A 72,089-nucleotide genomic window follows, 5' to 3' on the forward strand; every position below is an offset into this window, starting at 1 on the left:
TCTCTTCTCGACGAGCCAGATTGAGCAGCAACTACGAATCCCTTCGATTTTTAAAGATGAATGGAATCTGGTCGTGGCGACGGTGCACGACGTATAGGTGAACCAGCGGTGATCGATGGCGACCGGCGACCAGCGCAATGACGGCGCACGGTTGGTACTCCTGTTAAACCCTAACGCCCAAATGCAGTCGAGCTCCCTTCTTTTTTTTGTCAAATGTCTCCTCTACTCTTGAGTTTTATTGGAGCTGTATCTCCCAAAAATCAAATCCCTTAACCAGGGGACTCCTCCGGCAATTTGATCGGTAATGGTCAAGATTGCCCGGATTGCCCAGATTTTCTAGTCTCAATGAATAGTACCCTCTCGATGAACAATATCTGAATCCCTAATTTTTTTTCATTTTTTTTTCGATGAACAGTAATCTAGCTTCCATGAACAGTAATCAAGAAAAATGATGAATCTCACGCCTTAGCTCAATTTCCCACAGACGGCGCCAGTTGGTGAAGCATGAAATCAACGCCTAATCTAAGAAACGATAAATGAGACAAGATGTACGTGGTTCGATCATAAATGATCTACGTCCATGGGAGTTCTTCGTTGGTTTCACTATACTTTGAGAGAGTATTTACACAAGTGTTGCTCACAAAATAAACTATCCTCCTTTAATGCTAATGCTTACCTTCTATTTATAGATGTGAGAGTGAGCCCTAAAGGCCTTAGGCCCATGAACTCTAATAATTGAATTTAGGCCCTTTAATGCCTTAATACACCTTAGTCTTGATTTGACCCATCTACGTTGTCCTTCGATGGTGAAGCGGGTGACTCCGGCTCTAGCAAGGCCAGCTCTGTGCTCTGGCTGCGCTGCTGTTCTACGCTGCTGTGCTGCGCAGTTCTGCTGCGCTGCTCTGCTCTGCTCTGGCTGCCAAGTCCATTCATCTGCGCTGCCGAGTCCCTTTGTCTGCGTTGCCGAGTCCCTTTATCTGCACTGCCGAGTCCCTTTATTATCTGAGGTCTTCAATTAAACCTGCGCTGGTTGGCTTCGTTCAATAAGAATAATAATAACAATAATAATAATCAAGTAAGATATTCTTGTATTGCCAAGCATAGCGCTGATGAGTATTCTAGTCCTCATCAGATGCAAATGCTCAAGTAATGGTGGACACACATGGTATTTTTAAAATTATATAAGGATAGTTTTCGTATTAGATAATATAATCCAACATAATCATATGGATATCAAACACAATATAGGATTAAGTAGCCATGATATCAAACACCCATGAAATTGTATAAATCCACACTAATTCACACTAATTTCTCAAGTCAATTTTAATCCTGATCAATCCTAAACTGCAAATCAAACGGACCCTTAAGTTGGTTTCATGAAACGCTCACTGGAATGTCAATGCAATTTTAAATATAATGAGAAATTAGTGAGGTCACATTATTCTAAGATCTAATTTATTATAAGTTCAAATAAATTCTAAATTCCTTCAAATATTCTATAAAATAATCTAATCTTATTCTATTAAAAATCGGGGTGTTACAAAAAATAACACCAATATACGTGCAATGTTCTCAAATACAATCAAAAGTACAATAATAAACACCGACTAAATCAACAGTTGCAATCTAAAAAACCTTTAACAAATTAAATAAATTTATGCAATTATCACAATTAGTGGGCAACAAAGTCACATTGACTACAAATATTCTTCTAAAAAAAATCACATAAATGTTCTTTAGGCTCTAAGGTAGAATTAAACATATTATATGTTGAATTCCAATGAGTTGTAACATCTTTAACAAAATTTGTAAAACGAATATTTTTTTGACAATAACATTTTTGTTTTTTTAGCAATAGACATTTTGCTATGTAAAATTTTAACAACAGTTCTAATTGGTTCAACACATCATTAAAAAGTGAATAAGCATCTTGTATACATAAATTTAAAATACGACATATACATTTAGCATGAAAATGTTTTCCTTCAAATGAAGATGAACACGCTTCAATTAATTCGAGATTGGAGACTGATGAGGGATAAGGCCCTCACCAGCGCAGCACCTGATTCGTACCCCATATTCTGATAGTATTAATGATTAACTATTATAACGATTATTGTACAAAATTGGGAAACTAACAGTGCAGGATAAAGAGCGAAGACCCCAGCGCTGACTTAAAGACAGCGCGGACGCCAAGCGTAGCCAAGAAGGCTGCGCAGACGCCAACATAGCCAAGAAGGCTGCGCAGACGCCAACGTAGCCAAGAAGGCTGCGCAGACGCTAACATAGCCTAGGAAGCAGCGAAGACACCAGCCCAGCCTAAAGGGCAGCGCAGGCACCAGCCCAGCCTAAAGGGCAGCGCATGCACCAGCCTAGTCTAAAGGGCAGCGCAGGCACCAACCTAGTCTAAAGGGCAGCGCAGACATCAGCATAGCCAAGAAGACAGCGCAGGCTTATCTCAAGGTGAATGCCCGAAAATGCTAGCACGGACAAGAGCTTCCCAACTACTTTCTGAAGGAGGCAAAAGCTGCAAAGCCGTTGGAGCAAGGACAGTTATCGGTGACAACGACATCAAGGACGCGCTGAGCACGTGCCATGGAGAGAAAAGACAGCTCTACCCCTCCATCTTTGTCCCTTATAAATAACACATCTGTAATAGAATTGAGGACCAATTTTCTAGTTTTTGCCAACACATATTTTGTATTCTTGAAGAACTATTCCATTGGAGAACGTTGAAGCATTCATCTGATCTTACTCTTCAGGTTTCGATCTTTCGTTAATCCTTTAGTTTTAGGACGTTGGTGAACTGACCCCTCACCAACTGGCGCCGTCTGTGGGAATTTTTTGAGTTAAGGCGTGAGTTGTTGTTGATTTGTGAGTCATGTTTTTCCTGTTCTTGTTCTGCTTCAACATGGATCCGTGGCAGATGAACACAAATCAGCACGGACTCTTTCACATGCACACCAGTTCGGCCTTCCTTTGAATGTTTGCATGAAAACTTTCCTTTTTTGAATGATGGCAAAAAATTTTCATTACATGATGAGTTGAAATTTTCGGTATTTGATAAAGTATTGAAGGTAAGGAGTTTATGTGACCTCTGCTGTGTCTGGTAAAGTTATCCTTATTCTATCTTTCTTTTTCGGATGATGTTTGGCCGGTAAACCCATCGGGGATTCTCTGTTAAATATGTTTAAGCACTGGTCAGGAGGTGTTTATGGGGTAACCATTGTGTTTTTCCCTGTTGTTGAGTGATGGGAGGTTGTTTAAATTCTTTCTTTCCCTTTGAGCTCTAATATTTGCCTCCCTCTATCGTGGTTACTTTGCGATTGAGCTCTTCATTATCTTAGTGACTCTGGTGCACCTTGGAGAACAGGTACGACGATGATTTCCTGGGCTCATTTCCCAGAAAATGAAACATCCATCATGAACAACCATAAGGAAGAATTTTCTACGCAACTTTTATTTTCGATAAATCCGTGCGTTTGATCTTAAATTATCTTATGGGCCGAAGTTCCTGGGCTTTTATGAACTGCATTTTTCAAGAATTTTTTTTAGGGTTTCTCTAGGATTTTACGGGCCCCACCATTGCAGTCAATGATTCTAAGAGTGGAGAAAATAAGGCTGCGCAAGACGACTGCGCAGGAATAATTATTCATATGTACTTATGCTAATGCTCTTACTCTTCAGGTACCAACTATGGGAACTGATGACCCGTACAAGAATCTGGCTAAAGATTTTGATGCAATCGCGGGGGAGTCAGGAAATGGGAAGGCTGGGATTCCTTCAACCCAAGGGATTAACTTATCTGAACTCACACCACCAGGTTTCACCACTTTTAACAATCCAGCCTCGGGGCCTACTGGGACCACTCCAGGAACAACACAGTCTCTGATTGGAACTTCAGCACCAGGGGGTACAGTGCCTACTTCCACACAAGGGCTCCTTAATGTCCCGATCACTGAGCAAATGCTAGCGATGCTTAACTATGTCACAATCCGACAGCTGGCAGGGGTGCAGCCCCCTCTCACTACCCCGACCACTTTGAGAGAGGTCGAGCACGTAACACACAAGAAAACCACAACAGTGCCAGCCCAGGACGGGGAACGCGAATTACCTAACGTATCACAACCAGTCACGCAGAAGGGAATGGGGAATACCGGGGAAGGACAAGGGAAGAACAAGAGAAAGTTTGTCACTAACAGTGTCCAAATCGAGGACGTAGGCGATTCTACAAGCGGCACCACTCCACAGCGCAGTCGGGGCACCCAAAGGGAGAACACCAGACTCAAAGAAAGAGTATCATTCCTTAAAAGTCAGTTGAAGAGCCTAGAAACAGAACTGAGAGAACATCCCCAAGAGACCGTAAGGAACGAAGTTTCTGACGAGGAAGCATATTCATCGGAGGAACAGGAGGAAGAACCTCGAAGGGAAATTCCACACAAACGCAGGGCCATGGGCACATCTGGGGGAAGAAAGAGGAACACACCTCACCGACAGGTGCCGCGATTGAGCAATAGTCCATTCTCAGATGAGATCTTACTGGAACCCCTACCCGTGAACTACCGCCCAATCTCTCTCGACTATGATGGGACGACCGACCCAGAGGCACATATGGCACGGTTCGAAGGCCTGGCATCATTACACCAATATGGAGAAGGCATTAAATGCCGAATTTTTGCCACCACCTTATCAGGCATGGCCCAAAAATAGTTCCACAACTTGAAAAGCAGCTCCATCTACTCTTACGGGGACTTATACCTCATGTTTATGCGACAGTTTGCTAGTTCCAAGAGAATGGAAAAGACCGCTATATCTCTGATGGATGTCAAACATGAACCGCAGGAATCGCTAAGGGAGTACGTAGCCAGGTTCAACATGGCCGTGCTAGATACACCAGAGGCAGAATCACAAATCAAATGTTACGCATTCGTCCGAGGGTTGAAGCAAGGTCCCCTTTTCGACGCATTACATATAACACCACCCAAGGAATTCGACAACATCATGGCCATACTACCAGGATACCTGCAGTTAGAGGACGCTAAGGCCGCACGAAGGGCCGAAGCCGATAAACTCCGCGTGAAGAAAGGTGACGGCGGGATGCATCCCAACGATAAACACTCTCAGAGAACACCATACAAGGGTCTACCACCAAGAATACCAGCCATGGCAGTAGAGACCAGGTCCCCATCCCCAGGACCTGCGCAGACTGATCGACGTAACAAAGGCGGTGATATACAGGAACGCCATCCGTTGGACAGGCCTGCTGATGAAATCTTCCATCTTGTCAAAGATGAAACTTGGTTCCGAGCCCCGTGGAACTACACCCGTGGTAATCCCAAACCAGGGAAAAATGATTTGTTATGCGAATACCATAACGCTTATGGACACACAACCGCGAATTGCGGACACTTGATGAACCAGTTGGAGATATTGGTGAGACAAGGTCGGTTGGACAGATTCATTGCTGGACCTCCAAAAAAAATGAACAGAGAACGACACAACCGTAATCATGATAATCACAGACGCGACGGGAGGGAGATGAGAAATGGCGCGGATGACAGACGCGAATGAGAACTAAGGAATGAAATACCAGAGCGACCACCTTTCCAAAGGGAAATTCATATGATCGTCGGAGAAAATGGTACGCCCACATCAAACAGAGCGAAGAAACAACTTGTCAGGGCTGTAAGAACAGGACACTTTAACTCAAAGGTCATGGCTATTACCAGCGCAGCCAGTGAACCCACCATATCCTTTGGCCCGGAGGATGCCAGATCGTTAATGTACCCCCATGATGACGCCTTAGTCTTCTCAACAGACGTGGCCGGATGCCTGGTCCACCGAGTTTTCGTAGACTCGGGCAGTGCAGTGAATATTGTGTACTGGGACTGCTGGAAGGCCCTTGGCTCAGATGTCAATATTGAACCAACGAATGCACCACTCTATGGATTCTCCAGAGAATCAGTAGTACCGATCGGAATGGTAGAACTGCCGGTCACCTTGGGACGATCGCAGGGTTATAAAACCAGAACAATCAGATTCTTGATCATAGATGCTCTGAAGCCCACCTACAACATCATTTTGGGGCGGCCTGCTCTAAACACCTTTAAGGTAGTGGTTTCCACATTCTACCTCAAAATGAAGTTTTCGATAGACGGTGGAAGGATTGGGGAAGTGTGGGGGGATCAAGCTACATCGAAGCAATGTCATGTACAAACTTTAACCCAGCATACTGTGCAACAAAAGGATAATATTGGAGACGACCCCAACACTCGAAAGTAGAAACGAAATCAAGCAAAAACCCCGGGAGAACCCAATGATCAAAGAAAGGAGAAGGTGGGGATAGTCACCGCGTCAAACCCTGAACGCAGAGAAATCATGGAACTCAGAGACGGAGTCGATAAACAACCCCTTGTTTCCACGAGTGACGCGTGCTTGTTCATCGAACTTTTTCCTGACAAGGAGGGATACACCACCAAGATTGGAGCAGGAATGACACCCGTCCTCCAAGGGGAAGTCACCGCATGCCTGCGCAGGAATGCGGATGTATTTGCATTCAACACTTCTGACCTAAAAGGGATAGACAGAGAGCTAGCTGAACATCGTCTTAATGTGGACCCGATGGTCAAACCCGTCAAACAGAAAACAAGACACTTCGGCGCGGAGAAGGTGAAGGAATATTAAATTGAATTAACGTTCCACTTTGCCCGATGATCGTTTCTTGGTTATTATTAATTTATCATACAACGATTAAATCCTAACATGCTCCTATGAATTTAACAGCTGCACACAAGTGTTAGGAAAAACTTACTTGAGAATCGGATGCACAAACTGTTGATGATCGTGTCGAAAGAATCTGACTCCAGCTCTGATCTTCTCGACTGTATCCCACTCAATTCCCAACGTTGGATGGACAACGAGCTATGGAAATTCCCAAGGCAGAAAGATCACTCACGTTTCTGCGCCTCCCTCTGCTCTCAAAAACCCTAATTTTTATCAGTGTATTTTCCTGAGCGCTGACAGCTGTATTTAATAGAGAATTAAATACGTATGGGGCGCTCCTTTCTTGTGAGGGACGATTTCTGGCTCTTCTAGGGCTAGGAGACATTGGGCCAGCCCAGGGACCAGATACAAGGAATAAAGATGGGCCTCAAATAAATTAATTTATCTATGGTCAGCCCAGACCATAATTAATTTATAAATATCAGTTCATTCCACTAGAGAACCGATACTGACTTACCCCTTTATTGTCGGTGATGAGTCGGGGCTTGTATTTAGACTTATTAAATCTCCGTATTTAAAATATCCGACATCCATTAATTAATTAGAGCTCTGACAGCTTAAATTAATTAATCTCTTAATAATTCCTTAAGCAGTACCACTCAAACTTTATTATTACGCCTGAACTTAATCAACCTGCAGGGTTTAGCGTAATAAACCTTATTGAGCTCCTTAAGGGGATGTCATTATCCTATACCGGATACGGGTACTAATACAGATAATCAAATATCATATATTAACCGCTATCACCCAAGATACAGAGTACTCGAGTTAGTATATAACTTTCACCCATAGTAAGTCAAAGTGATATACGAATTAATATATATATCTGAATACTTATTAGTATTAAGATTTATCAATCACCGAGATCTTGATTCTTCACTTAAGTCAGATAGAAGAATACATCTCAAACTGTGGTCCTATCAATACGTAATGACGTACCAGTATAGACAAGTAGCTAAGACAAACTACTTCCATCTATACTGCAGCCTAAACCAATAACTTGTCCTAGAGTTATTTCGGCTGTGATCATATTATATCTCTTAAGGTTATTCCAATTATATGGTCTTCTGTGATCTACAACACACCATATAATCTACTTATACAGAGATAAAGAACATACATATGCAATCATGAACACAATCAGATAAGAGATAGGAATAGTGAAAAACAGGAATCATTGTATACAAGCATAAAGTTCTTGCTTTCAGTATACAAATCCAACAATCTCCCACTTATACTAAAGCAAAACTTTTAGTATACAATGTGTCTAAATACTAGCTATTACAAAAACTTCACTTCATCTCTCCCACTTATACTGAAAGTTTTTCTCTAAGTGGGTGGCATCAACCGCAATCCCATCCCTCGAGCATGCTTCTCATAGGTCTTTTGCGGTAAGCTTTTCGTGAAAGGATCAGCTAGGTTCTCCAATGTATCAATCTTTTCTACTAGCACATCTCCTCTGTTTACGATTTCTCGTATGATGTGGTACTTTCTCTCTATGTGTTTTGACGCCTTGTGGCTCCTGGGTTCCTTAGAATTTGCCACTGCACCCGAGTTATCACAATAAATTATGATACTCTTAGGCAAATTAGGGACCACTCCTAGATCCAAGAGGTAGTTCCGGAACCATACAGCCTCTTTAGCAGCTTCCGAAGCAGCTACATACTCGGCTTCCATGGTGGAGTCTGCAATGCACTTCTGCTTTGCACTCCGCCACGATACGGCTCCACCTCCCAAGGTAAACACATAACCAGAGGTAGATCTCTTCTCATCCCGGTCAGCCTGGAAATCCGAATCGGTGTAACCCAAAGGAAATAGACTGTCTGACTGGTAAACTAGCCTATAATCTCGAGTCCGTTTCAGGTACTTGAGAATATGCTTTACCGCAGTCCAGTGTCCTGGTCCAGGGTTCGACTGATATCTTGCAACCATGCCAACGACATAGCAAATATCAGGTCTCGTGCATAACATCGCATACATGAGGCTACCTACGGCGGAAGCATAGGGTATCTTCCTCATCTCCTCAACCTCACTAGGCGTCTTAGGACACATGTCCTTAGACAGAGGAATGCCATGTCTAAAAAGTAGCAAGCCTTTCTTGGCATTTTGCATGCTAAAACGAGCAATCACAGTATTAATGTAAGACGCTTGAGATAAGCTCAACATCCTTTTCTGGCGATCACGAACGACCTTGATCCCCAGGATGTACGCTGCATCTCCTAAGTCTTTCATTTGAAACTGTTCGGATAACCACTTCTTTATGTCCGATAATAGCTCAACATTGTTGCCAATGAGGAGGATATCATCTACATAAAGTGCAAGGAAAAACACGTCACCATTGGCATCTAAACGGTACACGCAACTTTCGTTCTCACAACGAGTAAATCCATAGGATTTAATGACCTCGTCAAAACGTTTGTTCCATGACCTCGAAGCTTGCTTAAGTCCATAAATGGACTTCTTAAGCTTCCACACAAGATGCTCTTCGCCCTTCTTCACAAACCCTTCAGGTTGCTGCATATAAATGTCCCTTCCTTCTTCAAGGAAACCGTTTAGGAAAGCGATCTTGACATCCATTTGCCAAATCTCAAGGTTCATGTGGGCTGCTATGGCAAGGAGTATTCGGATAGACTTGAGCATGGCAACCGGCGAGAAGGTCTCATCATAATCTATATCTTGTTCCTGGGTATAACCTTTCGCCACCAGTCTAGCTTTGAAAGCTGCGACTTCGCCATCCGAATCTCTCTTTCTCTTGTATACCCACCTACTACCTATAGCTAAAAAGCCATCTGGTAGTTCGGTCTTCTCGTATACATCCATAGCACCCATGGATTCTATCTCAGAAACCATGGCCTCGTACCAAGAATCTGCATCTTGATCTTTCATCGCTTGTCTATAGTTATCAGGGTCGACATCCTTTTGTTCATCAATAGGGAGTAGATCCGAAGATTCTCCCAAGAACATAAATCGATCGGGTTGAACTATAACCCTCCCACTACGACGAAGCGGTGGTGGTACAGCTGTGACAATGGTTCGTGCAGTGTCTTGTGGTGCATTCACTTGCACACTTGGCTGGGGTGATGGAATCGCCTGCCCATTGCCTTCGATTTCTTGAAGGACAATCTCGGACCTAGACTTGTGGTTATCTATATAATCCTGTTCCAAGAATCGTGCGTTGGTGCTAACAACCACTTTCTGATCCTTAGGATTATAAAAATAACCACCTCTCGTTCCCTTAGGGTATCCTATAAACAACATTAATTCGCATCTAGGTTCCAATTTCTTCGCTTCCTTGTCTAGCACGTATGCAGGACAACCCCATACCTTTATATGGTGCAGGCTGGGCTGACGCCCTGACCATAACTCAATAGGAGTTTTAGGAACCGATTTGGACGGTACCTGATTCAGCAAATAAACCGCTGTTTCCAAGGCATATCCCCAAAACGAGATAGGCAAAGATGCATAGCTCATCATAGATCGTACCATTTCCATAAGAGTTCTATTTCTTCTCTCCGCCACACCATTCTGTTGGGGAGTACCCGGTGCAGTCAATTGGGATGTAATCCCTGAATCTGACAAGTACTGCAAGAACTCATTCCCGAGGTATTCGCCACCGCGATCAGACCGCAATGACTTGATAGATTTACCCAATCTCTTCTCCACTTCCGCCTTGAATTCTTTGAATTTCTCAAAGCATTCAGACTTGCGTTGAAGTAGGTAAATATACCCATATCTTGAGTAATCGTCAATGAAAGTGACGAAATACTCATACCCTCCACGAGCCTTTGTGGACATTGGTCCACACAAGTCAGAGTGAATCAATTCTAACACATGCGAGGCCCTATTCCCCTTGGCCTTAAAAGGCCTTGCCGTCATCTTTCCTTCTATACAGGATTCGCAGGTTCTAAATGGAACAGCTTGAAAGTCTTTCAAGACTCCATTTGAAACGAGCCTTTGGATCCTATATAGATTGATGTGGCCTAATCTTAGGTGCCACGCATGTGTATATTGTTCATGAGAATAATACTTCCTCTTATTTGGATTTGGAAGAATTTGTGATGTAGATGCAACATGGACAGAGTTATTCATTGGACATGTAATAGTATAGAGAGAGTTGTTCAAAATTCCAGAACAAATAATCTTGTTATCTCTCATGATAGAGACACCCCCATCAAAAGTAACTGAATATCCATTCAAAAAACAACTTTGAAACAGAAATTATGTTCCGCCGAAACTCCGGCACATATAAAATATCTCTCAAAACTAAAATGTCATCACCAAAACATAAAGATAAATCTCCAATAGCAACAGCTGCGACCTTCGACGCATTGCCCATGGAGATGGTGATCTCATCACTTGCTAGCTCCCTTGTTGGGTTGAACCCCTGCAAGGTGTAACAAACATGGTCAGTTGCCCCCGTATCCACTACCCACGAATGAGTAGAAAACGAAGCTAAACATGTTTCTGTTACCAAAACTTGTGACGTACCTTGTCCCTTTGCCTTGAGCACTGGACAATCTTTCTTCCAATGCCCAACCTTGCCGCACTTGAAGCACTTTCCCTTGGCCGTTGGCTTGTTCACGCCGCCGGTAGGGCCATCAACTTTGGCTTTACCGCTCCCACTAGCCTCATTGTCATGCTTGCCCTTTGGACCTTTCCACTTCTTTTTCCCGCCTTTCGACGAAGAAGTAGATCCCTTGGCAGCAACAAGGACCTCTTTCCCACGGCCCATCACTCCCTCTGCCGCAACTAGAGCATTCAACAACTCATTAAGAGTGTAGTTGACTTTGCTCATAACGACATTGAGACGGAAGTGCTCAAAAGTTTTGGGGAGAGTATTGAGGATGATATCGACCTTGGCTTCGCCTTCGATACCCCCTCCTAGTAGATCAAGCCTGTCAAACAAATTTGTCATATGCATGACATGATCGTGCACAGGACTGCCCTCGCTCATCCTACAAGATAAGATTTCTCTCATCAAGTTAAAGCGAGCAGACCTCTCGGACTCCCCATAAACCTCCTTGAGGTTTAACATGATGGTCGCTGCGTCATCCATGACCTGATGCTGGAGTTGCAAAGTTTGCGACATAGTCATCATAATATAGTACTTGGCCATATTATTCGACTTGTGCCACCTTTTATGCGCCTCACGTTCCGCATCAGTCGACTCATCAGTTAAGGCCGCGGGACGTGGAGTGGTAAGCACAAAACTGTGCTCATCAGCGTCAAGTATGTACATAATATGGCATTTCCATTCGGTATAATTAGGACCGATGAGAGGATTGTTTGCTAGAATGTTAATTATCGGAGACATAGACATATCTGAAAGTAAACAAATAAACATGTAAGAACATGAAACTCATATAGTTCGTAACAATAATATTGTAACCTTTTGATAAAACAATATTAATGAAACCTCCAACGGCTCAAAGAATTCTATGTGCAAGCCACGATGGGTGGACGTTTACACATAAACTCCTCAACCAGACTATTAACCTAGTCGTTTAATTTCCATACATGTCAACTTAACCTTTTGACAAAGGAAATTAATAGTTGGCACCTTAACTAGACCATATCATTATCAAGAAGGGACTCCGATGGGGAGTTGTACATTGTACTTGAAATGATATCTAAGCAATGACCACAATTTAACCTTGAAAATTAAATTCTCGAAATTAACATACTCACGCGGACCATGTCGCTTTCAATTTAATTTTCTTGGTTATCTTATTTAATTCCATTCTCCAAAGTACTTGTGAAAACTATACAAGTAAGCCACGATGGGTGGACGTTTACTGCATAACTCCCACTACTTTAATGGTTTAAATATTTTTATAGAAACCTCTTCTGACAAACTTATGAAAAACAAATGTGAAGTAAGCCACGATGGGTGGACGTTTACTCACATTGCTAATCACTTTGTCTAGAGACCGCATGTGGAGGTCTAAAAATAATTTTAATTGCTTAAAATTATTAAAACTGCTTAGTCTTTTTAACTTCAAAAGGTTTGTACATGCTCAAGCACATAATCCTAATCATGCTTTTCTAGAACGCAACATGTAAAACATGCTCGCAGAATTCTAAAAAAAATGCTTAGGAAAACGATAAACCTACTAGCATGCTCGTCTAAGCGCAATTAATAAACAAAGACGTGCAAAAGCAGGTAAAGAGCATAAGGGATTAACAACCACGACATGCAAAGAACATAATTAAAGAATTAAAAATTCTTCGTGACCCATTCGTGGAAACCCAACATCTATTCTATTTTAAAAGAAAATAAAATAAATAAAAAATGGACAAAAAAATGCCCAAAAACGCCTAAAAAAGGCTGAAAAACTGATCCAGCCCTTGTTTGGGCCCAAAAGCCACAGCCCAGCCGCCCAAGCCCATTCAGCAGCCCAAATTCGCAGACACTGTTCATCTGCTAGGGCTTGCAGAGAACCAGGCGCCGCCTAGGGTTGCGCGCCGCGGCGTTGCATAGCCTCTTCCCCGCCGCGCTGCACAAACGTCGAGCAGCACCAGCACACGCCGATATCAGGCGCCGCCCCGCCGTCTCTGATCCTGTTGTGCCATCTTTTTTTTTTTTAACCGCCTAGACCACCCCTGCCCCTGTCACCGTCGACACCCCTGCACAGCATGCCGGAGCGGCTGCTGCTGTGGCGACGCGCCGCCGCAAAAACAGCAGCACAAAACGACGCCACATTTCAGGGCCTTTCCGCTGCCGATTTTTCACCATACGTCGTGCCTGTGCCGACCACCGTTGCACGACAGTCAAGCAAGGAGAGATTGCCGGAGCAACCTCAGCCCTTGACGTCGACGAATGGCACAGCAACAGACGACATATCAGACAGCAGAAAAAAAAAAAGAGAGTCGCGAGTCCAGTGGGTCTGTGCGCGTCCAGCGCGGTGGTGCTCGCCGGAAGTGCGGTGACTCTTGCTGGAATCCGGTGCCGGGCGACCAGCGGGAGCCCGGAAAGTCAAGAGCAGCATCCGTTCCTAAAACTCTTGTTCTCCGCCTCGTTCTTCGCAGTTACAGATTACATTCGAAAACAAAAAATAGAATTCGAAAATCTAATCTAACCACGGATTTTCTCGTGGTGAAAAACAATTACAACGTCAAAACGACGTATCCCACGAATCAACGAACCACGAAGAACAACAGCAGTTAAAAACAACGCACATTATTAATCGTACATAAATTAATAATAGAGCCAAGAAATTAATCCTGGGCTCTGATACCAATTGAAGGAATATTAAATTGAATTAACGTTCCACTTTGCCCGATGATCGTTTCTTGGTTATTATTAATTTATCATACAACGATTAAATCCTAACATGCTCCTATGAATTTAACAGCTGCACACAGGTGTTAGGAAAAACTTACTTGAGAATCGGATGCACAAACTGTTGATGATCGTGTCGAAAGAATCTGACTCCAGCTCTGATCTTCTCGACTGTATCCCGCTCAATTCCCAACGTTGGATGGACAACGAGCTATGGAAATTCCCAAGGCAGAAAGATCACTCACGTTTCTGCGCCTCCCTCTGCTCTCAAAAACCCTAATTTTTATCAGTGTATTTTCCTGAGCGCTGACAGCTGTATTTAATAGAGAATTAAATACGTATGGGGCGCTCCTTTCTTGTGAGGGACGATTTCTGGCTCTTCTAGGGCTAGGAGACATTGGGCCAGCCCAGGGACCAGATACAAGGAATAAAGATGGGCCTCAAATAAATTAATTTATCTATGGTCAGCCCAGACCATAATTAATTTATAAATATCAGTTCATTCCACTAGAGAACCGATACTGACTTACCCCTTTATTGCCGGTGATGAGTCGGGGCTTGTATTTAGACTTATTAAATCTCCGTATTTAAAATATCCGACATCCATTAATTAATTAGAGCTCTGACAGCTTAAATTAATTAATCTCTTAATAATTCCTTAAGCAGTACCACTCAAACTTTATTATTACGCCTGAACTTAATCAACCTGCAGGGTTTAGCGTAATAAACCTTATTGAGCTCCTTAAGGGGATGTCATTATCCTATACCGGATACGGGTACTAATACAGATAATCAAATATCATATATTAACCGCTATCACCCAAGATACAGAGTACTCGAGTTAGTATATAACTTTCACCCATAGTAAGTCAAAGTGATATACGAATTAATATATATATCTGAATACTTATTAGTATTAAGATTTATCAATCACCGAGATCTTGATTCTTCACTTAAGTCAGATAGAAGAATACATCTCAAACTGTGGTCCTATCAATACGTAATGACGTACCAGTATAGACAAGTAGCTAAGACAAACTACTTCCATCTATACTGCAGCCTAAACCAATAACTTGTCCTAGAGTTATTTCGGCTGTGATCATATTATATCTCTTAATGTTATTCCAATTATATGGTCTTCTGTGATCTACAACACACCATATAATCTACTTATACAGAGATAAAGAACATACATATGCAATCATGAACACAATCAGATAGGAGATAGGAATAGTGAAAAACAGGAATCATTGTATACAAGCATAAAGTTCTTGCTTTCAGTATACAAATCCAACAGAAGGACGCCGCAATTCGGGAACAGGTCCAGGCCCTCCTAGAAGCAGGACATATTACAGAAATCCAGTATCCCGAGTGGATATCTAATGCAGTCATGGTAGAGAAGAAAGCCAAAGTGTGGAGAATGTGTGTGGACTACAGAGATCTTAACGCGGCTTGTCCCAAGGATTGTTACCCACTCCCTCGAATAGATCAGCTGGTGGACGCTACTTCAGGGTGTGAACTCCTGTCCATGATGGATGCTTACCAAGGATATCATCAAGTGAAAATGACCCGGGGGATGTAGCCAAAACTGCCTTCGCAGTGTGCACAGGAGTCTTCGGATGGGAAAGCATGCCCTTTGGCCTCAAGAATGCAGGGGCCACATACCAGCGTATGATGGACAAAATTTTCAGGATGCAGCTAAGGAGAAATATCTCGGTGTATGTTGATGACATGCTGGTGCGCAGCGTCAAAGCCAGCTACCACGTGGCTGATTTGGAGGAAACCTTTTCAGTAGTCCGCAAGAATAGACTAATGCTCAACCCCGCCAAATGTACCTTCGGAGTGCAATCAGGAAAGTTCTTGGGTTACAGGGTAACACCAGAGGGAATTGAAGTCAATGTTGACAAAGTTAAAGCCATCCTGAACATGACCCCACCCAGGAATGTCAAAGAAATTCAGACACTCAATGGTCGGATTACCGCACTGAGTCGGTTCATCTCGCGCTCAGCTGAGCGAAGTCTCCCGTTTTTCAAAGTTCTAAGGAAAGGAAGTCGATTTAAATGGAGTAGCGAGTGCCAGAGAGCTTTCGAAGACCTAAAGGCCTACCTAACCAAACTACCAGTGCTAACAAAGCCTTCTTCGGGAGAACCACTGTATCTATATATCTCTGTGGGAGTTGAATCTCTGAGCTCAGTGCTGGTCCGAGAGGAGAAGCGGCAACAAAAACCGATATACTTTGTAAGCAAGGTCATCCAGGGTGCAGAGCTACGCTATACTGAGGTCGAAAAGACCGCATACACAATCATGATCACGACCAGAAAGTTGAGGCCATATTTCTTATCACACAAAGTCATTGTGAGAACAATAATACCATTCAGACAAATCCTAGGGCGACTGGACCTAGCAGGGAAGATGGTGAAATGGGCCATAGAGCTTGGAGAATACGAGGTCGAGTTTGAGCCGCGCACTACCATTAGAGCCCAGGCACTAGCGGATTTCATTCAAGAAGGAACAAGGTGGCCTATGAGGGGACCGTGGGCAGCACAGGTTGATGGGTCAGTCACTAAAGAAGGATGCGGGGTGGGAATCTACATCACCTCACCCGAAGGGGAAGTCTATCAATTCGCTATCAAGTTTGAAGATAAGTTATCCAATAACGAGGCCGAATATGAAGCAGTGTTAAGGGCAGCCCACATACTCAGAGAACTCAGAGCAGACAATGCGGTGATTAAAACCGACTCTCAATTGGTGGCACAACAGCTAACAGGAGGCTGCGGGGTAAAGGAAGAAAGAATGAAACATTACTTCGACAAAGTCCAGGAGATTGGGAAGAAGTTTGAGAAATTCAAAATACAACAAGTGCCGAGGGAAGAAAACCAACGAGCAGACCTCCTGGCCAGGGTAGCCAGCGCAGTCGAACAAACTTAGAGCGAGGACATTACCTTGGTGTTCGAGCCTAAAAGGGAGGTGGTGGCGCAGGTATATAACATTGAAACCAAGGATGACTGGAGAACGCCCATCATATACTATCTGAAAAATGGTCAACGAATGAAAGAGGATACCTCAAGGTATGCCAAATATGAGAATTACTGCCTCATCGGCGATCAACTCTATAAGAGGTCCTTCACACACCCATTCTTGAAATGCCTGGCCCCTGAAGAAGCACAGTTTGCCTTAAAAGAGATCCACCAAGGGTGCTGCGGTAACCACGGTGGACATAGGGATTTGACAAGGAAAATAATCAGAGCAGGATTCTACTGGCCCGGAATCAGCAAAGAATCGAAGGCCTTCGTGCAGAAATGTGAAGCTTGTCAGAAACACGCTCCCAAAATCAACATACCTGGGGAAGAAATGGGGATCATGTATGCTGCGCATCCTTTCGACAAATGGGGAATCGACATTATGGGTAAATTACCAACTGCTCCAGGAGGCAAGTGCTTCCTTATAGTTGCCGTAGACTACTTCTCTAAATGGATCGAAGCGGAGGCTGTCACCAAAATCGACGATAACACAGTGGAGAAGTTCATATGGAAGAACATCTGTTGTCGATACGGGGTGCCAAGGATCTTGGTTTCGGACAACGGAACCCAGTTCACGAGCAAGAAAATTGAGGATTTTTGTTCTCGAATGGATATCACACAAAAATTTGTGTCAGTAGCCCACCCTCAAGCCAACGGACAGGTAGAGCTGGCAAACCGCACCATATGTGAGGGGATCAAGAAGAGACTTGAACGAAGCAGGGGACGATGGGTTGAGGAGTTAGACACAGTATTATGGGCACTTAGAACCAGCCCGAAAACCGCAACCGGAGAAGCTCCTTTTACTTTGGTATATGGGTCGAACGCTGTGGTACCTGCTGAGGTAAGGCTGGAATCTCATCGGGTCACTACCTATGACACTGCACAGAATGAGGAATTGTGCCGACTTGACTTGGACTTGATTGAGCTACAGAGAGAGGAAGCACAATTGAGGGCGGCAAAGTACAAAAGCATTATCAAGGCTGGTTACGACAAGAAAGTAAAGTTGCGCAGACTTGGGAAGGGAGACTTGGTACTCAAACGGGCAGACGCCTTAAAGCCCGTAGGGAAATTTGAAGCTAACTGGGAAGGTCCTTTTGTCATCACGGAAGTCTTGGGAGGAGGAGCTTATCACCTAGCAGACCAGGAAGGGCGGCCTCTCACCAGGCCATGGAACATAAGTAACCTCAAGAAATTTTATGTGTAAGTGCTATATTCAGTTACCATCATGTAGACCAAACACTCTTTTTCCCACTGGGTTTTAATGAGGTTTGGGCCATGGACATCTTAATAAAATGGATTTCATAGTTTAGGGAAACATACTTTTACTTGCGTAACACCTGGACACACACTCACACTGCATCTTTGTACCATCTTAAGGGCCGCTCTGCGGGGGTGTACCATCTTTGTTCCACTAAGGGCCGCTCTGCGGGGGTGTACCATCTTTGTTCCACTAAGGGCCGCTCTGCGGGGGTGTACCATCTTAAGGGCCGCTCTGCGGGGGTGTACCAGCTTTGTTCCACTAAGGGCCGCTCTGCGGGGGTGTACCATCTTTGTTCCACTAAGGGCCGCTCTGCGGGGGTGTACCATCTTAAGGGCGGCTCTGCGGGGGTGTACCAGCTTTGTTCCACTAAGGGCCGCTCTGCGGGGGTGTACCATCATAAGGGCCGCTCTGCGGGGGTCTACCATCTTAAGAGCCGCTCTGCGGGGGTGTACCAGCTTTGTTCCACTAAGGGCCGCTCTGCGGGGATGTACCATCTTTGTTCCACTAAGGGCCACTCTGCGGGGGTGTACCATCCTAAGGGCCGCTCTGCGGGGGTATACCATCTTAAGGGCCGCTCTGCGGGGGTGTACCAGCTTAAGGGCCGCTCTGCGGGGGTGTACCAGCTTTGTTCCACTAAGGGCCGCTCTGCGGGGGTGTACCATCTTTGTTCCACTAAGGGCCGCTCTGCGGGGGTGTACCATCTTAAGGGCCGCTCTGCGGGGGTGTACCATCTTAAGGGCCGTTCTGCGGGGGTGTACCATCTTTGCATAGACTATTTCCAACACATAAAATTTTTTTCGATCACACTCATACTCAGTTAGATTTTAATGATAAAGCCTTTAACCAAGAGGTAGAAAATCACGCTGCTGAAATAGAAATTTTATTAAAGAAAAAATAAAACCCTTGATAGCACAAGCGCTAACAAGGCAAAAATCAGAAAAACCCCGAAGCGAGGAAAAAACAACAACCCAAGCGAAAAACAAGCTAAAACAAGACAATAAAACGAAATCACAAGTCAGAGCAGTCGAGTCCGCCAGCCCAGCAAAGCCGAGTCTGTCAGAGTAGCAAAGCCATCGAATAGCCAGAGGGATCAAAGCCCAGAGCAGAGAAATCAAGAAGCCGGAGGAACCGAATGCCATCGCAATGAAGTCAATCTCCAGAGCAGCGCAGCAGAACTGCGCAGCTAGAGAAGAACAGCGCAGACCACAACAGCGCAGAGCTGCGCAGCACAACAGCGTAGAGCAGCGCGGACCAAAGCAGCGCAGCTAAAGTGCCTTTCCAATCAACCACGTATGATGTTTCAGCTTGGGAACTAAGATCGTTGTACTAAGCGTGACAAACATAAAATTTGGGAATAACAGACGATACCAATAAACATGAAACAACATCATCTAGAGCATCCAAGAAGATCAAACCACATATTATATAAAGTAAGTCTGAGAGAAATTATACAACGAGGATAACTTCCACAAAAATAACAAGTCTTTACAACGAGGGCAACATAAGCTAGAGAAGGAAGGATCTATTCAATCAAGGTGTTGGGGAGAAGGAGGATCCACGATGAACTCTTCGACAATGGGCTCCTCAACATGGACAGGCTGCACGACCTCCTGGATCACCGGATCCGACACCACTGGCAGCTGGAATACAACCGAAGTTGCCTCTAGCACAGCTCCAGACTGCGCAGCCTTGGGTACCACCACTTCCGTCTCTGCCTGCGCCACTCGTGGGGTAGACCCCTTCTTGCCTTGGGAAGAAGGCACGGCCTTGGAGGAAGTCGAAGGAGGGTAGACCAGGGCCCCCCCGAGATAATTGCCTCGAGGGGAACGCATATGGCTGCGCAGCTCATCGAGGTAGGGTGATCGGATCACCGGCTCCACAGGTAAGGTGTCCCTCGTTTCATCCTTAGCAAAGAGTCGGAGGGCTTTATCCAAAACTGGAAGCCACCAACCAGGAGTCGAAGGAGCAAAAGGGTCAATGCCCAGCAGCTCGTTTAGACCGGTGTTATCCACCTGATCCAGTACAGCATCAAAGTCAAACCGGCTGCGTTGTTCGGGCGTCGCTCCCACTTGGTCAAGGGCAAGCCGACTACCTTCCTTCACCAAGAATTGCATAGCAGGACCCATTAAGAGGAGCATGTCAGGAGAACGACGGAAGGCTTGAAGGGAATCCTCTAACATGTAGCGCAGGAATAATTGACCCTGCGCAGATAAGAAGTACTGTTGACGAAACTCTTTTATCCCTCGCATGAAAGCTTGGTTCTCCTGGTCAGCAACGTTCGCCTTCACTTGATTCAATTTCGCCCGGCAGTCCTCCGACATCTCGTGCCTGACAGCCTCCAATTCTTTCGCCTTGTCCTTGGACATCCGAGCAAACTCAGTCTCGATGGACTCCTTCTCCACTGTCATCTTTGATAAATCAGCCTGAGCTTGGCGCAGCTGCTCCCGTAGTTCAGTGTTATCAGCTAGAGAGGCCATGAATTCCTCTTCCTTCTCACGGAGACTAGAGGTCGCCCGGGTCATATGTCAGGAAGCCGACAAACATTTTACCCGCAACAGCACAAACACAATCATATCTCATAACATAAGCTAAGAAAACTAAAAATCCGCACACAGAAAAATTATAAAAACGAGAACACACATAACTTACCTGCTCCACGCTCAAGCACATATCGAAAGCCAGGTCCCCCATGTCCATGGCATCATATCTGCGCAGGTCGACAGAGGCGATCTGCGATTCCATTTGGGATCGACACTCTTGCCCGGTCAAATCCTTCAGGGCACGGGGGCCCGGGATCTCTACAAGGGAGTCGGGCCTTTCCCCTGCCTGCGCAGCTTCAGGAGACGCATCACCGAGCAGAGCGTCGAAAGAATCCTTACCCTCAACATCAGAAGCAGGGACTTTCTTTTTCTTGGATGACCAAGAAGAGACCACTGGTTGAGCCTTGCGACGTTTACGGGTAACAAGACCCTCACCTTCAGCGGAGCTCGCTTCACCCTCATCGCAGAGCTGAAGAGGTTGAGTGCCAGCAGCGGACAAAACCGGACGAGGTTGCCCGGGATTGAAGGATTCAGGGGTCACACGCTGCGTCGTCCCGGTCCGCGGAGCAGCATCTCCTTCGACAGCAGGATCGGGGAGGAAGCGGAAGGAATCAAGGGCACCATGCTCCTTAGATCTCCACATCCCTGTGCAGGAAAAGAAACGATTAAGAAATGCAAAGCACTAACACGCAAAATAATACAAACACTCAAAATATACCGATGGAGGTTTGGGGATAACGAGAGAAGAGGCCAGCGCCAGCCAAGACAGAAGAAGAAGCAATTAATTTTAGGACATCAAAATCCTCGTTAACAAAAGTTTGGCCTAAGAGATCGATGAAGCCAACTTCCAGGGCATCTAGAGGTTTCCTATTTGGGGGAGAGGAGTGCTTTGTCCGATGCCATTCTACCTCGTTAGTACCGGCATAGTCTGCCCAAGTCCCATCCCGCACTTGTACAAAAAAGTACTTGTCGCGAAATTTTTTATCCATAGAGTGAAGGTCACTCAAGAATTTCAAATTCATTTTAGGCTTAGCGGTGAAGTTGTAATGGCAATCGCTCCACTTGAGAATGTGAGTCTTGTGAAACAACTCCACACTGTGGGGATAATTATTAGCAGCGCAGAGGATATGAAGAATGTAGGCCCTCCGGAGAGAAGAAGGGGAGATTTGGAAGAAGGGGATCCCGAACCGCTCGCATAGTTCCACAAGAAAACCCGAAGGGGGTAAACGCAGGCCCGCCTTTACCTGAGCGTGCCAGATAGGAATGGTGTCCCTACGCCATTTTCCGTCCGCATCGGGCATATCGTCGGATTCTCGCTGCATCCGGAGTTTCAGTTCTGGATCGTCCGGCTAAATACGTAACGACCCCCGTACTGCCGACATTTGGGCGGCAGTGAGGGTGGAACGAGGAAAGTGACAGCCCCGGCACGTCATATCTTCCGCCGCGTTTATTTGTTGTTGTCTAGCACCCACGGTGGCCATGATGTACAAACGAGGGATTCACAGAAAGAAAAAAAAAAGAGCGCAACAACACAATCGAAAGAAGCGAGCAAATCGACGGGGATAATGGAGGAAGGGAGGACCTAACTTGGTAAGAGGAGTGATGGTCGGATGGGGAGCTTAACAAGAAAAATTGAAGACGGCGGGAGATCAAAGAAACCAGAGAAGTCCGAGGAAAAATTTTTTAGATGAGGGAAAAGGAAGAAGAAGAAAACGAAGAGGCAGAGGTATTTATAGGGAAGGAATTTGAATTGAAGGGATGGGGGGAAATAATTATTAGGGTTGGGAAACGTGTAAGGGGAAAAGGAAGGTTGGGATTTCACTTTAGAATGGCGGTTAAAATTGAAGGGTCGAGATCTCACACTCATAAAGGCAGAAACGTGGGATGACGTAGCAAAACACTCGAGAGCATCAGACAACATTAAATACGATGGGACAAGACTTGTACCATGACGTCCAGCGCAGGCAACAACATGCAGCCCTCCTGCGCTGGATTACTTATTACCTTTTCTTATACCGATTATTCCTCTACACCTCAAAGCAAGCACCTTTTTCTTCTATGAAAACTCATGGGAAAGCCCACCCCTTTTCATAGAATAGGGGAGAGTAGCTGATGAGGGATAAGGCCCTCACCAGCGCAGCACCTGATTCGTACCCCATATTCTGATAGTATTAATGATTAACTATTATAACGATTATTGTACAAAATTGGGAAACTAACAGTGCAGGATAAAGAGCGAAGACCCCAGCGCTGACTTAAAGACAGCGCGGACGCCAAGCGTAGCCAAGAAGGTTGCGCAGAAGCCAACATAGCCAAGAAGGCTGCGCAGACGCCAACGTAGCCAAGAAGGCTGCGCAGACGCTAACATAGCCTAGGAAGCAGTGAAGACACCAGCCCAGCCTAAAGGGCAGCGCAGGCACCAGCCCAGTCTAAAGGGCAGCGCAGGCACCAGCCTAGTCTAAAGGGCAGCGCAGACTAGTCTAAAGGGCAGCGCAGACATCAGCATAGCCAAGAAGACAGCGCAGGCTTATCTCAAGGTGAATGCCCGAAAATGCTAGCACGGACAAGAGCTTTCCAACTACTTTCTGAAGGAGGCAAAAGCTGCAAAGCCGTTGGAGTAAGGACAGTTATCGGTGACAACGACATCAAGGACGCGCTGAGCACGTGCCATGGAGAGAAAAGACAGCTCTACCCCTCCATCTTTGTCCCTTATAAATAACACATCTGTAATAGAATTGAGGACCGATTTTCTAGTTTTTGCCAACACATATTTTGTATTCTTGAAGAACTATTCCATTGGAGAACGTTGAAGCATTCATCTGATCTTACTCTTCAGGTTTCGATCTTTCGTTAATCCTTTAGTTTTAGGACGTTGGTGAACTGACCCCTCACCAATGACCCCTCACCAGAGACGGTGTTGGTAGCCGCATTATCAAAACCAACATAAAAAAATTTACTTATCAAACATTGAGCAATATTATGAGTAATGTGAAATTAATTAAACTCTCTAAGAGCAATTTAATATTTTTTCAGGGTGCGTTTACTTTTATGGATAAACTTATCATGAGGAAATTGTTAGAGTCAATGTTGACTCCGACAATGTTGGGACCAATGTTGATAACATTCGTGTTTTCAATGTTGGATGGAATGTTGATAACATTCATGGTGTCAACATTTCTGGGTTTCAACCAACATTCTGGAGTCTGCCTTGACTCCATACTTTGACTCTCCATTGGTAATTGTATATATTTAATCTTTACCTTCCTTTCACGTTTGGTTGTGAAATAACAATATTATGCTTGTTGACCACGTTTCTAATAAGTGGATAGGCGGTTATGCATGGTTCAAAGTAGTGGGAAGGTTGTTGCTATTTTTCAGGAACCATGATCTCATAGCCAACATCCCAAGGCTGGTCGACTAGCAGTTATTGAAGACGGATTGCAGTAGTTATAGGAAGGTTCTGGAAGTGGGAAGTGGATGAAACTAACCACGACATGAAGGCCTATAAATCCAGCAAGAAGCTTCAATCATCCTTACGTTTTGGAAGTGCATTATCAGCGACTTAACATTCACTCACAGCCAATTCGTCATTTTCCTGCTGCAAACGTGTCACCGGTTCTTCAAGGATTGATTTGACGAAGTAGACTTAGGCAGCCAATCTGTAAAGTCTATCTTTGTATCGACGGGACGTCGAGGGCAAGAGTTGAAGTGCAAGGCCATTAGAGCGTAGCAGGTTGTTTGCTTTGTCCGATTAACTTTTGTTATTCGGTTGTTTTGGGTTCTGTGTTGTATCAACATTGTAGTACTGAAAGTAGATAGGTTGGTTTATCTTAGGCATATATTATGTATAGATACATCTCCAAAAAGATCCAAATCTGTACTTTGTATTGTTGATTCAACATAGTGAATTTAGCCTTGAGGCACTCACGGGTTATTTATAATCCGTGAAAAAAAAGTATTCCTGTGTGTTATTACTTTCCGCTGCATGTTGGCTATAATGTTATTAACATTCTGTTGATAACATTGCATCCAACATTACTCTTTTCTTTACACAGTTTTACTTTGTTGGTAATTTGGGGCACTAAACTATTTCAAAAATAATGGATAGCAAAAATTTATGCCTTTAAATGCCTCCATTCTTTTCCCACATTCTAACTGAGTACTTTGTACTCAGCCCTACATATATTTCTAAATGTGCAGGTTGAGCAGTGATGGGTGATGATGGGCTGTCGTGCGGAGCTTTGTCATATTTACTAAATAAACTCTTGGCGATACATGTCTTCATACATGTATCATGTTCTCATTTCCGCTGCGAACACTCAATTATGATGCAATTTATTTTAATATGTCAGATTATCAACTCAAGTGATTGTATAAACACTTTAATCGAATGATCATGACCGATTACTAGCTATTATCTATATATGTGTGACTTGTTCTCGTATTATATCTTAATCTTAGTTCAAATCCTTAATTTTTATTTATTATCCCTTTTTATCCCCTTTCCTAATTTCCCTTCCCTAGTCACGGTTTCCCGGCTTACCTATCCTTAGTTAAGTCCGATCGTGACATGTATGACTAGTAGAGGTTAATTGATAATTTTATTTTGCTAGTAAGAGCCATTTAGCAAGAGGTAAGAACAATTTAGCAATAGAGATATTTTAGTAAGAGAAATAGCAACAAGAGCACATAAATAATGGAGAAAAAGTACAAGAGTAAAAAGATAGTGTAGAATTGTTAACACAATGAGGTGAGTTTGAAGGTGGGTGAGGGGGGATTTGAATTTGAATTTAAATTGAAAAAGAAATTAAGTAAAAAAAATCAAAAATTGTCGATTTTAGGCGGTTAACCAACGTTTTCCCGCCTCGACTGCCATGCCGACTGCACCCTACGCTTACCCCTACCCCAACCACCTTGCACCCCTGCACCCTACGAAAATCGCCAGTTCAAAAATTTCGACACTAAACTAGCCCGTGTCTAGGGCAGTTTCGGTTCTGATTTGGTTCGTCGGTCAACGGTTCAGGCCTGGATCGTTGACCACGGACCAGTTCAACTAGTTTCGGTTAGCCCTGAACAACACTATTTATATACATTATCAAAGTGAGTTGTTTTATCCATTAACACAATTCAATTACGTCGATACTTCCACATATTATGGGTAACGTAGGAGACATCTCTATTTTTCCCCGGGGAAGCTTTAGAATTCCCACTGCTTAGCTTTCAATTCGCCTCTGACCATCAAATGAAATGTGAATAACCCGTCCTCCTCTCTTTGAAAGAAGGGGCGCTTCCGATTCTGTCGGTGCTTGAAACAATTTTGTCTTCTCCATATTACTATATCTCTAGAGTCAATAATTTTATATGAGGAACTACTGAACTCAATCACTTGCTGACTTTATTTGTACACTAAACAAATTATGAATGATACGAGTTTAAACAAAATATGAATGAAGTAAGAATTACTCCTTGTCCAAGAAAAGTATGATACTTTGACATTTTGGATGTCCACAAAAACTATGAGACTTTTTATTTTAAGACATGACCCCACATTTTTTTTTTCTTATCTTTTATCCTTACAAATATTTCTTATTTATAAAAAATCATCCTTAGTTCAATCTCAACCATTCATTTCAGATTTTGGTGGACCATTTTTTCACTATATAAAAACCACCACCCATTTTATTAAAACATGTGTCCATCAAAAGTGTCATATTTTTGGTGGATGAAGGGAGTATAATTTAAATGTGAGTAGAGTTGTGTGAATCGTACAAATATAAATAAAAGTGACAAATTTTTTATAAACAGATAAAAAAATATTATGATTTTTTTCGTGGAAGTATAATATATGAATGACGAGTATGAAGTTCCACTACTGAAATAAGAGGATTTTTTTTTGAAGGGAAAGAAGTAGCGGGATTTGAACTCTAAACTTCATTGTTCCCAAATACTCCCTCCGTCCCTGAAATAAGTTTCTCTTTTTCCTTTTTGGGACGTCCCCCAAATAAGTTCCTCTCTCTTTCTTTCCATTTTTGGACAACTACCCCACCACTAATAATACTTTATTTATTCTTACTTTTCATTTTTTCACAACTTCCAATACTAATTATAACACTTTTTCACCTTTTCTCCACTCTCAATACTAATTATAACATATTTTTCTTCACTATCAATACACTTTATTACTTTTTCTTAAAATCCGTGCCGTCCCCAAAACGAAACTTATTTTGGGGACGGAGGGAGTATAAGTTCGCACTGCTTGGTTTTCCGGTCAATCAAAAAAAAAATGAAAAGAAAAGAAGGATGGAATATATATAAATGAGATTCCCGGTTAAGTTTTAATCACTTAGGCGCTGCAGCTACAAGGTTGCTCCTAAGTCTTAACGGCCAAATCAATTTCTTGTGCTTTCAATTTTGAACTCAACAGTCAATCGAGAGAGGGAGAGGCGAAATCAAAATCAGATGATACCTCTACAGCTTCGTTTACTTCCTAAGCCCCCTTTCTCCGAGAATCCTAACCTCTCCCGCACCACCAATTTCGACCACTCACACCCCATCTATATCAATGGCGCCCATTCTCAATCTCTCTCATTCAAACCCCCCAACTGCTCTTCTTCCAACCGTAAAAGGGCTCGGTCGCAGCCCCTCCGTTGTAATGGGTCCGATAAGGAGACTGCGAAAACTACGGCCTTGAACACCAAAGAAAGCAGCGGCGGCGGCGGCGGTGGCGGTGGCGGCGACAATGGAGATGGTGGCGAGACGGAAGAGAGCGGTGGGCTCTTGCCAGAGTGGTTGAATTTCAGTTCAGACGACGCCAAAACAGTTATTGCGGCGTTTGCCATATCGCTAGCCTTCAGATCGTTTGTGGCTGAGCCTAGATATATTCCTTCTTTGTCTATGTATCCTACGTTTGATGTTGGAGATAGAATTGTAGCTGAAAAGGTAAATCTGTTAAGAAGTAAGGTTAAATTAAAACATTGATTTTGTTCGTGTTTCTCCTGAAGATTTTAGGTTTTCTACTCAACAAAATGTTGGCTGACTCAGCTACAACTTGAATTTTATATCTGCTGGTGCATGTTTTGTTCATGTTAAAAGAGAATTTTACCAAAATTATATGTTAAATTTTGTGGTTAAATAATGCTTGCCCATAGGCTTACTAATGCTGTATGCTCAAAGATCAAGGAAAATGACTCATACAGATAAAATTTCAAAATTTACTCATTTTAGTAAATGTAGAGATAAGAGGAAGTTTTCTATCAGTCTTGCACGTCGTAGCATTCTTTATTTTCTGCATCTTGTTTTTGTCTTGCCTTCCATCGTGTACTTGATTGGTCCCTCTAGTGTGCCGTGCCATGAAATCTGCCCATCAGAACGATGTTTTTATGTATTCTGTGTACTAGGACTACTGTGAATCTTCAAGATTTTCCAAAAGTTGTGGTTTTTATAGGTTACATTTCGTGGTTTAAAAAATGTTAATCCATAGGCTAGTCCTAATGCTGTATAATCACAGATCAAGAAAATGGTGGAAAGTTTGTAGTCTGAGGTTATCACTTTTCTTTCAATGTTGATTAAAAATTCAGATGAAAATTCAAAATATACTTGCTTTTGTATTGCAGAGATAAAAGAAAGTTCTTTTCAGTCTTATGCACTGCCGTTCTTCTGTTTCTGCATCATGTTTTTACCTTTTTAACTTGTGCCATATGCTTGATTTAAAAGCAGCAGCAGTACTACCATGAAATCTGCCTATGAGAACAATTCTTTGAAAACTGCCTACCATAAAAGACTAGTGCACATCATCAGTTGTGTATTAATGAGGCCCTGTGGGTTTTTACGTTCTCTGATGGAAATATTTCCTCAACTCTTTGTTTACATTCCGCTGCAAGGCCCTCAACTCTTTGTTATTCTCCATTTTCAGGTCTCCTATTATTTTCGGAAACCCTGTCCAAATGATGTTGTAATTTTTAAAAGCCCACCCGTGCTGCAAGAAGTTGGGTATACAGATGAGGATGTCTTTATCAAGCGGATAGTTGCAAAAGAAGGTGATACTGTAGAGGTGAGACTTGAAAAATGTCCTCTTTTTTGGTATGGATTTAAGTATTGTTAGCTGGAATCCCTAATATAGTAATATGAAGTATATGCTAAATTAGTAGGGCAATGCAGAAATTCCTGGATTGATTTGCTCTGAGCTTACAACCTAAGAAGCATATGGACATATACGATACGACGCACAAACGTAAATGCATCAATTTTCAAAAAATAATGATACGATATGTGAAAAATATGTTATAATTATATATATATATATATATATATATATATTATAAACTAATAATCCATCAATAAAAAATAAGCAAAATACTACTAATTCATAATAAAGTTAACCAAATAGAAAATAAAAGATTGTCTTAATAGTTAATAAAGCACACTAAACAAATAAAAGTTCCATCATTCAATCCTTTCTTAGCCCTCTTCATTCATCATCCTCATCCTCATCCTCTTCCTCTTCCTTTATATCTTCATTTTCATCTTCATCATTGAAGACTACACTCTCAAACTTTGGGTCATCAAGGAATAACTTTGCAAACTCCAACTCTACAACATCCTCAAATGTACCAAATTTATCTCCTCCAATATCCCACAACTTTGTTTTTCCTTTGTAGTAGTTGGGTGTTCTTCTAGATAGCAAACGAAAATTGCTATGAATGAATACCAAATCTTCAGCAAGTTTGGGCAACATCTTATTTCTTCGCAAAGAATGAATGAAAGAGTATGTGCTCCAATTCCTCTCAGCACATGATGAGGATGAAGGTTGAACAAGTATGATAGAGGTAAGATGATTGAAAACAGAAATAAATTGAATAATATGAAGAACTCCTCTCACGAGGCCACTACAACATGCAGCTTTGCCTTATTACTAACTTATAAGAAAACCATAAGAAATCCTAACCAAGTCCATGCTGGAGATCTAATAAATAAAGGACTTATAATTAAAAGACCGAATGCTTAAATGCGTAATAACTCAAAAGACTAATAATCCACCATCGCCCTTGTTCCATGCGTGCTCTCCAAGGACGCTCGCTATCAAAGTAGCTTTAATGCTAAACTTTGAAGTGTGGGTGCACTTGTTCCATATGTAACCCACCAATTCTGGGATCCATATCATGGCGCTGCGAAGATTACAACTGTTGTAATTCTGCTCTCTGTGATTTTCTTACAGTTGGTGGTCCTTAATTTGAGAATCTATTTAGACTGGTGTTACACATGCAAATTTGAGCTTTTGGTTGCTTGAAGAAGTACATGTAGGAATGTTAAAGAGAATATGCCACTGATATAGTTAAAAATTGCTCTGTTAATACACCAAATATATAAGGCATAATCTTGTGGTGGATTTATTCTATAAAACTTTAGGAATTATCAGCAGAGGACAGGCAGAATCTCCTCTTGCTATCAGTGTCCAGATATTTGTTTGCTGTTACATTTTTAAAGAGCATCCTTATTTCATGAAATCAGTAACTAACTACTTTAAATCTGGGGTCTTTGTTTAATATTCAGTTATTCATTTCTTGTTGCGGCAATGTTTTTCCTATTCCATCCAGGCGGGTTTCACATTTAATTTTCTATTGCAGGTTCATGATGGAAAGTTGATCGTCAACGGGGTTGTGAGAAATGAAGACTATATTCTTGAAGCACCAAAATACGAAATGACACAAACTGTATGTTTGTGTTTCACATATTTAACTGTTCCCCGTCATCCAGATTGGCTGTTGAAACCAGCCAAATAAATCAATTAATTGCTATTTTCTGTTTACTTCTCAAGGAATAAATAGTTTTGGATTTTTGTTAGCTTATGAATATGAATTATGATCAAGTAAGTCAAGATGCACAGGAGGAGGTTGTTTCCACCAAAGACGTACACCACCAGGAATATGACATTGTGTCACTTGAAACTGAAACATTTACAGAATTCATAGTTTGCAGAGTTTTTTCCTAAAGTGTACTTGGCCTAATATAAGCATATTTCCTTGCAGCGTGTACCGGAGAACTCTGTTTTTGTTATGGGGGATAATCGCAATAATAGTTATGACTCACATGTCTGGTAACAGTTTCTTGCATCGAACATTGAGATTGATATTTTATCGAGTTTAGGTTTTCTTATGAGTTAATGTTTTCTTAGGGGTCCCCTTCCTTCAAAGAATATCATAGGAAGATCTGTATTCCGGTATTGGCCTCCGACTAGAGCTGGTGGCACAGTATTGCCGGAGGGCTGTGCCATTGACAGGAAGGGTACTACTGCGGCTAGTCAATGATACCGGAAAGGTGCGCTTATAATGTTTTTCTCTTGCAATATCGGGATATGCTTTTACCAAGGCAAAGAAGGAACAGAAAAGCAATGGTTCATGGATTCGTAAACTTCTGGAAGAGTTTTTTCTTTCTTCTTTTTTTTTTTTTTGATATATTTTTTTTTTGGAATGAGATTGGTGAAACACATAATTGAGACCTCTATTCATTATGTTTTATCTGAAGCAAGTAGATCTAATTTTTGTAAGTATTCATGCATTTTGCTAAAACTTGTTTCTGCCATGGAAAATGAAAAATTCCAGCTTAGCTAATGCCTTCCCAAATCTGTTTTCGCCATTTGTAAGTATGCATGCATTTTGCTAAAACTTGATAACATGATCTCATGAAGCAGGAAGTTCGGTGTATGTCGGTTTGGGTATCAATTAGTAGCCTCCTGCTTAAAGAACTCAATAAGGATTAGGGGGGATAATATGAATTTGTGACCGTATTAAGTTTGATAAATCAATATATGTCATATATATGATAGTTTGAATCTGAACTGATTTCTTGCCTATAAATCATAGAAACAATATACACGCATGACCATTTTGAAGAATAGAACACAATTTGGCCACTAATTGAAAAACTACAAAATTTGGCAATTTTTTATGTTTTAGGACTGCTTGACCCTTAATTAGGGCGAACCAGATTTGGGTCGGATTCGAGTTTGCGCGCGGATTAGGCACACATGACACTATTAGTGCCATTATTACCATATACTCAGTGCTGCACGAATGATACTTATGGTCATATTAGTGCCATTAGTGTCATACGAATGGTACTTATGGACATATTAGTGTCATATACCTGTGTGCTAATATTATTTTAGATGGGTACATTTATATGATCATTTTGAACATCGTATAGTCTTGATTATCTATTTAGGGTTTAGATTATCATTTAAGGTTTAGATTATTCATTTAGAGGTTTAGATTCTCCATTTAGTGTGTTGCACGAATGGTACTTATGACCATATTAGTGTCATTAGTGCCATATACTCTCTTACGTAGTGTTGCACGAATGGTACTTATGGCTATATTAGTGTCATATACTTTGATTTATTTTTCGGTTGGCACACCCGCGCGCAAACCGAATTCGACCCAAATCTGGTTCGCTCTAATTAAGAGCAAAACAATTTTAAACGTAATAAATGACCAAATTTTGTGTTTTTTCCATTAGTGGCCAAATATTGAATTTCCTTCTTCAAAATGGCTATTTCATATACTTCATCCGTCCCACTTCAATTGACACACTTGCTTTTTTTGTTTGTCCCACTTCAATTGATACTTTCCAAAAATAGTATGTGGTCTTTACCTTCTCTACACACATTAAACAAATGGTTCTCACCCACTTTACACACCCAACCCTTTATTTCTCAATCTCCGTGCCCAAAGTAAAAATGCCAATTGAAGTGGGACGGAAGGAGTATGTGATAATTACATTCAGGAAGTATGTTTTGGCTCCTTAAACTATCCCTAGTAGTAATCAGTCCAACCATACAACCGTCATGTTTTTTAATATTTAATTAATTTCTCTATATTTCACATCATCAATATTTTATCCAACTCACACATGTCTTTGATAGTTTATAAATGATCATTCCAACAATCCAACCACAACATTTTATATAATTATTTTATTAGGACTTTTAATTATAATATTTTTAATTGTGTTAACCATAAACTAAAATAATAGAAACTACAAAGTTTCAAAAAAAGGAAAAAATAAAAACATTCAAAACATTACAAACTAAGAATAATACGAAATTAAAAATTTACAACCCACACTTCAAACAATTAAAAAACACTACATATTTAGTTACCATTGTCGAATATTTTAAGAGCGGCGTGAGCTTCTCTATTATGAAGTTGTGCCTTATTTGTCTTGTAGTTGGATAGACTTGCAAATCGTTCTGTGGAGAATTTAAAATTTGAAGCAACATTTTGTTCTCTATCTCCACTTTCTCTACTATTCAATGTAGGTCGAGCTTCCATAAATTTTGTGGGATCACGACAATTAAGATAAGTGCATCGTTAATCTTCTACTATCATATTGTGCATAATTACACAGGCAATCCTTAAGAATAGAAGCCCAAATACCATCCTCATCAATTCTCATAATCATTCACCTGAAAGAGGGCTTGATTTCTGCATGACACAAGTGAGTTCATAACGATAGTTTATGCACTATTGGATGAATGAAAATCTTTTTACAAAAAAAAAAAAAAAAAAAAAACAATTTTTGTGATGAAAAGTTATTGAACTCTTGTTTCTGGAAGTTCTTCTATTTAACTAGTACGTCCACCCGTGCGATGCACGGTGAGCATCAAAATGACATTTGCTCGTGCGATATACGACGAGCATTGAAATTAAATAATATTTTAAATAATTTATAACTTATTTGTTTCAAATTTATTTTTATATATTTTACATTAATATATGTAAATTTATTAGTATAAATCTAAGAGTAATAATCTTCATTATGTTTTTATTTCGAATTGGTTAAATCAAATATTTTTTAGGCAACCATGAAATAAACTTAATAACACACACATATATAGTTAGTTAGTTATTTATTAATAACTCACTCGACTATTATGATAAAATTATTATCCATTTAATTTAATATTATTTTACAATACTACCATTAAAAAGAAGAAGAAAAATTGTGGATGATAATACTTTTTTTTAACTCGTGAGTCGACGTAGTTACAAAAAAATATGAATATAGTATTTTCTTCTTCAAATTTTTGGAGAGATGCATATTTTTGTGTTCTTAATTGTCCAAATTTGTAGGTAAAGAGAGAAATTTAATCTAGAAGTAGAGGATAAAATAGTACAATTACATATATATTTTATTATTTATTTTAAATAAGATGTAAAAACAGTAGCAAAATTAAAGGCGAATAAAATTATATAATTATTTCATTTAATATTCCAAATTAATAAGTGCAAATAAAAACATATTTAAGAATCCCTAATTTTGTTACCATCTCTCCACGCCGCTTGCCTTATTCTTTTCTGTTTCTTCATCACCGCTTGTTCCTTCGGTCTTTTTCTTCTTCTCTTTTGCTTCTTCTTTTGCAGTATTATCTTATTTCATCCAAGTTATCTTTTATTCAAGTTTTCTATCTTCTCTCTCAGTTGGAAAGAGAAAAAACAGAAGCAGATTGTAGATTCGATTGTAGATTCAAGAGAAGGTGTAGCTTATTCTTCTTTTTTCACTGTAGTCATCTTCTATTCAAATTTCCATCTTCTTTCTCAATTAAGGAAAAAAAAAGATTTTATAATTAAGAAAAGCAGCATCTTTTTCAAAAAAACAAAAGAAAAATCAAAATGTATTATTATTGGAAGACAATTGCTATTGTGTTCATAAACTTTTGCATAAGTCGACCGAAGATTGACCTCATTCAATTCTTTTCTTTTCTATGGTTAAAAGGCTCATTTGATTGCTTTTCAGAAATCGGTTGTTTCCTCTTTCGTAAATTGCTGTTTTGTGTTGATATAGAAACCTGATTGAAGGGAAATTAATAGCAATTGCTTGTTGAGGGACACACACGTTTATTTAAATCCCTAAATTTTGGGAATAAATATTGTAAAAGAAACTGTCAAAAGATGGCGGTAAAAGTTATCTGTTGAAACTGCATTTTCATATATTAATAGATTCTCGGTTGCGCTTATTCACAGGAAAGCTAAGGTCTCGTTGGATTGGACCATTTGAGATTGAAAAAGTTTTTCCATATGGAGTGGTCAAATTATTCAATCCGCGGAAAAAATAATAGTTTTAAGTTAATGGTCATATGTTGAAGTTATATACATTGAAGGAGAAATTCATCTGAAGGGAGTCGAGTCTGTTGTGCTTGACGGTGTGATTTATATCTGAGCATAATCTGGTCGAGCTAGCGACAATAAATCAAGAGCTGCGTGGGAGGCAACCCACGATTTAATTGCTTTCTTTACTTATTTTAGTTTATGTTAACTGTTATTCTATTTTGCTTCGTAGTAGAATTGGGAATGATTTTGTTTTTATTTTTAGGGGTGATGAGGGATGAAATGTGTATCCATCTAAGATCGTGGCACGTGGTATACTTAAATAAGCCAGAATATCAGAGGAGACAGGTAGCATCAGAGAACACTCATCTTTAGACAATTTCCAGAGTGGACCAAGTCAGAAAATATCAAAACAGAGAAGACCAAGTCAAAGAATATCAAGACAAAGAAGATTGAGCCAAAGGGGCGATTACCAGAGCTGGCATTAAAGACAATGCTCCGACAAAGAATCTGACACCTTTCCAGGATATATCCGGTTAGACTTAGGTAGTTAGTGCGCGGAGCGCGTGTATTAGTGTAAAATTACTGTAATACCCCCATTGTAGCCTCTATAAATAGTTCATCATCATAATAATATAGACACGCTATTCACCACACCAGAAATATTCTAAGACTTTTCTCTCTTGCATATAACAACTTAGGTGAACCAAAAGAAATCTCTCTCCGTCCAAATATCTAGTTTAATTCTGTACACATCAACTGACGCCGTTTGTGGGAAATTGAGTCTAAGACGTGAGAAAGTATCGAGCGATTCTGCCTTTCTCGGATACTTGTCGGAGTTTTCTATCTTCGAGGGGGTATTCTAGATCGGAAGGCATAAAACATCGACCGAAAAGGGCACGAATTACGCACGTTATGTTACAATTAGAAAGCCGCACCAGTTGTGAAGTAGAAAAGTGCCAACGCTATGTTTCAACTCCGCTTTACTTTAAAATTTTGGATGCTTGTCATTGTGGTAGTGTTTCATATGTGTATTTGCATGATTTTGAAATACGCACGTCGATTTGAAGGTTGTGAATGTTTTCGCGCAATTGTGTGTGTCGATCTAGAAGTCATCAATGTGTATGAAATGGTATATAGGCTAGACTACCTTCCTCGCGCCAAAGGCTCACTTTATGATCTAGGTCTAGAATGATACAACACGTACGACGTACCTTCGCGTGTGTGCGTAGATCTGAGAGTCTAGAGTAGTTCATAGGTGTGTGTTTTTATGCTTATAAGTGTCGCTTATCTCCTCCTGAACTATTACGTGTTTTGTTCCTTTGCCTGGTCAAGCCCTCATCTTATGATTTGTAAACTATAATGTACTCAGGGGATATGTGTCGTGTTTTTATCATGTGATATTTGTGAAATCATGGGAGCCATTATAAGGATTATACTTACAGTTTTATAACAACTCAGGATATGGAGAACACTACCATTAATCAGAATCATGATGGGGATTTCAGGAAAAAAGCTAATGGCGTCAATGTCCATCAGACATGACACAATAAAGAAACCCATTCTGTTGGGTTAACACTGCCAAGAGCAACTAAGCCAGTGCACTCCACTCCCGTACAGGTTAATACAGGGCTGTCATTGACAGGGCCCTTTTCACCAGGACAAGGATTAATCAATGTCACTATACCAGAGCAATTGCTATCACTACTCAACTATACATGCGTAAGACAGATGATGGGGATCCCATTCACCCCCTTGACCCCTGGGGTTTCACCATCACCAGGACTACGGGGAGTAACTACACCACCGCCAACTCTGGAGGGACACAAAGAGTTGAGGGACACAATTTGAACTGATCTGACATTATGAGGCGTCTAGGATAAATCGGGCCTTTGTACTCGGGGGATATGGATAACATCAAGGATGTGGTGGACACCTCAAGCAAAACCTCCAAAAGAACTGAACATTAGACCAAAGAGACGACACCCGAAGACCCAGAGCTGTTAAAAGAAAAGGTTTCCTTCATGAAAAAATATATCCGAGAGCTGGAAGCAGTGATAGAGGGGAAAGAGCTCCAAGCGGAGACCGCCAGAGGATAAGGGAGAAGGGGAAAAGCCGAATGGCTGTATCTAGGAAAAGACAGCATTCCCATGAGGAGCAACAACGAGAAAATGATGACAAGGACGGACAAGAGGAAGAGGAATAGATCCATTCTTCCCACCCAGGGAATAGCAGAGCACATATCTCTCGGGCTCTATACGGAGAGCGACAGAGGAACAGACGTACGATAGGGGGACATGCTTACATCACACGCCTCTAATCTAGCCCTTTCTCGGAAGAAATCTTAGCTGACATCCTACCTAGCCATTACAAGCCAATCAACATGGAGTATGATGGTTCTGAGGATCCAGAGGTGCACATGGCCAGATTTGAAACTATGGTGATGCTTCACCAGTACTCTGAAGGCATCAAGTGTAGGACATTCTCCACTACACTGACAGGTCTGGCTCAACAGTGGTTCCAAACGCTCGAGCCATAGTCCATCCACTCTTTTGAGGAATTCCACGATCTCTTTATGTGTCAATTTTCCAGCTCAAAGAGAAGGGTAAAGACAACGATGTCCTTAATGGAGATAAAATAGGAGCCGCACGAAACACTGAAGGAGTATGCAGCAAGATTCACTATGGCTTCTCTGGCAGTACCCAGAGCTGAATCACAAATCAAGGGCTACGCATTCATCAGAGGACTGAAATAGTGTGCATTCTTTGAGGAATTACAAATTAATCCACCTTCCGGTTTTGATGACATAATGGCCAAGTTACCTGGAGACATTCAATTGGAGAAAGTTAAAGCTGCTCGCAGGGCTGAATATAAGCGTAACAGACCTAAAAGGACGGAGACCAGGGTAGAGTAGATGGAGAACAAACAATATGACTGATCCAATCGGGTCCCCTTAAGGGGATTACCCCCTAGGTTTCCTTTCAGAGCAAAGGAAACTCAAACACCGCAGCCAGCTGTGAATACCGTGAATCAATTCACTGATTTTACCCTTTTAAATACACCGCAGGAGAAGATCTTCGATACGGTCAAGGACGAGCCATGGTTTTGCTCACCACCCAGTTATGAAAGAGGAACACTTAAGTCAGGGCCCAACAATCTGTTATGTCAATATCATAACGCCTATGGTCATCCGACGCAGTATTGCCACAACCTTAAACGACAAATAGAAATACTCGTGAGACAAGGAAGACTGGATCGATTTGTGAAGCAGTCGCCTCCACCCCATCACGGTAGGGAGGAAGAAAGACAGGACGGAAAAAGTCAGGATGGGGAGCGCGGGGACAGAGTTGGAAATCCCCCGCCTGAGGAAAGGAAAGTAGTACACATGATCATAGCCGAAGAATATGGCCCCACATCCAATCTAGCAAAAAAGCAAATTATCAGAGCTGCTAAGGCAGGAATGTACCCTTCGCACGTGATGATCATACGACACAATAACAAAGAGCCAGAGCAAATGCTATGAGCTAGAGCAGAATGCTATGCAGGCACCGCTGGTTGCCGGAGCAAAAGAACCAGAGCAAACGCTATGAGCCAGAGCAGAATGCTATGCAGGCACCACTAGTTGCCAGAGCAAAAGAGCCAGAGCAAACGCTATGAGCTAGGGCAGAATGCTATGCAGGCACCGTTGGTTGCCGGAGCAAAAGAGCAAGAGCAAAAGCTATGAACCAGAGCAGAATGCTATCAAGAAAGCTATAGGTCAGGATATCAAGCATAGGCAGAAAACAGAGATCACGCACAAAGGCAATAACAGAATCATGCTTGCCTTCTAAAGTACGCGCACGACACTGCGGAGGGGGGACTAGGGGTGTATACCCCTCCTATCTCTCATATCTTATTTTTAGGGATAAAAAATTCACATGTAGAATAGAATATTATAAATAGTCATAACAGAGAACGAGGACAAATGCTATAGTTAAGCAAAACAAATAACATTTAGAGCGCACTATAAATAATCTAAACATTGGTGTTTTTACTTATTTCTCCACTTGATCAAAATTAGATCGTACTCATCCATAACCTATAAGGGGGAACAATAAAATACATAATTAGAAGTATACTCAACCTCTCATTTTTTATCGCCATGAGTCAGAACAAAGTGTTATAAACAACACCATTGGTTACCAAAGCAAAAAGCCAGAGCAAAAGCTAGGAGCCAGGGTAGAATACGATCAAAACAATAAAGATTTGAAAACAAAACTAGTGAACAATTAAAATAAGGAGTATACATAACACAAAAGCAACGATAGAATCGTGCTTGACTTCTAAAGTACACGCACGACACTGGGGGGGAGGGCTAGGGGTGTATACCCCTCCTATTTACTCGGCCAGAGCGAAAAATAAGAAGCAGAAGGTTACAAACAACCATTTAAAAAAAAAGACAAAAACAAAAAGGAAACAAGAGCAAGAATTAAACAAGTCACAATAAGCATAATTAATTAAAACAATAACCAGAGTCTACAAGACGTCGATAATTACAAGTCAAAATAGATCATAAATATAAAAATTAACAAGGAGGATGGGTCAGGACAGAGGAGCCAGCTGCATCAGGATTAGAAGGAGCAGAAGTTGGATCAGTGCAAAGAACATCCAAATCATCTTGGTCATTAGCACCGGAGTAAGAGACGGGAGTAGGAATCATGCTCTGAATAATTTGCTGGGAGACCGCAGTCTCATCTTGATAGAAAGCCATAAATTGTTGGAGTAGAGCTTCCTTGGAGGCGGATACCCCAACAATATCAGCAGAGGAAGGTCGAGGAGGAAGCTCGCTTAGAGCTTGCGAACTGTGACATGAAGGCATCATGTAGCTGTTCAAAAGAATGAATAGAATCCGGCTCCATAGCTCGGAACTGAAGGGTTGTATACTGGAAGCAAGACTTTATGCTTGTATACATTGATTCCTTAGTTCACTATGATTCTTCTATCTGAAATATTGTTATTGCATAATCCTATTATAGTCCAAATTATCTCATACTATAGGTTATATGGTGTGTTGTAGATCACAGAAGATCATATAATTGGAAAAAGTTGAGATATAAATTGAGTTCACAATCGAGGCAACTATGGATGAGTTGCTGGTTTAGATTGTAGCATAAATGGATAAATAGTTTGTCTTTGCTACTTATTTATGCTAATACCTTCGTGTATTGAACATGATCACAGTGAGATGAATTCTTATATTCTGACTTATTAAGAATCAAGATCTCGGTGACTTAAATAGTCTTAACCTTAATTAAATTAATCGGTGTGAATAATTAATTGACTATTGCTTTGATTTATCATGGGTGAGAGTTCCTTTGGAGCTCAATATACTCGATACTTTGGGTGATAGTAATTATTATTTGACATGCGATTATATTGCAATAAGGATCTGTGTCCTGCTAATAACAGGATTATAATATCCTCTCGAGGAACTTACTAAGTTTATCGTATTAAACCCTGCAGGTGGAATTAGTTCCGATACGATAATAAGTTTAAGTGGTAGCACTCGAGATGTCGTTTATAATTAAACGACTAATTAATTAAGTAATTGATCGTCAGAGGAATTAATTAATTAATGGATATTGGATATCTTAAATACGGGGATTAATTAAGTCTAATACTAGCCCCACTCACCTAAAAAATAAAGAGGTAATTCAGTATTAATTTTCTAGTGGAATAAATTAATATTTGTGTCTCGATTTTATTGTGGGCTGAATAAGAAAATCGAGCACTAGGAGGCCAAACTTTATTCAAGCTAGTAGATCCCCGCTTGGCCCAATAAAGGCTTCACTCCATATGGGGCGTCCATCCATCTCTTTCTCACTTAAGCCTTTGGGCTTTGTCTTAGTTTAATTAGATGATGGGTGATACGATCCTTGTCGGACCGTTCAAACGAACACGCTTAGCAGAAGACTTGATAAACGAATTAACGAACGATAGATGATGAAAATCCCAAAATCTCTTAATCTAACCCACGGAATGATCTAGGCGAACGAATCTCTAAACCCCAACGTGACGTTGATGCAGCAACTCGGGGACGCTGAATGACACCCGACGAGCTTTGGTGAAACTCGCCGTTACGTCGATAAATTGAATTCGTCTTGGCAAAATCAAGAAAGAATTCGAAGCTCTTAAGAGAGAATAAACATAATCTAATTAAGGAAACAACTTAGAAACAAGGAAACAAAAGAAAACTTGTTCGGCAAGTTTTTGAAAACTCTGGCGAGAACGCCAACTCTGGAAACATAGCCTACTCTGCTCTGGAACGCCAGCTCTGGAAACACAGCCTACTCTGCTCTGGAATGCCAGCTCTGGAAATATATTCTACTCAGATCTGGAAAGTATGCTCTGCTCTGGCATTCTGTTATGCTCTGAAAGTATATTCTGCTCTGGCACTCTACTCTGCTCTGAAGACCTTCTCTAGCACAACGAATTCAGCTTCAGATCTGGAGAGCTTGGCTCTGTTCTGGCGCAGGATTGTCAGATCTGGCGAGTTTAGCTCTAGCTCTTGTAACATAACTCGGGCCTCCATGGTATGCATCATTCCCCTCCTCTTGAAAGGGATTTGCCCTCAAATCCAAGTCGTCAATTTAAATGTCGGGATCATAAACCAGATCTTCGTTTCTTGCAATAAACGACTGTTGGAACATAACTTGTTCAATCCCTCGAATTGGTGGTAAACCATGAGGTGTATCATCGGGAAAAACATCATCAAATTCCTGCAAAACAGAACGAATAGAAGGGGGTCGAGAAGAGAGATCGTTAGTAATGATCAAATTCTTCTTGAACCGCAACACCATGATCGGTCTCTCCTCCTTCACGGCCCACTTCAAATCACTAGTCTTTGCAAGAAAGGACTTATGTATCAATCCAACCTATTTTTGCTCCACGAGCTGCTCCTTAATTAGACTTCCGCCTCCTTTTACAATTGCACTTGATCCTCATAAACTTGTTTAGGGCTAAGAGGAACAAGTGACACCTTCTTTTGCTTATACTCAAAGGAGTACTTGTTGGTGAATCCATCATGAGTAACTCGTCTATCAAATTGCCACGGCCTACCCAACAAGATGTGGCTCGCCTGCATGGGAATAACGTCACACAACACCTCGTCCTCATACTTCCCAATGCGAAATGACACTTTCACTTGCTTGGTAACCTTGACGACGCCGGTCTCATTGAGTCATTGCAAACGATACGGTTTGGGATGTTTCACCTCGGTCAGCCCCAATCTCGCCACCATGGACCTACTTGCTACATTCGTGCAACTCCCTCCATCAATAATCACACTGCACACCTTGCCTTGGACAAAACATCTCGTGTGAAAGAGGTTCTCCCGCTGCTCTCTCTCATCGGGTTGAGTTTGGACACTCAAAGCTCTCCTAGCTACAAAAAGTTGTCCATTTGGTGCGAAAATCTCCTCACACTCCTCCTCGTCGGGATCCTCTAATCCGGGCATCTCTAGATCTGTCTCCTCACCGTCCGTCACGACATCACCGTCATCTCGTATGATCATGATTCGCCTGTTTGGACACTCGCTCATGATATGTCCAAATCCTTGACACTTGAAACACTTCTTATCTCTGTTTCTACCATCGGGAACGACGGTGGTACTCTGATTCTTCTTGTCATCTCTGGGCGCTGTCTCTGGACTCTGTCTCTGGTTTCCAGAGCTGTAAGTGCCCTGACTCTGTCTCTGGTTGCCGCCAGAGCTGTAAATGCTCCCACTCTGTCTCTGGTTGCCGCCAGAGCTGTAAGTGCTCTGACTCTGTCTCTGGTTTCCGCCAGAGCTGTAAATGCTCCCACTCTGTCTCTGGGTGCCGCCAGAGCTGTAAATGCTCTGACTCTGTCTCGGGTTGCCGCCAGAGGTGCCCCTCCTCTTGAGTTGATTCTCGATTTTTATTGCCATGTGGACCATGTCCTCTAACTCAACATAATGCTGCAACTCCACCTTATCACGAATATCCCAATGTAATCCAGCCAAGAACCTAGCCATGGTCGCCTCTCTTTTCTCCACCACATTGGCTCGAATCATGGCAACCTCCATCTCTTTATAATACTCATCCACGCTCATATTGCCTTGTCGCAAATTCTGCAATTTGTTGAAGAGCTCTCGGTAGTAATGATTAGGCACAAAATGTTTCCTCATCACCGCCTTCATCTCTTGCCAAGTCTGAATAGGTGGCTCTCCGTTTCTCCTCCTAGTCGTTATCATCTGATCCCACCACACAAGTGCGTAATCTGAAAACTCAATTGGCGCCAACTTCACCTTCTTGAGCTCGGAATAGTTGTGGCAATCGAATAACAGCTCTACCTTTCGTTCCCACTCAAGATACGATTCTGGCTCGTTCTTTCCTTGGAATGAGAGAATGTTCATCTTGATGTTGCCCAGGTTGTCATCTTGATAATTTTGACCACCATCTCTACGCCAATGCCCCTCTTCTTCTCCTTCATACTCTGGCCCCTCTACATACTCCTCGTGATGATAAATATGTCGAAGTGGCATGCGAAATCCTCCATTACCACGTCCTCCTCGATCCCCATGTCCTCTTCGACCACCACATCCTCCTCGAGCCGAAGTGGACTGAGACTGCTCAATCTGGTCCATCCTCTCATACAGCGGCTCGAATTCGGATCTCATCCACTTTCCAAAATTTGATCTCAAAGCCTCCATCATGAATTTCACTTTTGGATCAAAGGCAGATTGATCCTCCACATGCGAACCCTGTTCATCTTTCTTTGACATTGTGACACAGAAACAAGAAAATGTTAGTAAAAAAAAACAAGAAGGAACCTCACCGCCTCACAAACACTCGTGTATATCACACAAATATGAATCACTCAGCACTCGTGTATCACACAAATCACAGCTTTTCCCCTCTAATAATCTCACCACTCTTGCCTTTTTCCACTCAAGTTCTCTCTCAAGAAAATCAAACTCCCTCAATCTACCACTTGAATTCAATCACCAATAAGAACAAACGAGACCACCAAGCGGACTCAACGAGAACACTCAATGAAACGCCCCACAAGATACCATACCAACATAATGATTGTATAGAACTCAACAAAGATGAAAAACTTAAGAACAAAACGAAATTTTGAAATATGGAGAATTGGCGACCAGTTTCAGTCGACATGGATTATGGATGTTTATGGATGTGTATGAATGATATTATGATCTTTTATGGTGGTATATATTGGTACTTCACAGACGGACAGAAAAACTCGTAGTAACAGGTGTGACGATATATGGAATATGTGAAAACGGAACCCTAGATGGGAACGGAAATACAGAAGTTATATGTAATATGGAAACCCTAAAACAGACGCAACAGTCGAAACCCTAAAACGCAGAAACTGAAATCAGCAGATGGAACCTAAAACCTCTACCCTGACACGAAGAAAGAACACGAAACCTGGATACGAAACGCGGCTCTGGTGTCAAATGATACAATTTGGCACCAACTGATACCAAATGATACGATCCTTGCTGGACCGTTCAAACAAACACGCTTAGCGGAAGACTTGATAAATGAATTAACGAACGATAGATGATGGAAATCCCAAAATCTCTGAATCTAACCCACTGAATGATCTAGGCGAATGAATCCCTAAACCCCAATGTGATGTTGATGCAGCAACTCGGGGACGCTGAATGACACCCGACGAGCATTGGTGAAACTCGCCGTTACGTCGATAAATTGAATTCGTCTTGGCAAAATCAAGAAAGAATTCGAAGCTCTTAAGAGAGAATAAAACTCACAAATTTTATAAATCATAGGATATTTTTTTCGTTCACATGCAGCAACCTTATATATAGGCAAAACTAAACCTAATATAATTAAGGAAACAACTTAAAAACAAGGAAACAAAAGAAAACTTGTTCGGCAAGTTTTTGACAACTTTGGCGAGAACGCCAGCTCTGGAAACATAGCCTACTCTGCTCTGGAACGCCAGCTCTGGAAATATATTCTACTCAGCTCTGGAAGGTATGCTCTGCTCTGGACTTCAGCTCTGGAAAGACTTCAGCTCTGGAAAGTATGCTCTGCTCTGGCACTCTGTTCTGCTCTGAAAGTATATTCTGCTCTGGCACTCTACTCTGCTCTGAAGACCTTCTCTGGCACAACGAATTCAGCTTCAGATCTGGCGAGCTTGGCTCTGTTCTGGCGCGGGATTGTCAGATCTGGCGAGTTTGGCTCTAGCTCTTGTAACATAACTCGGTCCTCCATGGCATGCATCAATGGGCTTATTATTTAGGGTTTTAATACCCAGTATAAATAATAGGTACAACCCTAATTCTAATTACTTGTGACATTACGTAAAACAAAAAAGAGAGAAATTTGTGAGGGCACAGAAAGTGAGGCAACGCATTTCCCTAGGAAAAATGAGAGGAGTTGAAGATCGTTGCCATCCAACGTCAAGTCTTACCGTGGGAACAAGTTGGAAGATCAACACTGGAGTCGATCATTATTGGATTTGCAAGTAAGATTCTATTATCTTGCTATAGGCACATGGTTTTTGTATGTATTCGTTTGATATCCGAAATGGATCACGGGCACGTAAATCATATATCAAAATATGGTTCCTTCAGGAACCACTGTTGGGCCATCCCAGTTAATGTAGTAGAAAAGATTCTACACTTATTTCCCTCCGTGTACTGATGTAACGTAATCATGGTCTCAAACCTAGCCATGTGTACCTCCGGGTCATCGGATCCATCATATTCCATGTTAATGGGTTTATAGTGACGAGGCAACGGATCTGCCAAGATGTACTCCGAAAACGGACTTGATCCCATCCTAGTAGCGGTTTTAGGATAATATTGGTGACGGCGACTTTCCCTTTTTCCCCACCTGGGAAGCGCTGACTAGCATGCTTGAGCTTACTTTCGCCAGCTCTGCTAGCATGCTTGTTTTTCTCCCTTAAATGATCACGTCGATCCTGGTGACTCTCAGCCTGGAATGGGTAGAGTCTTTGTACCGTCCCCTCTTTCGTGAGACAGCCTTGCTTCTTTCTTTCTCTTTTTCTTCGGTTACTTCCTCCAATTCTTGGAGGTGTCGATGCATAGCCAAGACCCTATCTCGCAACTGGACTGGATCCTCCAGCGTTGTACCTTTCTCCCGTCGTTCTGTAACAGGTCTAGTTTGACTGGAGGAGTCCTCGACATCCTCCATATCTCCTGGGAACAGAGAGGTCCCTGCTGATGCATATCTCTTACTTTCTCAGCCCTGATCTCCCCAATTCATTTATGGGGAACAACGACAGTGTTCTTACCAAGGGTGGTGAATTTTTAGTTGGTAGTCTTCCTGGAATAGTCTGAGTCGGCAGCCCTGAAGTCCCTAGCCCTGCGATTGCTGGTAACCCCAAGTTCATTGATGGAGCGGATGTTCCCAACACCTATCTCATGCAGGCGTAGCTCAGAAAGGACAACATCTGTTCAGTGATGGTGACATTCACTAGTCCTGTTCCCTATGCAGTTGATCCCTGTTCAATTGGCGCCACTTGCAGCCTTGACAGTACAAACCTAAGGGGGCCAGTAGGTGTGAAGTCCTCAACACGGATTCCCTCGTTAGTTACAGTAGCAGCCGTAGTGGGAGCAAGAGCCCTGCCCTCTCCCGCAAAATATCCCCCATCAGATTTTGGACAATGTTCGTGTCCTCCATGACCTGTAGAGGCAAAGTTAAAAATCCCAAAAATAATAAAGTAAAATCTCCGAATAATACATGTTTATATTCGCAGAGATAGTAGCTTATAATTCCTATGAAGAACTCCAACAAGAAGACCAATTCTCACTCGATACAAAGGTCATGCAAGAAATTTCCCAAGAAATCCGATAAATCGAATGGATCCCTGCCGCAAATAAAGCGACAGAAAACCAAATCCCAAAAATTCCATAGATCTGCAAACAAGAAACTCCCGAGACCACAAGAAACATGAATATAAACGAAAATCAATGCGAGAAAAAAATATATAAACATGAAAACACGTAAAATCTAAAATCATCTAAGATGCACGTAAAATTGGAAGAACCCAGATAAACACCCAACCACGGAACCAATCAAAACACAAGAAAACACCCACAAACAAACGTATACGCCCCTCAAACCCGAATTCTCGGCAAAGATATACAACTTTTGCCAAGAAATTCGGACAAGCAAAGTTCATGCACAGATTTCTTCACGTCTTAAACTCGATCTGCGGTTCCCACAGACGACGCCAGTTGATGTGTTCGATAATTACATCCCTTTATTTATGGAGAGAATAATTCACCTGTAGTGTGCGGTGAATCGGGAGAGAGTGATGAAAACTGCTAAAGCAAGAGAAAAGAATTGTATTAAGTATTTAGAATATCGTGTCTTTACAATGGCAGGCATATCTCCTATTTATAGGCATTTACAATAGGGACAAATTGGTAATTTCACGCCCGATAGTGACCCCAGTAGTTAGGAAGAATCTTCAAGGTTGTCAGTGACCGGTACACCTTTAGTCTTTCCCAACGCTGTCCGGGTCCGTCAGCTCTGAAGCTTTCTCCCTAGATACATCAACCCTACCCAAGTCCGCGGGTTACTTCACGCTGCTTTATTTCGAATCTATCCTTCGTTCCGCCCCCTCTTCCCTTATCACGTCATCCCTGACACCCTTAGTGGTAGAATTATCTTGAAATGGCCCTGAAGTTTCTGCCTTTCACGCTTTCCCCCAAAAGCACTATTCGAGCTCTTTTTCTCCCTTTCGTTCCCAGCGCTGATGACTCCGGTGCTGCCAGGTTTGCCTTACGCATATTTTACTCATCATCATTAAAGAAGTTGAAACTCCCTTTTTAATATAGTATAGATAGATAGATATAGATATACTCATAATAATTTAAAGAAGTTGTGAACCCGATCCGAGACGAGCCCGGTTTGATTTGGATCCGAAGCCGTATCCAGCAAAGAGCCCCACCCATTTTGGCAGCTGCTACAAATTACAACATCCTAAAGCATACCCTCCACCACCAACACTACCGCCAAACAACAAATCTCTAACACACTAATCTTGATCGGCGGCTCGCCGGAATCATCATTTCATCGGTTAGTCTCCGTCGCCCGATTTTCTCTCATCGCGGTTTCTTACATCCTTGACTCCTTACATGTATCTGTGTCGCTGATTTTTTTCTTAAAACTTTTTTTGTTTTTTTCCGCTTCATTATAGGGTTATTGTTATTTGTTAATTTTGATTGATTGGGGTATTTGGTGTGATGGGCTGTACTGTTAGAGAGAAACATATCCGTACTAATCGGAGGACCCGATCGGCAAAGCCCGAATCGGATCATTCCGGCACCAGTAACACAAATGGTAATGTAGATAAATCGGGGAATTTGAAACCGGGGGTTAAACCTAAAAATTACCACATGGCTCTGAATGCCTTGAAGCAGAACCCAATGTTGATGCCGCTTGTAAATGCGAGCTCTGTGTTTGAGGAAAACGGGTGGGGGTACTGCACGGAGGAACAGTTAGAGGAGATACTACTGAAGAATTTGGAGTTTTTGTATAGTGAGGCGATAAATAAACTTGTTGGGTTGGGTTATGATGAGGAGGTGGCATTGAAAGCGATTTTAAGGAACGGGCATTGTTATGGTGGGATGGATGTTTTGACTAACATCTTGCATAATTCTTTGGCTTATCTGAATAGTGGTGGCAGTAGTGGGGGGAATGGTGAGGAGCCCGAGCCTTCGTTTGCGGACTTGAGGCAGCTGGAGGAGTATTCACTTGCAGGAATGGTTTGTTTGTTGCAACAAGTGAAGCCCCATCTGACCAAGGGTGATGCTATGTGGTGTTTGCTGATGAGTGATCTCCATGTTGGCCGTGCAAGTGTGATGGAAGTTCCAGTTCTGCCATCCCCTAGTGGTAATGGAACCAGTAGTAGTAACAGTGCCAGTGGGAGTGGGATTGAGGGTGTATCCACAAGTGGTGGTACGAGTCCAGAGGGTGTTGCTAGTAATGGGGGACCTGTGGGCGTTGCACCTGCACTGTGCAGGTTTCATGGTGGCTGGGGATTTGGGAATGGCGGAACATCTGAGTTCCCAATGCACGGGATGAATGGATTTTTGTCTTATGCATCGGAAATGCCTTTGCAGAGAGAGATTGAGTGTCCAAAGAGATTTAACCTCAGTCCATCAATGAAGAACCTATTGAAAAGGAACGTTGCAATGTTTGCTGCAGGATTTAGGGCAAATTCAAAGCAATTTCACAGCCAATCACAGGCCTGCCCCAGTTCTTTATCCGGTGGGTGTAGTACGACAACTGCGGTTTCAGTTGGGAACAGTGACGAATCCCAGTATGCAAAGAATCAAGATGTTGTTAACTCCGTGATGAGTAAGTTTCGGGACTTGAATCTTGATGAGAATACTGAACAAGTATCATTGGATCAAAAAGATGAAATGATCCTTAGTTTGATCCATCAGATAAAGGACTTAGAGAAACAGGTTAAGGAACGTAAAGAGTGGGCTCACCAGAAAGCGATGCAAGCTGCAAGAAAGCTCAGTCATGATTTGACAGAACTGAAGATGTTGAGAATGGAGAGAGAGGAGACTCAGCGCCTGAAAAAGGGGAAGCAGACTCTTGAAGACACCACCCTGAAGAGGCTCACTGAGATGGAGAATGCTCTAAGGATGGCTAGTGGTCAAGTAGATCGTGCAAATGCTGCTGTTAGGAAGCTTGAGACCGAGAATGCAGAAATTAGAGCAGAGATGGAAGCATCAAAATTAAGTGCGTCTGAATCGGTCACAACCTGTTTGGAAGTTGCAAAGAGGGAGAAAAAGTGCCTGAAGAGGCTTCTGGCATGGGAGAAGCAGAAAACTAAGATGCAGGAAGATATTGCCGCAGAGAAACAGAAGATCTCAGAGTTACAGCTGGAGTTGGGTCACGTTGAGGCAGCCACAAAGGAAGCTGAGGTATGTATACTGAAGAGAGCAGTTCTAATAATCAATCTTTATTTGTAGTATATTTTTTTCTTCATACAAATTACCTTGATTAATGTTTCTCTTTTTTCTGGAGCTACCAGTCTGGTGAAAATATATGTTTCTTGATTATGTATTTTATGGTCTATAAAGTTATACAATACTAAGAACTTGTTTTTTCTATGACTATAGTATGATTTTTTTACTAGGGACAGCATTTAATGTTATAATTGAAATCTATTACTTTGCCTGTAATGTATATTAGTCAATTTTCTTTTCTGATGTCTTTGTTGAAAAACTAAATGTTTCTGTATGCTTCGATTCTATGGATCTTACGTAGTTTCATTATATTGCATCCTATGCTAAATTCAAAACTTTTGCTCCGTGTTGGGGTTATGCTATTCCATATTCATTGCTTTTTACCCTAGTGTCAATTTGGCTGGAATTAGTGATGGACAAAAACTTACATCTTACCTTTCCTGGCATATCTTTGATACTTTGGATTCATGTGTTTAGAGACCAGAACTTTGTTTGACTGGGTATTCATGATGTTTCATTCATTCTCAAGCTCTTTTAAATCGTCATTCTCTTTTCGTCACCATCTAATTTTATTGATAATTGAGTAAAATTTGTTTCTTTCACATGCTTACTGTTTCTCTGGTTTTTCCCTTTTCTTAGGACAATTCTCAGGAGCTTAATTTCTTTTCGTGAACTTTACCAAATACAACTGCATACATGTTTCTTTCTGTATTACCAGTGTAAGGTGAATCATCATCTATGTGGGTAGCTAACTTGTTTGAGGAAAAGCCCTTTTTTTCTGAATGGGTTGCTTTCTGATTTCTCTTACCTAGAGATGCTGTAACTCATTATCCATTTACGGTAAACTTGTGCTTTCTAAAGTTAGTGGCAAATAATTTTGTGTTTGAACTTCCGTGTGAAAGGCAAAGTGGAGGCAGGAGCAGAAGGCTAAAGAATTAGTTGTCACACAGCTGGAGGAGGAGAGACGCCTTAAAGAAGCTTCTGAGGCTAATAACAAAAGGAAGCTTGAGGCTCTGCGCCTAAAGATAGAGATAGATTTCCAGCGCCACAAAGATGATCTCCAACGCCTTGAGCAAGAATATGCTCGCCTTAAAGAATCTGCACAATTAACAGAGGTGGAAAGTCAGGCCAATGATTTATGGACAGAAAACTCTAATGGTGTAAATTCCCGAGGAGAAACCATTGCAAGGCTGCTGCATGAACTTGATCAATTGGAAGACTCTTCAGAAAAGGAGGTTAACTGTGATAGGGAATGCATGATTTGCATGAAAGATGAAGTTTCTGTCGTTTTTCTTCCTTGCGCTCATCAAGTCATCTGTGCAAACTGTAATGACAACTACGGAAAGAAAGGTAAAGCTACATGCCCATATTGCCGCGTTCCGATTGAACAAAGGATTCGAGTTTTTGGTGCAAGCTCATAAGTACAATACCAGATCCAAAGGTAGCATGCTGAGAAACCTCTCTGAAGCAACACCTATGCATGTCTTTAATTTTCAGCTGGTTTGAGCTTTACTGGTTTTGCTTGCCAGAAACATGCTGTGATGAATCGGCATAGATTTGTGTATAAATAAATTGCATACTCTTATGCGGCTTGAGCATTTGCTACATGATACTCTCCTATTCTATGTGGGAAGCAGGCTATTATGAGCTTTGCAATAAGCAGCTAATACAGTTTTTCCAACATTATATCAATACTTCAAATTTTAAAGCATGTCAATGTAGTTGTTTTGTGTTGATTTTGTTTTCTCTTCTTTTTCCTTATCCTTTTGTTCCTTCTATGTTTTGGGTGAGGAGGAAAGAAATATGCATCTTTTTTGTTCATGGTTATGATACTCTTGTATTGTTTGCAAACATCTAGTACTTGGTGAGTTTCCAAACTTTTGATTTTTCGGTCACATTCCCTTGGAACTTTGGATGACTAGTTTTGAAATTGAATCTAGCGTGCTTATTTCAACATTGATGATTCTAGAGAGTTTGAATGTTTTTTCCCTTCAAGTATATTAAGAATCGGTTGTTTGACTTGTCCATTATTTAGACCAAAACAGAAATAACGCAATAAATAAACAGATGTTAGGAGGGACAGGTCTTATACTTAAATTGTTTTCGACATTTTTAATCATATTGTTCATTTTCAGTTTTGATATTTGCATGTGAGTATAGTTTAAAATTTGAGTGGATTTTGAATTTAAATGTGCAAAGCTGCTGCAAAAAATTATGGAAGGTTAATAATTTTGGGGTACGACTAATCATTTAAATGAACAAGGGAAAAATCTTGTGAAATCCGAATAAAAGGGATAACAATCGGGCATCGCCCCTTTAGATGAAGAAAGACAGATATCTAATTGATACAAATCAATCAACAAACATAACAAACTTTAGGATCACAAGTTTAGTTTCATGCTTCACATAACGAACATTCCTTAATCAAAATACTTTGAGAGTCAAAAGTCTAGGCTCAACAAAAGATATCGTTTAGAGTCATAACATAAAGGTCTTAAGTCAAGAAAACGAAAGACAGATAAAGGCTAGTACTACAACGGAAGTCAAAACACGGAGTTGAACCCTAGCCTCAGCTCTCCCCGTCAACACCAGCCATCAACCTGAAAAACATTTGAAAATATTTGGGCTAAGTACTAATGTACTTAGTGGGCTGCAACTTTTAAAATATTTCACAATTCGTAAGAGCAGTTTATCCAATCGTTCATGGCATAAATTAGAAGGTTTTAGAGTAAAGAAACTTCTAAGCATGTTAAAGTATTTTATTTTATTAGCGCGCTATTGTCACACATTGTTTAGTTACTCGCTGTGATACCGGACCTTTTAGGCGCCGACGTATCGCTTTCTCCCATGACACTTGCCCTGAGGACGTAACTCAGACAAGTTGAATTGACCCCGAGACGCTACCCAGGCAGGCCTTACATGATACATGCTCCGAAACACATCCAACCAAGCACCCTTACAACGCCTCTTACATGAATTAGTGCCCGATGGAGATCAACCCACCGAAACAACTAACAAGTGTACACAATTCCCAAATAACGTGTTAGGCCATAAGAGAACCTCGATCGATCCATGAATTGCGAGCCTTAAACATAACAGAGCGCACAAAAATATTTATTGGATAAACAATTTTCATTTTATGAAATATTTAGAGCTTAATAACTCAATCATACATTTGGAAAGTAAGCCCACCTGATTAGGCAATGCCTGTCGTTTATTCTAATCTCTGAATCAGAATAGCGGTGCTAGTCCTCACGATCCACGAAGCCTACAAGAAATCTATACTCTTAACAGGTCTCCTGAATCTAATCTTAAGTCAAGGTAAAGTGCTTAACATTCTATGATTCACTTAGCCGGGTTTTTAAAATTTAATGAATAAATAATTGAAAACTAAAATTCTTGAGTTAAGTGTTGGATTTGTATACTGAAAGCAAGAACTTTATGCTTGTATACAATGATTCCTGTTATTCACTATTCTTATCTCCTATCTGATTGTGTTCATGATTGCATATGTATGTTCTTTATCTCTGTATAAGTAGATTATATGGTGTGTTGTAGATCACAGAAGACCATATAATTGGAATAACCTTAAGAGATATAATATGATCACAGCCGAAATAACTCTAGGACAAGTTATTGGTTTAGGCTGCAGTATAGATGGAAGTAGTTTGTCTTGGCTACTTGTCTATACTGGTACGTCATTACGTATTGATAGGACCAACAGTTGAGATGTATTCTTCTATCTGACTTAAGTGAAGAATCAAGATCTCGGTGACTCATAAATCTTAATACTAATAAGTATTCAGATATATATGTTAATTCGTATATCACTTTGACTTACTATGGGCGAGAGTTAAATACTAACTCGAGTACTCTGTATCTTGGGTGATAGCGGTTAATATATGATATTTGATTATCTGTATTAGTACCCGTATCCGGTATAGGATAATGACATCCCCTTAAGGAGCTCAATAAGGTTTATTACGCTAAACCCTGCAGGTTGATTAAGTTCAGGCGTAATAATAAAGATTGAGTGGTACTGCTTAAGGAATTATTAAGAGATTAATTAATTTAAGCTGTCAGAGCTCTAATTAATTAATGGATGTCGGATATTTTAAATACGGAGATTTAATAAGTCTAAATACAAGCCCCGACTCATCACCGGCAATAAAGGGGTAAGTCAGTATCGGTTCTCTAGTGGAATGAACTGATATTTATAAATTAATTATGGTCTGGGCTGACCATAGATAAATTAATTTATTTGAGGCCCATCTTTATTCCTTGTATCTGGTCCCTGGGCTGGCCCAATGTCTCCTAGCCCAAGTAGGGCAGAAGTCGCCTATCACAAAGATTGCAGCGCCCCATACGTATTTAATTATCTATTAAATACAGCTGTCAGCTCTCAGGAAAATACACTGATAAAATTAGGGTTTTTTTGAGAGCAGAGGAGGCGCAGAAAAACGTGAGAAGCTTTTCTGTCTTGGGAATTTCCATAGCTCGTTGTCCATCCAACGTTGGGAATTGAGCGGGATACAGTCGAGAAGATCAGAGCTGGAGTCTGAATCATTCGACACGATCATCAATCATCTGTGCATCCGTTTCTCAAGTAAGTTTTCCTAACACCTGTGTGCAGCTGTTAAATTCATAGGAGCATGTTAGGAATTAATCGTTGTATGGTGAATTAATAATAATCCAAGAAACGATCATCAGGCAATCGAGTATTAATTCAATTTAATATTCCTTCAATTGGTATCAGAGCCCAGGATTAATTTCTTGGCTCTATTATTAATTTATGTACGATTAATAATGTGCGTTGTTTTTAACTGCTGTTGTTCTTCGTGGCTTGTTGTTTCGTGGGATACGTCGGTTTGACGTTGTAATTGTTTTTCCACCACGAGAAAATCCGTGGTTAGATTAGATTTTCGAATTGTATTCGTTTTTCTGTTGTAATCTGTAATTATGGAGAACAAACGAAGAACACGAAGAACGGGGATGAGGCTGTTTGCCGATTCAAACTTTCCGGGCGACCAGCGGGAGCCCGGCACCGGAATCAGGTTGCAGGCGGCCGCGCTCCTGCGTGGGCTGCTGGTGGTGTGCTTTCCGGGCGAGAGCGAGGAGGCAGGCGGCAGGGGCTACGCGCGCTCGGGGCCGCGCCTGCGCGCTTTGCGCGCTGCGCGCCCAGCGGGCGGCGCACAGCCGCTGCTGCCGCTGCTGTTTCTCTACGCCGGGGGCCTGCTGCTACTTGGGCTGCGCGAAGGAGCATGCTGGAGGGCAGGAGCTGGGCGAGGGCTGGAAGCCACCGGCAGGGGCGGTGCGCGCCCAGGGCCGCGCCTGCGCGTTCTGCGCGCTGCGCGCCCGGCGGGCGGGCGGCGCACTGCCGCTGCTACCGTTGCTGATGCCGTCGATTGCTGCTGCTACCGCCGAGTTCGCCGGGGAGCTGGTGCAGCGGTCGAAGAAGGTGGCGGCGCCGCGCTAAGCGGCGAAACCCTAGGCGGCGCCTGCTTCTCGCCAAACCCTAGTTACAGACACGGGTCGTTGGCGGGTCAGACGGGCAGGGCGCGGGTCGATGGATCCTGAGTGCGGATCTGGGCCAGAGATGGTTTGGGCTTGCGGTTTTGGGCCTGGAGTGGCTGGGAGCGTGGATTTGGGCAGCTGCTGGACGGGCCTGGGCGGCTGGGCCGCGCGTTTCGGGCCCAATCAAGGGCTGGATCAGTTTTTGAGCCTTTTTAGGCGGTTTTGGGCTTTTTATTGTCCATTTTTTCATTTATTTTATTTTCTTTTAAAATAGAATAGATGTTGGGTTTCCACGAATGGGTCACGAAGAATTTTTAATTCTTTAATTATGTTCTTTGCATGTCGTGGTTGTTAATCCCTTATGCTCTTTACCTGCTTTTGCCCGTATTTGTTTATTAATTGCGCTTAGACGAGCATGCTAGTAGGTTTGCCGTTTTCTTAAGCATGTTTTAGAATTCTGCGAGCATGATTTACATGTTGTGTTCTAGAGAAGCATGTTTAGGTTTATGTGCTTGAGCATGTACAAACCTTTTGAAAGAAAAAGACTAAGCTGTTTAATAATTTTTATAGTAATTAAAAATTATTTTAGACCTCCACATGCGGCCTCAAGACAAAGTGATTGGCAAATTTGAGTAAACGTCCACACAGCGTGGCTTACTTCATATTTGTTTTTCATAAGTTTGTCAGATGAGGTTTCTAATAAAAATATTTAAATCCATTGAAGTAGTGGGAGTTATGCAGTAAACGTCCACACAGCGTGGCTTACTTGTGTAATTTTTCACAAGTACTTTGGAGAATGGAATTAAATAAGATAACCAAGAAAATTAAATTGAAAGCGGTATGGTCCTCGTGAGTATGCTAATTTCGAGAATTTAATTTTCAAGGTTAAATTGTGGTCATTGCTTAGATATCATATCAAGTACAATGTACAACTCCCCGAGGAGTCCCTTCTTGATGATGATATGGTCTAGTTAAGGTGCCAACTATTAATTTCTTTTGTCAAAAGGTTAAGTTGACATGGATGGAAATTAAATGACTAGGTGAATAGTCTGGTTGAGGAGTTCGTGTGTAAACGTCCACACAGCGTGGCTTGCACATGGGATTCTTTGAGCGGTTGGAGGTTTCATTAATATTGTTTTATCAAAAGGTTACAATATTATTGTTACGAATTATGTGCTTCATGTTCTTACATGTTTATTTGTTTACTTTCAGATATGTCTATGTCTCCGATTATTAACATTCTAGCAAACAATCCTCTCATCGGTCCTAATTACACCGAATGGAAACGCCATATTATGTACATACTTGACGCTGATGAGCACAGTTTTGTGCTTACTACTCCACGTCCCGCGGCCTTAACTGATGAGTCGACTGATGCGGAACGTGAGGCGCATAAAAGGTGGCATAAGTCGAATAATATGGCCAAGTGTTATATTATGATGACTATGTCGCAAACTTTGCAACTCCAGCATCAGGTCATGGATGACGCAGCGACCATCATGTTAAACCTCAAGGAGGTTTATGGGGAGTCTGAGAGGTCTGCTCGCTTTAACTTGATGAGAGAAATCTTATCTTGTAAGATGAGCGAGGGCAGTCCTGTGCACGATCATGTCATGCATATGACAAATTTGTTTGACAGGCTTGATCTGCTAGGAGGGGGTATCGAAGGCGAAGCCAAGGTCGATATCATCCTCAACACTCTCCCCAAATCCTATGAGAACTTCCGTCTCAACGTCGTTATGAGCAAGGCCAACTATACTCTCAATGAGTTATTGAATGCTCTAGTTTCGGCGGAGGGAGTCATGGGCACGCGCAATGGGAAAGAGGTCCTTGTTGCTGCCAAGGGATCTACTTCTTCGTCGAAAGGCGGGAAAAAGAAGTGGAAAGGTCCAAAGGGCAAGCATGACCATGAGGCTAGTGGGAGCGGTAAAGCCAAAGTAGATGGCCCTACCGGCGGCGTGAAGAAGCCAACGGCCAAGGGAAAGTGCTTCAAGTGCGGCAAGGTTGGGCATTGGAAGAAAGATTGTCCAGTGCTCAAGGCAAAAGGACAAGGTACGTCACAAGTTTTAGTAACTGAAACATGTTTAGCTTCGTTTTCTACTCATTCATGGGTAGTGGATACGGGGGCAACTGACCATGTTTGTTACACCTTGCAGGGCTTCATGCCGACAAGGGAACTGGCAAGTGATGAGATCACCATCTCCATGGGCAACGCGTCGAAGGTCGCAGCTGTTGCAATTGGAGATTTATCTTTATGTTTTGGTGATGACATTTTAGTTTTGAGAGATATTTTGTATGTGCCGGATTTTCGGCGGAACATAATTTCTGTTTCAAAATTGTTTTTGGATGGATATTCTGTTACTTTTGATAGAGGCGTCTCTATCATGAAAAATAACATGACTATTTGTTCTGGAATTTTGAATAACTCTCTCTATACTATTACATGTCCAATTAAAAATTCTGTCCATGTTGCATCTACATCACAAATCTGTCCTAATCCGAATAAGAGGAAGTATTATTCTCATGAACAATATACGCATGTGTGGCACCTAAGGTTAGGCCACATCAATCTAAACAGGATCCAAAGGCTCGTTTCAAATGGAGTCTTGAAAGACTTTCAAGCTGTTCCATTTAGAACCTGCGAATCCTGTATAGAAGGAAAGATGACGGCAAGGCCCTTTAAGGCCAAGGGGAATAGGGCCTCACATGTGTTAGAATTGATTCACTCTGACTTGTGTGGACCGATGTCCACTAGAGCTCGTGGAGGGTATGAGTATTTCGTCACTTTCATTGACGATTACTCAAGATATGGGTATATTTACCTACTTCAACGCAAGTCTGAATGCTTTGAGAAATTCAAAGAATTCAAGGCGGAAGTGGAGAAGAGAACGGGTAAATCTATCAAGTCATTGCGGTCTGATCGCGGTGGCGAATACCTCGGGAACGAGTTTTTGCAATACTTGTCAGATTTTGGGATTACATCTCAATTGACTGCACCGGGTACTCCCCAACAGAACGGTGTAGCGGAGAGAAGAAACAGAACTCTTTTGGAAATGGTACGATCAATGATGAGTTATGCATCATTGCCTATTTCGTTCTGGGGATATGCCTTGGAAACAGCGGTTTACTTGCTCAATCTAGTACCCTCCAAATCGGTTCCTAAAACTCCTATCGAGTTATGGTCAGGGCGCCAGCCCAGCTTGACCCATATAAAGGTATGGGGTTGTCCTGCATACGTGCTGGACAAGGAAGCGAAGAAATTGGAACCTAGATGCGAATTAATGTTGTTTTTAGGATATCCTAAGGGAACGAAAGGTGGTTATTTTTATAATCCTAAGGATCAGAAAGTGGTTGTTAGCACCAACGCACGATTCTTGGAACAGGATTATATAGATAACCACAAGTCTAAGTCCGAGATTGTCCTTCAAGAAATCGAAGGCAATGGACAGGCGAATCCATTACCCCAGCCAAGTGTGCAAGTGAATGCACCACAAGACACTGCACGAACCATTGTCACAGCTGTACCACCACCGCTTCGTCGTAGTGGGAGGGTTGTAGTTCAACCCGATCGATTTATGTTCTTGGGAGAATCTTCGGATCTTCTTCCTGTTGATGAACAAAAGGATGTCGACCCTGATAACTATAGACAAGCGATGAAAGATCAAGATGCAGATTCTTGGTACGAGGCCATGGTTTCTGAAATAGAATCCATGGGTGCTATGGATGTATACGAGAAGACCGAACTACCAGATGGCTTTTTAGCTATAGGTAGTAGGTGGGTATACAAGAGAAAGAGAGATTCGGATGGCGAAGTCGCAGCTTTTAAAGCTAGACTGGTGGCGAAAGGTTATACCCAGGAACAGGGTATAGATTATGATGAGACCTTTTCGCCGGTTGCCATGCTCAAGTCTATCCGAATACTCCTTGCCATAGCAGCCCACATGAACCTTGAGATTTGGCAAATGGATGTCAAGACCGCTTTCCTAAACGGTTTCCTTGAAGAAGGAAGGGACATCTATATGCAGCAACCTGAAGGGTTTGTGAAGAAGGGCGAAGAGCATCTTGTGTGGAAGCTTAAGAAGTCCATTTATGGACTTAAGCAAGCTTCGAGGTCATGGAACAAACGTTTTGACGAGGTCATTAAATCCTATGGATTTACTCGTTGTGAGAACGAAAGTTGCGTGTACCGTTTAGATGCCAATGGTGACGTGGTTTTCCTTGCACTTTATGTAGATGATATCCTCCTCATTGGCAACAATGTTGAGCTATTATCGGACATAAAGAAGTGGTTATCCGAACAGTTTCAAATGAAAGACTTAGGAGATGCAGCGTACATCCTGGGGATCAAGGTCGTTCGTGATCGCCAGAAAAGGATGTTGAGCTTATCTCAAGCGTCTTACATTGATACTGTGATTGCTCGTTTTAGCATGCAAAATGCCAAGAAAGGCTTGCTACCTTTTAGACATGGCATTCCTCTGTCTAAGGACATGTGTCCTAAGACGCCTAGTGAGGTTGAGGAGATGAGGAAGATACCCTATGCTTCCGCCGTAGGTAGCCTCATGTATGCGATGCTATGCACGAGACCTGATATTTGCTATGTCGTTGGCATGGTTGCAAGATATCAGTCGAACCCTGGATCCAGGACACTGGACTGCGGTAAAGCATATTCTCAAGTACCTGAAACGGACTCGAGATTATAGGCTAGTTTACCAGTCAGACAGTCTATTTCCTTTGGGTTACACCGATTCGGATTTCCAGGCTGACCGGGATGAGAAGAGATCTACCTCTGGTTATGTGTTTACCTTGGGAGGTGGAGCCGTATCGTGGCGGAGTGCAAAGCAGAAGTGCATTGCAGACTCCACCATGGAAGCCGAGTATGTAGCTGCTTCGGAAGCTGCTAAGGAGGCTGTATGGTTCCGGAACTACCTCTTGGATCTAGGAGTGGTCCCTAATTTGCCTAAGAGTATCATAATTTATTGTGATAACTCAGGGTGCAGTGGCAAATTCTAAGGAACCCAGGAGCCACAAGGCGTCAAAACACATAGAGAGAAAGTACCACATCATACGAGAAATCGTAAACAGAGGAGATGTGCTAGTAGAAAAGATTGATACATTGGAGAACCTAGCTGATCCTTTCACGAAAAGCTTACCGCAAAAGACCTATGAGAAGCATGCTCGAGGGATGGGATTGCGGTTGATGCCACCCACTTAGAGAAAAACTTTCAGTATAAGTGGGAGAGATGAAGTGAAGTTTTGTAATAGCTAGTATTTAGACACATTGTATACTAAAAGTTTTGCTTTAGTATAAGTGGGAGATTGTTGGATTTGTATACTGAAAGCAAGAACTTTATGCTTGTATACAATGATTCCTGTTATTCACTATTCTTATCTCCTATCTGATTGTGTTCATGATTGCATATGTATGTTCTTTATCTCTGTATAAGTAGATTATATGGTGTGTTGTAGATCACAGAAGACCATATAATTGGAATAACCTTAAGAGATATAATATGATCACAGCCGAAATAACTCTAGGACAAGTTATTGGTTTAGGCTGCAGTATAGATGGAAGTAGTTTGTCTTGGCTACTTGTCTATACTGGTACGTCATTACGTATTGATAGGACCAACAGTTGAGATGTATTCTTCTATCTGACTTAAGTGAAGAATCAAGATCTCGGTGACTCATAAATCTTAATACTAATAAGTATTCAGATATATATGTTAATTCGTATATCACTTTGACTTACTATGGGCGAGAGTTAAATACTAACTCGAGTACTCTGTATCTTGGGTGATAGCGGTTAATATATGATATTTGATTATCTGTATTAGTACCCGTATCCGGTATAGGATAATGACATCCCCTTAAGGAGCTCAATAAGGTTTATTACGCTAAACCCTGCAGGTTGATTAAGTTCAGGCGTAATAATAAAGATTGAGTGGTACTGCTTAAGGAATTATTAAGAGATTAATTAATTTAAGCTGTCAGAGCTCTAATTAATTAATGGATGTCGGATATTTTAAATACGGAGATTTAATAAGTCTAAATACAAGCCCCGACTCATCACCGGCAATAAAGGGGTAAGTCAGTATCGGTTCTCTAGTGGAATGAACTGATATTTATAAATTAATTATGGTCTGGGCTGACCATAGATAAATTAATTTATTTGAGGCCCATCTTTATTCCTTGTATCTGGTCCCTGGGCTGGCCCAATGTCTCCTAGCCCAAGTAGGGCAGAAGTCGCCTATCACAAAGATTGCAGCGCCCCATACGTATTTAATTATCTATTAAATACAGCTGTCAGCTCTCAGGAAAATACACTGATAAAATTAGGGTTTTTTTGAGAGCAGAGGAGGCGCAGAAAAACGTGAGAAGCTTTTCTGTCTTGGGAATTTCCATAGCTCGTTGTCCATCCAACGTTGGGAATTGAGCGGGATACAGTCGAGAAGATCAGAGCTGGAGTCTAAATCATTCGACACGATCATCAATCATCTGTGCATCCGTTTCTCAAGTAAGTTTTCCTAACACCTGTGTGCAGCTGTTAAATTCATAGGAGCATGTTAGGAATTAATCGTTGTATGGTGAATTAATAATAATCCAAGAAACGATCATCAGGCAATCGAGTATTAATTCAATTTAATATTCCTTCATTAAGAACACCAACAATATTCTTACTCGTATTTCTTTTTTAATTGAAATTATAAATAACTAATTAAATCATAAATACTTTCATTGCAAAATATAAATGCAACATGCTTAGCATATAATAAGTAATTACTTAAAATATGCACATAATAATAATATAATATTATGTAAATTATCATTTAAAATAATGGGATAATTGCATGAAAAAACACCAACTTTGATCATAACCAAATTTAACGCGAACTTAGGATTTTCCAATTTAATACACCAACTTTCATTGCTGTCCAAATTTAACACGGCTCAATTTTTAAAAATTCAAAAAATAACCCCTTTTTGAAACTAATTCCACAAAGACCCACTTATGTTATAATTAGGGACATTCTAACCCAAAGAATCTTATTTCGTTATGATGTTTTTCTTTTAATTATAGATCTGCGCCAAAAATGGTATCAGAGCGGGTTTTTATTGAGGAATTATATTATATTTAATTTATTTTATAATTAACCTATGTGGGAGGAGACTTCAGTTTAAATTATGGATCCGGACGAGTGTCCGAGATGTATTGTATACAGGAATTTTCTTCAAAATTTGGAGAGAGAAACTACTCGTCTATTAGACGACCTCAACTGGAATAATCGAGCTCTCGTGACGAACATTCGTCGAGGAGAAGATGGAGAGATTATTCGTGATATCATCACGAGTATTCAGTTCTACCATGAACACCTTATAGGGATCGTCGAGACCAGAACGACGATTGAACGAACAAAAGATGACGCTCATCAGTCACACGACTAATGGAGCAGAAGGACAAAGCTGGAACCGCCTATCCAGCTTATCAAAAGATCGAGCCAAACTCTTCCGACAATGTCAACTTGCGGGAGATTCAAAGAACGGTGGAATATTATGGAAACAAGCTATATGATCTACCGATGGAGATGAGCCAAATATCACTCAAACAAGAGGAAATCTTAAAACTCTTGCGTGATATTCAGGGAAAAGTGGAGGATATTGAAAGGCGAAAACCATGTTTCAGAAAAATTCGGAATACATGGTCCAAAGACCCAACCCATCCGCTCTCACTTAATGCAGCGCCCAAGGAACTGCAGCCGGAGGACATAATCTGAATCGTGAAAGGGAAAAACCATGAGTAACCCTGATCGAATTGGATTAGATGATCTACAAGAGTTAGCAGAATCATTTGCTAACCTAAATATGGTTGATCTAAAGATGAACCACGGAGGTGAGGTGCCCAAAACAGAGCACCCACAAGAAGAATCATCCAGGAGAGGTGGGGCTCGTGAAGAATCGAGCCATTATCAACGAACCAGAAGACGCCGGCCCAAGATGCAGGACACCCCTGTAGGGAAGGCCACACTTGAACCAATCCACCCCTACGGATTGATTCTCAACCTCGATGAAGCCAGCTTTAAAGAGTGGGAAGTTCTCATCGATGACTGAGCTTCAGCTATGAAGGTCGTGATTGCCACGATAGAATATGATAGAAATGAATTTATCAAAATCTTCGAGGCAAGTTTCGCTGGAATGACAAAATAATTTTGGGATAAGGCATCAATGGAGGCTAAGAATGAGTTGTTCACCAAAGAATCAGCTCTGGAAATCCTTGAAAATGCCGCCCACCAGATTAAAATCCATTTTCTTGGAATGGGTTTCTTTGAAGCATTAGGAGAAGAGAAGCGCAAAAACTATCGACAAGCACTTTACATCTAAGATTGGTAGTGCTGGAGCCAAAAGCTCTTGATGAATTTCTGCGCCTATATGCCCTATATGTCCATATGGGGTTAGTTGATGATTAGATAGCCAGGAACCTCTTTTTCACCAAGTTTCCGAGTCCATTGAGGGAAATGCTCATCAACGAATACGTATCACCAGGAGAATATCCACTTAATAGTGCATCAAGAAGGATGTCATATGTTCACAAGAAGCTGTCCGAATGGTGTCAGAAGGCGACGGACCAGAAAAATCTCAAGAAATTGAGGAGGCTTAATAAAGGATCTCTATTGATGTGCAACAATCTTGACCTTCCAACAGAGATTGGGGCTGAGTTGCTGTATCAACAGAGGAGAAAGAAGAAACATAGGTATCAACCCTATGAAAGAAAACTAAGAACAAGGCGGAGTTCTTGGAAGCCAAGAACTATGTGGACCAGACAGAAGACCCGTTCCTATAAATCAGGTCAACGGAGCGGACCATCGAGGAGCCGGTTTTCATCTCAAAAGCGAATACCGACGAGGAAAACTTTCAGGCGTTCCCAAGCCAAAACAAATGAAAGTTTCAAAGATTGCAACTGCTGGACGTGCGGTGCAAAAGGGCATATTTCCACCAATTGCTCGGACAACTGTTCGCTATTTTATTTAACATGCCGCAAGTGTACGAGTGCAATTGTATATAGCGGTAAACAAGGTCGAATCCACAGAGACTGATTTAACCAATTCCTATCCTAAATTATAATCCTCTATCTGGATAACCGAAATTTAGAGTTTTGGTTTTGAAAACAAAATAAAATAAATAAAAACCGAAAAAAAAAGACGTCAAGCTGTAAGAAATAGGAGTAACAGAAAAGAGAGAATTTCCCAAGGCAAAGGTTTCAACAGGTTTTCCTAACTAACACGTTCAATTCAATTAATAAGATGATTCCTAAGGCAATCTCTAAGCTAGTTCATACCCACTCCCGTGGCATACAAACCGTTGATTACATGCAATGTTACCATCCCTGGATCACACTTCTAACATGTAACTCCTAAAAGTTCCTAGGATTAACGCCCTCACAATTATCAACTCCCTTTAGAATTAAAATAACTGTGTTTTATGTTCTTAGTTCAGGTAATAATTATCATCTCCCGATCTCAAATTAAAACCTATGATTATGCTAAATTGGTGATCAAGCAATAAAGCAAACAATTAAAACAAGAACATAAAAAGGAATAACAATCTCAATTAATTGAACCAAACAGTTAGAAATTTAAATCATGTCTACTCCCTAAACCCTGGGAAAAAGAATTCTAGCCACACATAGACATATGACTAGAAATCAATATCTCAAAAATACAAATAAGCATTCAACAATGAAAAACCGTAGTAAAGTTGAAGATCTTCAATCTTGCTCTTGCTCCGTCTCTCACAGCTCTCCAAAGAATGTAGAAAATGATAAAAAGTTCTTTGGAATAAGCTATTGGGTGGTATTTATATGCCCTAGGTCTTCTAGCTCAAAAATTACTCCAAAATCGCGCTTTTAGTGAAAATCCGGAAAATTGGGCAGAAATCGGCGCCTCGCGCGGCCTGCTCGCGCGAGCTCGCGCGGCCGCGCGCCTGGCCCGCGTGAGCTGTGCAGAACTTCTGTCCTTGTCGTGCGGCCGTGGCATGCGGCCGCATGCCCGGACCGCGCGACCTCCTGTCGTACCTCCTCGCGTGCGGCCGCGTGTCCTCCGACACGCGGACTTCCCGACGCCCGTTCTTGCTCATCCGATGCCCGATTTGAGCCCCGTTCGTGCCTGTGGACTCGTCTCTTCACGTGCTTCATTATACTTCATCCAAAAACTTCACAAATCGACTCCAAGAGCCTACAAAAACAACACGAGCACGGACGAGTAGTCTATTCCACAAAATTTAACAATTCAAACCAAAGACACTCAAGAACTCAATGAAAATACCTAAAAAACTATGAATAAACTCGACAAAGGAGAGGAAAAATACATGTAGATCAAGCCCCCAAACTTAAACCATTGTCCGTCCTCGGACAAAAACAAAGATGAACCAAAGGTGAATCAACAAGAGCGCAAAGAAAAGTGGATAACATTGTGGCTACAGATTTATCAACAAAAATAACAACATGCACTTGTATCTCCTATCATCAAGATATAACACTCATGATAAACTTCAAATTATGGTCTCAATGACTTGCAATCCTCACCAAAAAGATAAAGAATTTTAAGAACTTCCAACTCTCAAGTGTGTCAATCAACATGGACGTGTATACGCTCAGTTCAAGCAGAACAAGTACTCATCCAAAAACTTGTCAATCGTCTCACCTCTCCACCACTAAATGTGTGCTCCTATAAGCTCCTATAACCAAGATCAAAAAGGTCTTTATTGAGGGTTGTAATGTAGGCTCTTTGGCAAGGTAGGATATATTTGACTAAGTGACTAAAAGATGCGAAACAAAGTAACATCATCACCAACCTTATAACATTCTAACTCAACAATCATCCACTTATCACAAAAACCAAATTTCCAATACAAAATCCATCACAACACAATTATTAATTCTCATGACATTATGACTTTCTAATGCATCCTATGTACCCATTTTTTTTTTTCCAATTTTCTCACTTTTCTTTTCTTTTTTTTTTCTTTTTTTTTTCTTTTCTTTTTCAACAACTTGTAGGGTACTGGAATTTTTTTCAATCAAGATCAAAGTTCATAAACCATAATCACGCATCTCCATAAACCAACTACCCCATAACAACAATCTCCAAGCTCCCACCCACGGCTAAACCAAATAAAATGGATAATAAAAGCTCGAAGGGGCGAACTAGGATCATATAAAGTAAAAGGACAAGTATGGGATATATGGGCTAGCAAAGATGGCCTTCTATCATCTCACAGTTATTAAGCACACTATGTGACCTCGAGGGAGAAACCAAGACAAGTTCTAGTGAGAAACATGCATGCTCGAACAATCACTCAAGAAAAAGAAATAAGACTGTAGAAAATAGTGACATAGTCAAGGCTCAAATCTCACAGCTTATATCATTGATTGCAAACACATAGAGACCACGCTTATCATTCATCAATCATGCTCAATCTCAATAATATCAACACAAGTTTAACAAGTTTAAAGCAGAAATTATCATAGGCCAGTCATCCAACTAATCCATGCACATCTCATCTTTCCACCAAGGCATCATCACAGAGAGACAAACAAAAGCAAGACTGACAACTTCACAACAAAACAACGACTCTAACCAAAACAAACAAGACTCAAAACAACTAACACAAACTAAAAAGAAGCAACGCATAAAGATAGAGTGCCCACACAGCCACATCCCCCCAAACTTATTCTCCACAAGGAAGAATAAGTTTGAAAAGAAAGTGTAGGGCACGGAGTCGAACTCACCGGGGTTCAAGGGGCCGACTGGTCCTGAGGATCCTGCGGCGGTCCTGGGAAGGCTCACTGCCAATCATTCATCAACCTCATATACGCCTCATGTTGGCGCACGTACTCCTCATGTTGCCTGAGGCGGGCAGCGCGCTCAGCTTCAAATTGGGCATCAAAGTAGCCCTGTTGCTGCCTCTGAAATGCAGCGAATTGATTGTCCATGTGGCCGTACATGTTGGTTTGCAGGTTTTGGAAACCTGCATCCATGTGGCCATAGAGGTGTTGCTGCATTGTGGCAAAGCCGGCATCCATGTGGCCGTAGAGCTGCTGCTCCATGGCATTGAAATCGTATCCAACGGGCGGTGGCGGAGGTGCATGGTGGTGGGGAAAGTAGGATAAAGTCCCCGCCTCAGACTCTTGGGGCACGTTGCCCCCTGCTTCATAAGCCGTTTCCTCCTCTGCAGCCTCATCTCTTGCAGCGGCCCGTCCTGCCTGTGATGTCGGTGGACGCTGGACTATGAGGTTGAGGTGCTCCGGGGTGTTCATCAGCCAGTTTGAGCGATCCGCCACATCCAGCACAGTAGTCAAATGCGGGTTGGGCAGTGGAAAGTATAGCTTAGGCTTCAAGACCCAATATAAGTTCCAGCCACCCGCAATGTGTCCCGCTGTATTTAACACCTTGAAATCCACCAAGATATCTTGAGAAATTGCGGTCTCCGTGATCTCAATGTTCAACTCGTGAGCAAGTGCGGTGATAAGTCCTCCAATGCCAATGGAGGCGGTCGGCGAGGTGAGTTGACTGTGAAACTGATCCAGCAACTGAGGAGCTAAGTCAATCTTGTCACCTCTGAGCATACACTTGAGATGTAGCAACTCGTCAGATCGTATGTTGCCCACATTTTCTCGGGCAAAGTAGTTGTACGCCATCACCCACTGTAAATAGCGGAAGACCGGATTTCTCAAAGCTTTTGCCTTTGCACAGCCGGTAACGAAGTGCTTGTTGTCCTCGAGATTTAAGTCAACCATGGCGGCCCAGAACGTCTGCGGTTGAAAATCGGCAACACCATAAACCCCGCTCTGCGGACTTTCAAGAATGTCATTGAAATTATTACAAAGAAGCTTGTAGTCCTGGTTGAGCAAGCGGAATGAGCACTCCATAGGAATGGTACGATCATAAGTGATTTTCAACGTCGACAGGAATTCGATCGTAAGAATCCTATAAGTAAGCCAATTCCCTGTGAAGACCTTTCGAAGTCCCACGCGATCTACCATGGTCCCGACATCATCCGCGATGCCCAACTTCTGAAGGAATATTAAATTGAATTAACGTTCCGTTTGCCCGATGATCGTTTCTTGGAATATTATTAATTTATCATACAACGATTAATCTTAACATGCTCCTATGAATTTAACAGCTGCACATAGGTGTTAGGAAATACTTACTTGTGAAGCGGATGCAGAGGTTGTTGATGATCGTGTCAAAGGACTCCAGTTCTGATCTTCTCGACTGTATCCCGCTCAGCTTTCACCGTTGGATGGACAACGAGCTATGAAAGTCCCAAGCTAGAAATCTCCCTACGTTTCCTGCGCCTCCTTATTGCTCTCAAAACCCTAATAATTATCAGTGTATGTTTCCTGAGAGCTGTAATACAGAACAAAGGGAGGGGGTGCCAGTTATAGGTAGGGGGCGATTTCTAGCCCTACTTGGGCTAGGAGACATTGGGCCAGTCCAGGGACCAGATACAAGGAATAAAGATGGGCCTCAAATAAATTAATTTATCTATGGTCAACCCAGACCATAATTAATTTATAAATATCAGTTCATTCCACTAGAGAATCGATATTGACTTACCCCTTTATTGCCGGTGATGAGTCGGGGCTTGTATTTAGACTTATTAAATCCTCGTATTTAAAATATCCGACATCCATTAATTAATTATAGCTCTGACGACCTTAATTAATTAATCTATTTGTAATCCTTAAGCAGTACCACTCAAAACTTATTATTGCGCCTGAACTTAATCAACCTGCAGGGTTTAACGCTATAAACATTATTAAGCTCCTTAAGGGGATGTCATTATCCTATACGGATACGAGTACTAATACAGATAATCAAATATCATATATTAACCGCTATCACCCAAGATACAGAGTACTCAAGTTACTATATAACTCTCGCTCATAGTAAATCAAAGTGATAAATGAATCAACATATATATCTGAAATCTTATTAGTATTAAGATCATATAAGTTACCGAGATCTTGATTCTTCACTTAAGTCAGATAGAAGAATACATATCACTGTGGTCCTATCAATACGTTATGACGTACCAATATAGATAAGTAGTCAAGACAAACTACTTCCATCTATACCGCAGCCTAAACCAATAACTTGTCCTGGAGTTATTTCGGCTGTGATTATATTATATCTCTTAAGGTTAATCCAATTATATGGTCTTCTGTGATCTACAACACACCATATAATCTACTTATATAGAGATAAAGAACATACATATGCAATCATGAACCCAATCAAATAGGAGATTAAATAGTGAAAACAGGAATCATTGTATACAAGCATAAAACGTTCTTGCTTTCAGTATACAAATCCAACAATCTCCCACTTATACTAAAGCAAAACTTTTAGTATACAAGGTGTCTAAATACTAGCTATTACAACATCCACTTCACTCTTTACTTCTTCTCCCACTTATACTGAAAGTTTTTCTCTAAGTGGGTGGCATCAACTGCAACCCCATCCCTCGAGCATGCTTCTCGTAGGCCTTTTGCGGTAAGCTCTTCGTGAAAGGATCAGCTAAGTTCTCCAAAGTGTTAATCTTCTCAACTAGCACATCTCCTCTGCTTACGATTTCTCGTATGATGTGGTACTTTCTCTCTATGTGTTTGGTCGCCTTGTGGCTCCTGGGTTCCTTAGAATTTGCCACTGCACCCGAGTTATCACAATAAATTATGATACTCTTAGGCAAATTAGGCACCACTCCTAGATCCAAGAGGTAGTTCCGGAACCATACAGCCTCCTTAGCAGCTTCAGAAGCAGCTGCATATTCGGCTTCCATGGTGGAGTCTGCAATACATTTCTGCTTTGCACTCCGCCATGATACAGCTCCACCTCCCAAGGTAATGTAACACCCCGTACTTTTCCTTATGTTGTGAGATAGTGTCTTAACACTATTGAGAGTACTGAGATGTCGAGATGCAAGACTTTTTTTTATGACCAAATAAGACCGATTGTCTTTTAAATAGAGATACGAGTGAATAAACCGATGATGGAATTAGAGTGATGAGATTTGAGAAATGAGTTGAGATAGAGATGCTGATTAAATTGAGCTGAGATTTTATTTTATTTCCAACTACCGGGAATAGAGATACCGGATACCGAATTATCAGAGTTTGACTGTCCTATTAAGAAAATAGGAATAATGAGTTGGAAATAGAGTCGAGGAAGGAAGAGTGAGAAACCTTGATAAATAGAGTCGGTCTGAGAGACGTCTAGTTTGTTTGTGTTTGCCAACTGCTTTAATGTGATGTTATGTGAAATTACGTGACTGATTGATTATGTGAATTATGTGACGTGTGTCATTATGACCAAGTTATTATGATTTTTATTTGAGACCTTAGCACTTAGAATTTTGATTAAGTTTCCAAAGCAAGTACGGTTTATTTTTACCGAGAAATCGAATGATGCCGGTTTATGAAAATTTTTCCAAAGCATAATATTTTTTAAATTATTTATCCTATGATGAGGAATATTATAATCAAGTGAGTGCACTAATATTAGTGCTATATTATTTTATTTGATCACATGAATAATTATGCTATGGTATTTTATTATGAGTAATATTTCCATAATTATTGTGATGATTATTTAATCACCCTTCTTACATTAATATTTTAATTTCCCAAGCATGTGACTAATTACCAAAATTTACCAAGTGTAGAGATTGAGAGAGTAGAGATTGAGAGTGTAGAGATTGAGAGTGTAGAGATTAGAGAGAGAGATTAGGCATTTAATGCCATATATTCTTTAAGATCTCAAATCTTCACTAAGATCACCATATCAATTCATATCTAACAAAATCCTCTCTCTCACTCCTTCATCCTCACCAATTCGACTCTCTCTCCCCTTCATCTCTCATCTTCCTCCATTAACATCCATGGTAGGACCTTCCGAAGCTTCCAAAAATTATACAAAACACATCAATCCACTCCAAAATCTTGCCTAAACACCTTCAATCTCCTTGGATTCAAGAAGATCATTGAATATTGCTTCCAAGGCTAGAGAGAGAAAGTGTGATTGTTGGTGTAAAGTTTGGGTAAGTGATGTATAAATTCATGGATATGACTTGTATGAGGTTGTATGTGAGTATTCTTGAGAGATTGAAGCAAGAAATCACCCCTCTCTTGTTTTTGAAATTTTCGATCAAATGGGTCTTCAACCCTTCAAAAATTTTTCTTCTTCTTTCCTTGATTTGGGGTGAGAAAAGTGGTCTATGTGATGTTTGTTGATGATTGATGTGTGTTGTGAAATATATGCATTGAGATGTGAAAGTTCGATGGAGTTTAGTTTACCCAAAAATGGGAACTTTTGAGTCAATGATTAAAATGATGAATTGATGATGTAGATGAGTCTATGAGATGTATATGATGATGATTGATGGAGTAAATTGAGTATATGATGTCAATGGATGATTTTGATATGAGTTAGTTTAATAAAATTAGGGATATGTGTATCTATGCTCTAATTTGTAAATTGATGGTTTATATGTGAGATAAATTGGTTCAG

The 72,089-nt window shown here is 41.5% G+C and overlaps 2 protein-coding genes across 2 annotated transcripts; both read left to right on the plus strand.

Moving 5' to 3' along the window:
• Nucleotides 1–27,209: 27,209 nt before the first annotated feature.
• LOC131014034 (chloroplast processing peptidase-like) lies at nucleotides 27,210–31,508 on the plus strand. The gene is made up of 5 exons (XM_057941960.1): nucleotides 27,210–27,828; nucleotides 28,802–28,939; nucleotides 30,513–30,599; nucleotides 30,915–30,982; nucleotides 31,061–31,508. Exons 1-5 carry the CDS (start codon nucleotides 27,349–27,351, stop codon nucleotides 31,191–31,193), a joined length of 906 nt encoding a protein of 301 aa, XP_057797943.1. The 5' UTR covers nucleotides 27,210–27,348; the 3' UTR covers nucleotides 31,194–31,508.
• Nucleotides 31,509–47,965: 16,457 nt separating this feature from the next.
• On the plus strand, nucleotides 47,966–51,741 carry LOC131014035 (MND1-interacting protein 1-like). Its single transcript, XM_057941961.1, has 3 exons — nucleotides 47,966–48,100; nucleotides 48,222–49,962; nucleotides 50,910–51,741. Exons 2-3 carry the CDS (start codon nucleotides 48,268–48,270, stop codon nucleotides 51,426–51,428), a joined length of 2,214 nt encoding a protein of 737 aa, XP_057797944.1. The 5' UTR covers nucleotides 47,966–48,100; nucleotides 48,222–48,267; the 3' UTR covers nucleotides 51,429–51,741.
• Nucleotides 51,742–72,089: the final 20,348 nt, after the last annotated feature.

Source organism: Salvia miltiorrhiza, chromosome 3 (assembly GCF_028751815.1).
Source record: "Salvia miltiorrhiza cultivar Shanhuang (shh) chromosome 3, IMPLAD_Smil_shh, whole genome shotgun sequence".
NCBI lineage: Eukaryota > Viridiplantae > Streptophyta > Magnoliopsida > Lamiales > Lamiaceae > Salvia > Salvia miltiorrhiza.

Bases quoted from the DNA above. Each gene is read 5' to 3' on its own strand.
- LOC131014034 (XM_057941960.1), top strand. From the start codon at position 27,349: ATGATACCTCTACAGCTTCGTTTACTTCCTAAGCCCCCTTTCTCCGAG. The intron at 27,829-28,801 runs GTAAATCTGTTA...CTCCATTTTCAG, and splicing joins ATAGAATTGTAGCTGAAAAG to GTCTCCTATTATTTTCGGAA. The intron at 28,940-30,512 runs GTGAGACTTGAA...TTTCTATTGCAG, and splicing joins AAGAAGGTGATACTGTAGAG to GTTCATGATGGAAAGTTGAT.
- LOC131014035 (XM_057941961.1), top strand. From the start codon at position 48,268: ATGGGCTGTACTGTTAGAGAGAAACATATCCGTACTAATCGGAGGACC. The intron at 49,963-50,909 runs GTATGTATACTG...TCCGTGTGAAAG, and splicing joins CAGCCACAAAGGAAGCTGAG to GCAAAGTGGAGGCAGGAGCA.